The sequence below is a fragment of the Lycium barbarum genome, chromosome 12, assembly GCF_019175385.1.
Source record: "Lycium barbarum isolate Lr01 chromosome 12, ASM1917538v2, whole genome shotgun sequence".
NCBI classification, from domain to species: Eukaryota; Viridiplantae; Streptophyta; class Magnoliopsida; order Solanales; family Solanaceae; genus Lycium; species Lycium barbarum.
Window position 1 is genome coordinate 32,815,421 of NC_083348.1, and position 72,089 is coordinate 32,887,509.

The 72,089-nt window shown below is 39.7% G+C and overlaps 1 protein-coding gene across 1 annotated transcript; it reads right to left on the minus strand.

The window, feature by feature from the left end:
* Positions 1–30,943: 30,943 nt before the first annotated feature.
* Positions 30,944–50,056, minus strand: LOC132624184 (actin-related protein 2/3 complex subunit 3-like). Its single transcript, XM_060339003.1, has 5 exons — positions 49,920–50,056; positions 34,084–34,186; positions 33,612–33,720; positions 33,253–33,525; positions 30,944–31,351 (listed from the first exon to the last, which is right to left on the minus strand). The coding sequence occupies exons 1-5, from the start codon at positions 50,054–50,056 to the stop codon at positions 31,167–31,169; spliced, it is 807 nt and encodes a 268-aa protein (XP_060194986.1). The 3' UTR covers positions 30,944–31,166.
* Between the last annotated feature and the right edge of the window lie 22,033 nt (positions 50,057–72,089).

Here is a 72,089-nt window from a genome sequence, read left to right on the forward strand (position 1 = left end):
GGGCCCTGTCCCGTCTTATGATTATGTTATGTTCTGTAGAGGTCTGTGGATATATCTGTGTGGGTTCTGTACATATGTTTGGGATACTTTGTTCTATGATGGCCTTATCGGCCTATGTGTGCCAAGTCTGCTTTATGCTAAATTCTGTAGCGTCCACTAGTATTATTATTATATTATTTTGTTAATATGCTAATTTGGGTATTGGGTACGTATAGGTGCCCAGCTAGGGCACTGGTCGCGGCCCACGGGGTTGGGTCGTGACAAAAGTGGTATCAGAGCGGTTCGTCCTCGGATTGTCCACAGATCGTGTCTAGTAGAGTCTTGTTTATCGATGTGTTGTGCACCACACATATAGACAGGAGGCTACAGGGCATTTAGGGTACTACCCTTCTTTCTGTCTTAGATCGTGCGATAGAGCTGTGTTATCAAGATGACCCCTCCCTAACGAGTGGCTATATTTGCAGATATGCCTCCAAAAAAGGCAACAGCGGCCCAAAAGGCCAAGTCAGCAGCCTTGGGAGAGACTAGCCGGGTCCAGAGGATTACCAGGGCCCAGGCACATATTGCTCCGGAGACTTTGCCCCAGACAGAGGGTTCTTCTACACCGCCACTCGTGGAGGAGATTGGGGCAGCTGTAGCTGCAGATCGGGGGGCGGCTCCACCGCCAGCTCCCGCAGTTCCAGTACCTGAGCCTCCAGCTCCACGGCCAGGCACTGAGAATCAGTCTATGAGGGAGGCAGTCCAGTTGCTGACGAGACTTGTGGCAGGGCTGGTTCAGGGGCATGGACTGGGAGGTGACCGGACAGTCAGGCGTGATAGTTCGAGAGCCCGTGAGTTTTTGACTTGTAGTCCTCCAGAGTTCTTCGGGACAAAGCCCGAGGAGGATCCTGAGGAGTTTATCAGGAAGATGCGGCGCACTCTAGATTTGATTAATGCTTCCAAGACAGAGTCAGTCGCGTTAGCTTCGTACCGGTTATATGATGTGGCGGCAAACTGGTACGAGTCATGGGGGCTATCCAGAGGGGACGGCGCTCCCCCAGCAGTTTGGGGCAATTTTTCTCAGGCATTTCTTGGACATTTTCTGCCCCCAGAGTTGCGACGAGCCAGATCTCATAGATTCTTATTATTGAGGCAGAAGGGCCGCAGTGTCCGGGACTATAGTTTGGAGTTTGATTCTTTGGCCCGATATGCACCTACTGTGGTGGCTACTATGGCGGACCGGATGCACAGATATATTGTGGGGCTGGACCGGTATTTTGTTGATAGCTGTTTAGTCTTGGCTGCTCAGCCCGGTATGGACATTGCCCGTATTCAGGCCCACGCCCAGGGCATGGAGGATCGGGGCAGAGGGGGACACCAGCCTGACAGGGGCCAGGGTCGGAGACAGCCCAAGAGGGCCAGGTCATCTGGAGATTTTCGGGGCAGACAACCCCAACAGCCGCAGCAGCCTAGCAGATTTTCATCTCAGCCGGCGCAGAGCGCACCTCCCCAGCCTACAGGTCGCAGGTTCGATAGCCCAGGGTATTCAGGAGCAGGCCAGAGCTCCAGGGCTTCAGGTTCGCGGACAGATAGGGGTTCTGGTCAGATGAGGCCACCCAGGGTTCAGTGTTCTCTTTGTGGCAGATATCATCCGGGAGAGTGCTACAGAGCCACCGGTGCATGCTTTTCTTGTGGTCGTCAGGGCCATTCTGTGAGAGATTGCCCGTATAAGGGTAGTTCGGGTGGTGCAGCGCAACCTACCGGATCAGTCGCTGGGTCTTCATCTTCGTCAGTGGCTATGCGCCCTACGGGGCAGGGTTTTCCAGCACCAGCGGGTCGCGACAGAGGCCGTGGTGGAGCTTCGGGTATTAGCGGTCCTTCGAACCGCATTTATGCTTTGGCCAGTCGCCAGGATCAGGAGGCATCTCCTAATGTCGTTACAGGTACTTTATTGGTCTTCTCTCGGTCTGTGTATGCCTTAATTGATCCAGGTTCGACTTTATCATATATTTCACCCCTTGTTGCTGGTAAAATTGGTATTATGTCTGAACCTATAGAGCCATTTGAGGTAGCCACACCGATCGGGGACTTTATTGTAGCAAAACAAGTATATAAAGATTGTTCCGTAATTGTTTGTGACCGTGACACTAAGGCAGATCTGGTAGAGTTAGATATGACTGAGTTTGATGTTATTACGGGTATGGATTGGCTAGCTTCCTGTTACGCTAATGTTGACTGCCAGAATAAGGTGGTTCGCTTCCAGTTTCCCGGGGAGCTAGCTATAGAATGGGCTGGTAATACCGCATCGCCGAAAGGTAAGTTTATTTCGTACCTTAAGGCAAGGAAAATGATTAGAAAGGGTTATATCTATCATCTGGTACGGGTGCAAGACTTGGACGCAGAGACGCCGACACTTCAGTCAGTCCCCGTGATTAATGAGTTTCCAGATGTTTTCCCCGATGAGCTTCCAGGTCTTGCTCCAGAGCGGGAGATAGACTTCTCTATTGACTTACTCCCAGACACTCAGCCTATCTCTATTCCTCCGTACAGAATGGCGCCTGCAGAATTAAAGGAGTTGAAGGAGCAGCTGAAAGATTTGTTGGATAAAGGTTTCATCAGACCCAGTACTTCGCCTTGGAGAGCCCCGGTATTATTTGTGCGTAAGAAAGACGGGTCGCTGCGTATGTGTATTGATTATCGGCAGCTGAATAAGGTAACTATAAAGAATAAATACCCCCTCCCCAGGATTGACGATTTGTTTGATCAGCTGCAGGGCGCTAAGTGATTTTCGAAGATAGATCTTCGATCCGGTTACCACCAGGTACGAGTACGAGAGGCCGATGTCCCTAAGACAGCTTTCCGGACCCGATATGGGCATTATGAGTTCAGGGTTATGTCTTTTGGGCTTACTAATGCCCCCGCAATATTCATGGATTTGATAAACCGGGTATTCAGGCCATTCTTGAATATGTTTGTAATTGTATTCATTGATGATATCCTAGTTTATTCTCGGTCTGAGGCGGAGCACGCAGATCATTTGAGATCGGTATTAGGGGTACTCCGGCATCAGAAATTATATGCAAAATTTTCTAAGTGTGAATTCTGGCTGTCTTCAGTGGATTTCTTGGGGCATATTATTGCAGCTGATGGTGTCCGGGTGGACACACAGAAGATTGAGGCTGTGAAGAATTGGCCCAGACCTACGACGCCCACAGAGGTACGCAGTTTCCTGGGGTTAGCAGGTTATTACAGGAGGTTTGTGGAGAAGTTTGCTTCGATTTCAGCGCCTTTGACAAGGCTGACTCAGAAGAGAGCTAAGTTCCAGTGGTCTGACGCTTGTGAACGGAGCTTCCAGTTGCTGAAGGAGAAGCTGACTACAGCCCCAGTTCTGACTCTTCCAGAGGGACCGGACGGGTATGTTATTTATTGTGATGCTTCTGGCATGGGGTTGGGCTGTGTATTGATGCAGCACGGCAGAGTTATAGCGTATGCTTCCCGGCAGCTCAAAAAGCATGAGAAGAATTATCCTACCCACGATTTGGAGCTCGCAGCGGTGATTCATGCTCTGAAGATATGGAGACACTATTTATATAGCGTTCATGTGGATATCTATACTGATCATAAGAGTCTCCAGTATATTTTCAGGCAGAGAGAGCTTAATTTACGGCAGCGGAGATGGCTGGAGCTTCTGAAAGATTATGACGTGGATATTCTGTATCATCCGGGTAAGGCTAATGTTGTTGCAGATGCGCTCAGTCGGAAGTCTATGGGCAGTTTGGCCGACTTACAGCCAGACAGGAGAGAGATAGCCCGTGATATTCAGCAGTTGGCTAGTCTCGGGGTTCGTCTGGCCGATTCTGGAGATACCCAGATTTCTGTTCGAGGGGTTTCTGAGTCGTCCATCAGGAGCGATATTAAAAGGCATCAATACGAAGATCCTGTCTTGGCTCGATACAGGGACACAACCTATGATAAGGAGAGAACTCCGTTCGAGTTTTCACCGGACGACACTTTGTTATACAGAGGCAGGTTGTGTGTACCTGATATTGCAGGCCTTCGGCAGCAGGTTATGAGCGAGGCACATTATGCCCGTTATTCGGTCCATCCTAGGTCTACAAAGATGTATCATGATCTCTGATGCTTATACTGGTGGGACGGCATGAAGCGGGATATTGCAGAGTTCGTCGCCCAGTGCCCTAATTGTCAGTAGGTCAAGATTGAGGATCAGAAGCCGGGTGGACTGTTGCAGGAGATGGAAATCCCGACTTGGAAGTGGGAGGTTATTAATATGGACTTCATTACAGGTTTGCCTCGCACTCCACGGAAGTATGATTCCATCTGGGTCATTGTGGATAGGCTGACGAAATCAGCCCACTTTCTTCCCGTCAGGACTACTTATTCCGCCGAGGATTATGCCAGGCTCTATATTAAGGAGATTGTGAAGCTTCACGGAGTTCCTCTATCTATTATTTCTGACAGAGGCGCCCAGTTTACGGTGCGTTTCTGGAGGTCGTTTCAGGAGGGCCTAGGGACTCAGGTGAGTCTGAGCACAGCCTTTCATCCTCAGAGCGACGGACAGGCCGAGCACACTATACATACGCTGGAGGATATGTTGCGGGCCTGCGTTATTGATTTCAGAGGCAGCTGGGATGATCACTTGCCGTTGATTGAGTTTGCATATAATAACAGTTACCATTCCAGCATCCAGATGGCTCCGTACGAGGCTCTATATGGCAGGAAATGCAGATCGCCGATCGGCTGGTTTGATATTGGCGAGACAGAGTTGATTGGCCCAGATATGGTCCAGCAGGCAGTGGACAAGGTGAAGCTTATTCGAGAGCGACTGTTGGCAGCCCAGAGTCGACAGGAGTCATACGCAGATAGACGGCGTCGACCGTTGGAGTTTCAAGTAGGCGATTGGGTATTTCTGAAGGTATCGCCTATGAAAGGCGTGATGCGGTTTGGCAGAAAGGGTAAGCTCAGTCCGCGTTATATTGGGCCTTATCAGATTGTTCGGAAAGTTGGAAATGTCGCCTATGAGTTAGATTTTCCATCTGATTTGGAAGCGGTACATCCGGTATTCCATGTCTCTATGTTCCGCAAATGCATTGGTGACCCTTCCAGAATAGTCCCTGCGGATGATATTCAGGTGTCGGAGCAACTATCGTACGAGGAGCAGCCCGTATCTATTTTGGATCGTCAGGTAAGGAGGCTCCGGAATAAAGATGTAGCCTCTGTTAAGGTACTGTGGCGGAACGATAATAGGGAGGAAATGACATGGGAGGCCGAAGAGGAAATGAAAAAGAAATATCCTCAATTGTTCCCTCTGCCCGCAGGTAATCTTAAATCCCTGCTTAATTTCATTTCAATACCAATAGTATGTCCTATGTGTTGTCTATAATCAGAAACTCCCCCAAAGTATTTTCCAACCCTATAAGATTAATTTTACATTCGAGGACGAATGTTCTAAAGGGGGGGAGGATGTTATATCCCGTGTTTTCACACATTTGGAAAGACTTGAATTATATTGGATTTTTGAGATATAAGGTCAAATTTGATATTTTGTTGAACATAGGAGTTATGCATGAAAGAATAGAGTCATGAAAGTGTGGGACAAGGCTAAGGGCAATTTTGGAATTTTGGAAATTAGTTTCGGGAATTACAAAATACGATCCACAAGTTATTGGGCTTGTAAAATAAGAAGCAAATTGAGGCCCAAAGAGATTAGGGGTGGCCGGCCATGATGGCCTTGGCCCAAGCCCATTTTTAGTTGGTCATGTGCTTGGTCATGTGACCAAGCACTTCAATTATATATTTAGAAGATGAATACTTAGGATAAACATAACACAAAAAAATCAAGAACAACACAAAGAGAAAGTGAGGCTCTCGGCTTGGAGAGCAAATATTAGCCCTCAAAAATATTGCTCCAAAAATTTATTTCTTGTTGATTTCCTACTAAGTTAAGGTTCCTTTGTAACTTGGTATAGTTGGTTTGGAGTGGGGAGCATTAGAATCACCAAAGTGATTACATCTCCAAGTGAAGAAGACTTGAGGAAAAGGTAAGAATTTCTACCTTTTTATTGTGTTATGAAGTTTTGATTGTGTTGTAGTATATAGAAATGTGTTGATTGTATGGAAAAATGGAAGTTTGCAAAGTGGGTTTGGAATATGGCTTGTAGCCGTGGGTGTGTGTGGTGTTGTGTGGTGATAATGTGTTGAATTTATGTTATATTCTAGTTGTAATTGTGATGAAATGCATATGGGAATTGAAAGTTGGATGAATTTAGTTGATATGGAAAAATAAGCCTATGGCCGTGTGGTGTATTGACTTGGGATAAGAAATGAATTAAGTTGTTTAGTGTGTTGGAGTGTTGTTGTAATGTTTGTAATGTAAAAGAAGTTAGAATGATATAAGTTTGTATTGAATTGGAATGTAGAAACTTATGTCGTTTTAGTATGATTTTCCGACATTAAGGAAATGAAGTTGTTTGGTTGTTAATTGTGATGATCATTGATGAATTTGGAAGTTGGAAACATGTTATGAAGTTGTATGTCAAAGATTTGATGTTTTGCATAAGTTATGACTTTGGCGGAAAGTTGTATATTATGTATATCGAATGTATAACTTGAGGAAAACGATATGAAATATTTCTAGAACTATATGGTGATGATCTTGATTGTTGATGAATGTGAAATTATTGATATTAGTTGAAAGTTGGGCTGAAATGAAGATTATGTCAACTTGTTAGAAAGATGACTAGTTGAAGGATATTATGTTTTTAATGTTCGTTGTTGATATTGATGTTGTCGTTTGGGTTGTTGTTGATGATTTCTAGCCGAGTTGAATTCTCGGGGTGCCATATGTATAGGGGAAGTGCTGCCGAAATTTCGGTAGCCAAATATGCATTAAGTTGAAACTTTGGTATTCATAGCTTACAATTGGTAAACTTGACCAATTGCAGTTTTTCGACGAAACGGGAAGTGAGTTTGGAAAGGCGTAAGGAGCGTGAAAGGTATGTAAAGCAACCCCAATTCTTCCCTTGGCATGCCCTTAGTGTGTTAGGGTCGGATCCGGGCCTCGAAGGACCTCTTGGCCCTCGGAATCCGCAAGAGAAAATCTCAGTTTTTCCTTCAGTGGAATTGAACCACTTTAGTATGCTTTTCCGGAAAATTATGCAACATTGCTCCAAATTACTTGGAAAGTCATAGAATGTTTGTAGAACCTTTTTAAGTGATACTATAAGCTTAGAGGGCACAATTTGAGCCCGCCGCCTTATTTGTCCCGAGGCGGGCCCACTATTCCCGATTTTGCCCTTAATGTGCTAAAGCTTCCGTTTTAAGCGATTTTTGAAAGAAATGTTTTGATTACCCTACTAATCGCATAACGAATATTGTTTTAAATATTCTATTAAATCTTAGAAATTATTTTAACACTCGGAATGACTTCAGGGAGGTTATATTTCTGTAATTTATTATGATACCCGAAATGCATCTATTATGATTCCGTCCGACTCCATTGGATTTGTTTGGCTTTGATACGCTTCATCAAGTCTTTGAAAACATTTATGATATTTTTGAATTGCATTAGTCTCTCACTACTCCATTCGTGGATGTCCCAATGTTTCCCACACTGAGCCCGGGCCAGGATATGTTGTCAAGCGTGATTCTCTGCATTGTTCGCCGCGTCCCGATGTGAGGGGGAAGGTATACGCGTAGATGGGTCTGTGGAGTATGATGTGCCATGTCCGCCTATTCTGATCTGATCTGTTATGGCCATTTTGATATGACATTTTATGATACGGGGCCACACCCCTTTTTCTGATTCCTCTGTATTGTGGCACCAGTGTCGGGAGGGTGGCCACGTTCTGTCTGCTGAGTCCCGTGGCAGGGACCGGATATGATATGACATATGTTTTTGTACACATTCTGTTTGTTTTGGGAATATGTGTTTGACACTCTGGATTTTGTACTCATTTTCTGTAACCGTTATGATTTGACTTCTGTGATTCCGCTTTACATATTCAGTACATATTTCGTACTGACCCCCTTTCTTCGGGGGCTGCGTTTTCATGCCGCGCAGGTACAGACGACAGGTTCGCTGATCCATCTGTTTAGGATCCCACTTCTGCTATTTTGGGGCGCTCTCTTCTTCAGAGCCCACTTTTTGGTACAGTCTGTCACTGCTATCTGGATATGTACATTGTTCTGGGTATGACGGGGCCCTGTCCCGTCTTATGATTATGTTATGTTCTGTAGAGGTCTGTGGATATATCTGTGTGGGTTCTGTACATATGTTTGGGATACTTTGTTCTATGATGGCCTTATCGGCCTATGTGTGCCAAGTCTGCTTTATGCTAAATTCTGTAGCTTCCACTAGTATTATTATTATATTATTTTGTTAATATGCTAATTTGGGTATCGGGTACGTATAGGTGCCCAGCTAGGGCACTGGTCGCGGCCCACGGGGTTGGGTCGTGACAATATGCAAGCTGCCCGTCCGTGTCGGAACGGTGTAATCATCAATATCATTAGCCCGCGTCCAGGCCTACCGCGTCCGGGGTACCATCTCATGCCGCCCACTAGTGGTGTCTGCCCATGCCCGAAGCTCATGGTGTATCCGTATAGCTGCCCGCCTTGGCGGTGACTGCCCGACCAACTAGGCACGGTGTGAAATGCTCATGTCATGCTTATCATAAAATGCTCATAATAATAATATACTCATCATAAAATACTTATCTCATGGTAATACATGCATAAAGCTCAAGATCAACCTTACTCTATCGGGGTGACGTAAGGTCGTGATCCCCCGATTCCATTATGGAACAACTATTAATACTCTGCCTCACCTTGAAAGAACTAGTACATAAGGCGAGTGTAAGCGATAATTAACATCATCATTATACTAGCATCATCATATCGTATAACTTATCTCATATGGACATTCATATGTGTAGGCTTTTAACTTCTTAGAAAGTGAGTGCTCATGAAGGGAATAGGAAGTTACATCAAAGATTCATGCCATTAGAAAGAAATACTAGCCTCACATACCTTGGTCGCTTAGCTAAGATGTCGCTCACTTATTCTTCGTCGATATCACGTCGTTACCTTCATAAGAGAATTCGTATCACCATTAATAAACTAACTACAAGAACGTATCGCAATTTCTAGGAAAAGTCGTACAACGCTTCCAACGTTCGTACCATTTTTCTCATGTTTCATATCACTCCCAACATTTATAATTCTACTGTCAAAATCGTACTCAACATTCATCATTTACATACAATTGGCAAAATTCACCATTTTCCTCAAATTTTCCCCTTATTTCTACTTCTAGCTTATCCTTGCGTTTTCATACATTAATTGCTTGTTTCGTGATATAAACATCATTTATAACGTATTTGTATTCATGACACTTCAACGTTCATAGTTCAATTCTACTACCCTTCATTTATGTCACTATTCACTCAACAATGACCCATTTCTATGTCCTTCTACATTTCAAGTGTCTATGTTTTCCAATACCTCAAACAACATGGGATAATCATGAAACTTACCTTGGATAGTGGTTGAACAACCCTTGAGTTGAAATTCTTCATTTAGCCAAAACCCTAGTTCCACCTTCTTGGGAATTTCTTGACTTAGATGATGCCTTGATGTGTTCTTGCACTTGGTTTCATAGATTTTGTGTTGTTGGACTTGATATCCCCTTTGATTCTCTTGGGTTCTTGTGGATGGAGTGTTTGGAAAGTTCTAGAGGTTTCCTGAGTTGCATGAATGGTGAATGAAATAAAATGAGGCCAAATGTTCCTTTTAATAACTCAAAGATAAGGTTTAATGAATTTTTGTCGGGATGAACAGTGACCGTAATGCGCAGTTTACGGACCATATTTTGATTTACGGTCCGTCCCAGTGAACGTGTTTAAGCATTCTCTCAAAAGCAGAGAGTTTGGCTGGTGGACAGGGCAGTTTACGACCTGGTTTACGGTCCGTAATCCAGTTTACGGGCCGTAAACTGGGTCGTATTTAACCATATTCAACAATTTCCAGAAAGTTGAGATTTTTGGCAGGTTGAAGGACGAGTGCACTATACGGTCCGTAACAATCACATATCTCATCGCATTAGCCATTCCCGACTTTTTCTGAGATTTCATAATTAGCCATTCCCGACTTAGTGAAACACCATACACTCATCATACCAGTACGGGAAAACTTCCGAGGTGTAACAATCACATATCTCATCGCATCACATATCTCGTCACATCGCATATCTCATCACATCACATATCTCGTCACATCACATATCTCATCGTTATCCCGAGTCCGGGTAACGATCATATGCCGTCCACTAGTGGTGATCATGCCCGACCCTCTAGGCTCGGTGTAAACATCGCAGCCCGCCTTAGCGGTGACATGGCCGGCCATCTAGGCACGGTGGAATCATATGTAGCCCGCCTTAGCGGTGACATGCCCGGCCATTCTGGCGCGGTGGAATTATATCATCACAAAATCAATCATTACTCATCACTATTGCACATTTCATGAACGTATCACAATCTTATCATAACTTGACATTTTCATACATAACATAGGCATATTACAAGCTAGCATCATTAATCATCTTATAGACATATCATGACTTAGCATTATTTCACATTTAGCGTTAGGAGTACACATTAGACTTTGAAGACAACCATAGCTATGTCGGGGTGACGTAAGGTCGTAGACCCCCGATTACATTATGAACATTTATCAGTACTTTGCCTCACCTTGAAGGAAATAGTGCATAAGGTGAGTAGTAACAACAATGGCATCACTAGCGTCATGGGATCATCATATCATGAACCATCGAACCTCTAGACTTTAACTCATTATCATCATCATCATGCTCGTATGTAATTTAGTATATTTAAGAACTCATATGTTCCATCGTATAGGAGGATCATGAAAAACTTGAAAGATTCATGCCTTTGAAGGAAGGGATAAGCCTTACATACCTTTGACGTTTAACTAAGCTATTGCTTGCGTGTTCCCCTTTAATGCACACGTTCTACCTTCAAGAGAATTTTATATCGTCATTAGCTAAGCAATTATAAGAACGAGCTTTCTAAAGCTAGGGAAAATTGGACAGCACTTCCTTTGTCTATACTACTTTTCCCATAGTCTATATCCGCTCCCAAATGCTCACAACAACATTCACAATATTACAATTAACAATCATCATTTATATACACTCACCATAATCCACCATTTCTCTTCAATTTCTCCACATTTATGGTTATAGCTTACTATCGCGTTTCCTTGTATATAATACTTATTTCATGGCCTAAATGTCATTTATGACGTATTCATACTCACAACACCCCAACATTTATGATTCAATCCAACTACCATCCAAACATGGCACTATTCACTCATTAATGACCCATTTCCCATGCCTTGCTACAATTCAAGTATCTTAACCTTCCAATACCTTAAACAACATGGTTTAGTCATGAAACTTACCTTAGATGATGGTTGAACAAGTCTTGAGTAGATTTTCTCCTCTAGCACTAAAACCCTATCTCACCTCTTTTGGTTTTCTTTGAGGAAGATGAACTTTACTTGGGTTTCATATACTTTGATTCATGGATTTGGTGTTGTTGATCATTGATTTCCTTTGATTTTCTTGTGGATGGATGTTGGGGAATATTCTAGAGTGTTCTTGTCTTGTGGAGTGGAGGATGGAATGAAAATGAAATGAGAAGGGTCCCTTATATTAAAATACAAAAGCTGACCGAACCACTTTATACGGACCAACATACGGTCCGTATAGTTTTTACTGACCGTATGTTGGGACCGTATATTTGGTCCAGTGAGCCATGTTGTTCTGGACTAGATCTACGGACTGGACATACGGTCCGTGAATATTATACGGCCAGTATGTCTGGCCGTATGTTGTCCAGTTCTCTGGAACTTATTTTCGTCGACTCGTTTGATCTCCAATACTTATGGAACCTTCTTAACACTTGTTCAATACTTCAATACCAATCTAAGGAACGTTATCACATGTCTTCAAGACATCATTATGCCATCATTAACTCGTTGTCCAAAATTCCTATCCGATACATAACATATCCTTCACCTTCTTCGTCAAACTTCTTTCTTTGCGTCTAATGTCTTCGAATCTCAATTAACGTCATCAAATGCTATATCTTACTTACCAAATCATCGCATACGCTATGCCCTTTGTTAGCCTATTCACTGTACATATACAAGGGATTTTCCAAGGTGTAACAATAGAAATACTATAACTTAACAATTCTAACTTTGAAAAGCACAATCTCAACCAATTCTAATTTTGAATGATCAATAACAATTCTAATAACTTATGGATTCTAAAAAAAGCACAATCCAACCCAAAAAATAAAAAAAAACTAGTCAAATAATTAAAGTATACATTTTTGCACATATTCAACATCAATAATATTACAAACAATGATAACTAAGCTAACACAAATACATTAACAATGAACATAAAATATAGCAGTATCTCAAGCAAAATAAAAAAAAAAAAAGTAAACTAATAAAATAAAGTTAACATTTTTCACAAATTCAACATTAATAACATTGCAAATGATGTTTAAAAAAGCTAAATAGACTAACATTAGGCTTAAAATCTACAAATAAAACTAAAATTGAAAGAATTTTAAAAGCCCTAATTTAAAAGAAACTAACCTCAATTTATTAAGTTAAAAACGGGTCTGGGGTAGGTGGGGGTTGGCTGCGCAAGTGGCGGGGTTGGGCGGCGGGGGTGGGTGGACAGGGGGGGGGGGGCAGCGGGTAGGGTTTTAGGGGAATGGGGATTTTTGTTTGGAAAGAGAAGGAGAAATGAAAAAAAAAACCCGTCTGTCCGTCGGTTTAAAAAGTTGACCAGTATTTGACCAAAAAAAAAAAACAAAAATCGACCCGGTCCGTCGGTTTCCTAAAAAAAGCTATTTATTAATTTTTTTAAAAACAAAATGAATTGCAAATTATTTAAAATATTCTTAAAAATAAAACCGACGTTGTCCGTCGGTTTAATATTAATTATTATTATTATTTTTTAATAAAACCGACGTGGGACGTCAGTCTTTTTGGCGGAAATACATTTTCAAAATTCTGCCAAAAAAAATCGACGTCATCCGTCGGTTTTATAATTAAAAAAATTTAAAAAAATTAGAAATGCAAAAAACCGTCGCACTACGTCGGTTTTCCATCGGTTTTTTATTCGTCGATTTTTGGTAGTTTTTTAGTAGTGTATAGCAGTAGACTGTAAATCCGAAGTATTGGAGTGCTCTTGAGTCTCCGCTGACAAGGCTCCTTGGGATTAGATCGGTCTCCCTATCTACCTGCGGGCATGAGCGCAGCGTCCATCAAAGAAAGGACGTCAGTACGAACTATGTACTGAGTATGTAAAGCATGAATAGTAACATAATAAAGAACAAAAAACCATGAGATAAAGAGTTAACCTTTTATCAGACTGCCTCTTAAGGCAAGAACCATGCATGCTAGCATTTACTTACAAAACATCATAAACATATATACATAATCATCATTAGCCGGCATCGGGGCCTCCCACGTCCGAGGTAACTATCACACGCCGCCCACTAGTGGTGTCATGCCCGGCCAAATAGGCGCGGTGTTATCATTATCCATAAGCCGCCCACCGAAGTGGTGTCACGCCCGGCCAACTAGGCGCGGTGTAATCATGCATATACATATAGCATGCATGAGAGCCCAATCAAAGATACAAGTATATCGGAGTGACGTAAGGTCGGTGACCTCCGATTATGTTATTGAATAATTATCATCGCTACATCTCAACCCGAAGGAACAATTCATAAGGCGAGATCAACTACAATAAACACAATCAGGGAATTTATGAAATAGCTCAATAATCTCATAATGGCATCACAATCATAAGCTTGGAATTTCTAGCATTAAAATCATCATCATGTTCATCATAGAAAACAAATCATCTTTGACATCATTAGAAGCTTTTAAGAATCATGAACTTCTAACTTTTGGCATAAGGAAGTTATGGAAAGTATGGATAGAATCATAACATAGGAATCATGCCTTTGAAAGAAAGGGGATAGCCTTAACATACCTTTATGTCTCCTTAATGACTAAACGTTCTCCTCTCAAGCTCGTGACTCTGCATTCAAGAGAATTCGTACAAAGGTTAGGTCATTGAAAACATGCTTAAGTTCAATTTAGAGCAACTAAAGGGCTAACGGAATTTGGGCAGCATTTCCCCTCTTTCTCTAACTTTCACCATATCATAAAACAACTCCCAAATAACACTATCAACATCCATAATATCATATTCAAGTAGTTATATTCAATTTAACATCAATTCCAACCAAAATCCCCTTTTTAAGTTTGCACCATAGTCATCTTCCTCACTACAACATCCATGACTTCTCCACTTTAATTATTTTCCTTTCTAAGGGGTCACTAAACCTTTACATACATCCACACCATATAAATAAGATGAAAAACATACCTTATGTCCAAGGAATATCGCCTAGCTCAACTCCCTTTGAGATCAAGTCCATTCCAACTTTGAAAGGAATCAAGAACAATCATTTTTCTTGGATTACCTTGGGGTGTAAATGATGATTCTGTCTTTAGATGGTCATGGAAAGGTGTGGAGTGGTATGGAACCTTCAATAACTCCTTAGAAGTGTCTATAGAGGTGGAGAAATAAGTGGGAGAAGTTAGAAATGAACTTATGGTCGTTTGGGATTTAAAAAGGTGGCATTTTCGCCCCCTACCAAGTTGGCGGAGAGTATGCGACCTTGCAAACTGAGTGTACGGTCGTACACTCCCCCCACCACTTAGGGGAGGTTCTGGGAAATGAGCTCTCCCAATTTGGGGAGTTGGCGCACAGTGTGCGGCTCAGCACACTACCCCAATTTTCCCGATTTCGCGTAATCGTGCTCTCTTTGATTCGTTTGACCTCCAATCCTTATGAAACTTTATTGGCACTTATATAACACTTCATTAACCATCCAAGCGGATCTATATTTCTTCCCTGAAGTGATTTTAAGCAAGACTTAATTCAAATGCTGTGAAATTCTCCCAAACAAAACTCTACCTTAACTTTCTCCGACGAGCTTTCTTCTTTTGCCTCAAATGTCTTTGGAATCTTAATTAGAATTATTAAGTATCCCTTATTACTTGTAGGGACTTCATGTACACTCTCGACTCACGTTAGTCCACTCATCATGCGGATAACATGAATCTTCCCCAAGGTGTAACATTCCTCCCCCCTTAAGAACATTCGTCCCCGAATGTTAAATTCTTAAGGGTTCTGCAGAAATTTTGCCTGAGTTTCCTCTGTAACTGTACCACTACCATTCTATCACAATAACCCAAAATATACAATGCCTCACAGGGCTTCAACACAATAACAATATTGACCACACGACCAAGAAATCATCAAAAGAAGCATTACATACCTGGGGACAATGAAGCTTCTGTTTGAACCTTTCCCGGGGGTGGAGATAATTACGGATACCTGAACTTCGTATCTTCTTCTGCTTCCCAAGTCATTTACTCTCTATTATTGTTTCTCCATAATACCTTGACTGAAGCCATATCTTTAGTCCCGAGCCTCCGTACTTGCCTATCTAGTATGGCCATGGGTACTTCTTCATAAGACAGTTTCTCGGTAACTTGGACATCGTCTATAGGTAAAATTGTGGAAGGGTCTCCAACGTACTTACGAAGCATTGACACATGAAAAACTAGGTGAACTGCCTCTAATTCCGAAGGCAATTCTAGTTCATAAGCTACTTGGCCCACCTTGCGCACAATTTTGTAAGGCCCAATATACCGGGGACTAAGCTTTACTTTCTTGCTGAATCTTATCACACCTTTTATCGGCGACACTTTCAAGAATACCTAATCATTAACTTGGAATTCCATGTTTAGTCGATGATTGTCTGCATAAGATTTCTGATGACTCTAGGCTGTCAACAACCGGTCTCGGATAAGCTTGATCTTTTCCATTGCTTACTGGATCAGTTCTGGGCCTATTAGTGGTGTCTCTCCTACTTCAAACCACCAAATTGGCGATCTACACTTCCTCTTATATAGAGCCTCATACGGGGCCATCTAGATACTGGAATGATAACTGTTGTTATACGCAAACTCAATAAGTGGCAAATGATCATCCCAATTACCTCCGAAATCTAATACACATGCCTGCAACATATCTTCCAAGGTCTGAATGGTGCGTTCAACTTTTCTATCAGTCTGTGGATGAAATGCGGTGCTAAGTCTCACTTGAGTTCCCAAACTTTCTTGAAAGGACTTCCAGAAATTAGCTGTAAATTGTGCCCCTCTATCTGTGATGATGGATACTGGGACACCATGAAGTCGCACTATCTCTTTAAGATATAGCTTGGCGTAGTCTTCTGCTGGTTATGTAGTTCTGACAGATAGAAAATGAGCCGACTTCGTAAGTCTGTCCACAATTACCCATATGGAGTCATTCTTACGCCGAGAACGAGACAAGCCTACGATAAAATCTATGTTAATTACTTCCCATTTCCAAGTTGGAATTTCCATAGCTTGCAACAACCCTCCTGGCTTTTGATGCTCCATTTTCACTTGTTGACAATTTGGGCACTGAGCTACAAACTCTGCTACATCATTCTGCATTCTGTCCCACCAATACATTGACTTAAGATCATGGTACATCTTTGTCGCTCCTGGATGAACAGAATAACAAGAATAATGGGCTTCTTCCAAAATCTATTGACGTAGCCCTGCAACATCAGGAACACATAGTCTGCCTCGATATCTAAGAACTCCATCTGTAAAAATCGCAAATGGTGATTTTTTTTTCCTGAGGAAGTGTGTCATTGTAATAACTCAACTTGGGGTCATCATATTGGCACTTTTTCACCTCCACTACCAAGGATGAAACAACTGGGTTATGAATAACAACTCCCGCACCGCCCGAGTCCATTAAATGAACTCCTAGGCTAGCTAGCTGTTGAAGTTCACGGGCTAATTCTCTTTTCTCCGGATGAACGTCACATAGACTGCCCATTGATTTGCGACTAAGAGCATCCGCCACCACGTTCGCTTTTCCAGGATGATATAGAATGCTCACATAATAGTCTTTCAACCGCTCTAACCATCGCCTCTGCCGTAGATTCAACTCTTTCTGTGTGAAGATATACTGGAGAATTTATTATCAGTATAAATTTCGACATGGACACCATATAAGTAATGTCTCCACATCTTCAGCGCATGAAGCATAAGAAATGACCTTACCGTGTTGCATTAACACACAACCCAACCCTACACCGGAGGAATCACAATAAACAACATAACCTCCTAATCCTTCTGGAAGTGTCAGGACAGGAGCCGAAGTTAATCTATCTTTCAGCTCTTGAAAACTTCGCTCACAAGTGTCGGTCCACTGAAACCTCGCTGATTTCTGAGTTAGCTTCGTCAATGGTACAGAAATGGAAGAGAATCCCTCCATAAATCTTTTGTAATATCCTGCCAACCCTAGGAAGCGACGGAATTCCGTAGGTGTCGTAGGCCTTGGCCAAGTCTTCACAGCCTCTATCTTCTGAGTATCTACTCGAATACCATCAGCTAAGATAACGTGGCCCAGAAAAGTTGCAGAATTCAACCAGAACTCACATTTTGAAAATTTAGCATATAGTTCTTGAGTCCGAAGAATTCCAAGGACTGTACGTAAATTATCTGCATGCTCCGCCTCTGATAGAGATTATACCAGAATATCATCGATGAGCATAATCACGAATGGATCTAAGAAAGGCCTGAACACATTATTTATCAAGTTCATGAATACCGCCGGGGCCTTAGTCAATCCAAATGACATTATCCGAAACTCATAATGGCCATATCTAGTTCGAAAAGCTGTCTTCGGAATGTCCTTTTCTTTAACTCTCACTTGATGGTATCCTGACCTCAAATCTATCTTTGAAAACCACTTGGCACCCTGCAACTGATCGAAAAAATCATCGATCCTAGGAAGCGGATATTTGTTCTTTATTGTCACTTTGTTCAACTGCCTATAGTCGATGCACATTCTCAAGGAACCATCTTTCTTTCTTACGCACAACACAGGTGCTCCCCATGGCGATGAATTGGGTCTAATAAGTCCCTTCTCGAGCAAATCCTTCAATGGTACTTTCAGCTCTTTCAATTCTGCAGGAGCCATTCTGTAAGGAGGAATGGATATAGGTTTTGTATCCGTCAACAAATCGATAGCAAAATCAATCTCCCGTTCTGGTGGAAGACCTAGGAGCTCATCTGGAAATACATTCGGAAATTCATTTACTACCGAAACCGATTGAAGAGTTGGTGGCTTTGCTTCGGTGTCAAGAACCCGAACTAAATGATAAATTTAGCCTTTAACAATAATATTCCTCGCTTTTAGATAGGAAATAAACCTACCTCTCGGCGACGCTGTATTACCTTCCCATTCAAGCACTGGTTCTCCCAGAAATTGAAATTGAACCACTTTTGTTCTACCATCAACGTTGGCATAACAGGAAGCTAACCAATCCATGCCCATAATAACATCAAAGTCTAACATCCTCTACTAGATCCAATCAGCTATAGTATGATGACCACCAACACAATCTCACCGTTTCTATATACTTGTCTAGCTATTACCGGATCACCGACAAGAGTAGACACCTTAAAGGCTTTGATTAGCTCAGGTTTCACCTCGATACGATCAACGATATAAGGAGTAATATACGATAAGGTAGAACCTGGATCAATCAATACATAAACATCATAAGAGAATACTGATAATGTACCTGTAACCATGTTTGGGGAGGACTCAAGATCCTATCGCCCGTCTAATGCATAGATACGGGGCAGAGGGGCAGTCAAGCTGGATGCTCCCCCTTTGCCTCTACCACATCCTGATGGTGCCTGCGAGCCTTGCCCACAGGGCATACGGACGATGAGGAACCAGCTGCTAATCCTGTAGGCTGAACACTATCTCTGTCACCCACCGATGGGCAGTCACGCATCATATGCCCAATCTGACCACAGGCGTAGCAAGCATCAGAACCTCAGTGACACTGTCCCGAATGCAGCTTACCACATTGGCTGCATCGTGGTACCGACTGTATCCTCTGGCTGGGATCGCCTCCATACTGGGAACCCGAAACTCTAGAGCTCTGACCTGGCCCAAAATAGATAGGGTGATTAAGTCTCTTGCCTGCAAATCGAGAAGGTGCACTAGTCGCAGACTGACCTAAATACCTGGAGTACTGCTGCCTACGACCCCCTCTATACTCACTACTAGCACCTGCAGATCTGGCCTTCTTACTATGCCCTCTATCAAGATCACACTCACCCCTGTGCTGCTGCTGCTGCTCCAAATTCTTAGCATGGGCCTGAATACGGGAGATGTCCATCCCCACCTGGAGTGAAGCTGTCAGGCAATCTTTAATCAAATGTGGCCCCAATCCACTAACAAACTGATGGACATGGTCCACCATGTTGGCTACCATAGTTGGAGCATATCTAACAAAGGAATTAAACCGGAGGCTATACTTTCGAACGCTCATACTCCCCTGTCTGAGATTCAAAAATCTGTCGCCTCGGGCCCGTCGAACCTCGAGTGGCAAATAATGGCGAGGAAAGGCATCTACGAACTCTTGCCATACCGGGGGAGGCACATTTTTCCCTCTCGAAGATATCTAATTACTGTACCAACGAACGGCTACATCCTGCAATCTATAGGAAGCCAATTCCACTGACTCAGTATCAATAGCATGTATTATCCTTAACGTCCTAAACATCTCATCTATAAATCCTTGTGGGTCTTCATTCGGCTTTGATCTATAAAATTCTGGAGGATTCAAGTTAATAAAGTCACAGGCCCTTGCACTAACTGCCCTGTCACCTTGACCCACACCCTGTCGTTGAGCCTAGGCGGCAATTAACTGGGTCAGCAATTGAATAGCCTTAGTCATCTGTTGGCCTGAAGCACCTGGTGGAGGAACTGGAGGTATTAGAGCTGGAGCTGGAACCCATTTGTGCTCCTCTAAGATAGGTGGAGTGTGAGAGGTCCGAGATGGAGCCTCATTATGGGACTCACCCTCCTCTATATTTACCGGTGACTCCCGTTCAGTCCGCCTCCCTGTAGCAGTTTTGCCCTTCTGGGCAGCTGTCGCTTTCCTCTTCATAGGCATTACTGAAATCAGAACACACGATTAGGAAGAAAAGGATTCTTATACCATGGCTCTATCTCACGATCTATGAATAAGAAAGAAGGTCAATTATTCCTAAATGCCCCGCAGCCTCTTGTTTATAAGTGTGGCGTGCTTCACGCCCATAAACAAGACTCTACTGGACACGAATCGTAGACGCACCCTAGGACGAACTGCTTTGATACAACTCCTGTCACGACCCAACTAGAGGGCCATGACGGGTACTCGGAGCTAGCCTACCGAGCACCATCTAGCATACTCCTTCTCTTCTATCACGGTGGACCATACATCTAACTCTTCATTAATGCTACATGCATGAAGGTACATCCTCGAGTGAAACTCATTATATGGTAACCATTAACTTCATCTCATTTACTTATTTACATACAAGCCCTCAATGCTACAAAAATGATATACAAAAATTGCATCAGTGAGATCATGAGTTCTAACTATCCACATATGTCTACGAGCCTCTACCTGGAGTACTGGAAAGCATAAGGATGGGACAGGACCTCGTCATGCCCAAATATAAATTTATAAAGGGAGTATACCGGTAGACTGCAACTCCGAAGTAGGGGAGTGCTCCAGAGTCTTCGCTGACAAGGCTCCTAGGGATCAGATCCGTCTCCCTATTTACCTGCGGGCATGAGCACAACATCCATCAAAGATAGGACGTCAATATGAACAATGTACTGAGTATGTAAAACATGAATAGTAACATAATAAAGAACAAAGAAACATGAGATAAAGAGTTAACCTTTTATCAGACTGCCTCTTAAGGCGAGAACCATGCACGCTAGAATTTACTTAAAAAACATCATAAACATATATACATAATCATCATTAGCCCGCATCCGGGCCTCCCGTGTTCGGGGTAACCATCACACGCCGCCCACTAGTGGTGTCATGCTCGGCCAAATAGGCGTGGTGTTATCATTATCCATAAGCCGCCCACCCAAGTGGTGTCATGCCCAGCCAACTAGGCGCGGTGTAATCATACATATACATATAGCATGCATGAGAGCCCAATCAAAGCTACAACTCTATCAGAGTGACGTAAGGTCGGTGACCTCCGATTATGTTATGGAATAATCATCATCGCTACATCCCACCCTGAAGGAACAATTCATATGGCGAGATAAAAAATAATAAACAAAATCAAGGAATTTATGAAATAGCTCAATAATCTCATAATGGCATCACAATCATAAGTTTGGAATTTCTAGCATTAAAATCATCATCATGTTCATCATAGAAAACATCTCATCTTTGGCATCATTAGAAGATTTTAAGAATCATAAACTTCAAACTTTTGGCATAAGGAAGTTATGGAAAGTATGGATAGAATCATAACATAGGAATCACGCCTTTGAAAGAAATGGGCTAGCCTTAACATACCTTTATGTCTCCTTAACGACTAAACATTCTCCTCTCAAGCTAGTGCCTCTACATTCAAGAGAATTTGTACTAAGGTTAGGTCATTGAAAACATGCTTAAGTTCAATTTAGAGCAACTAGAGGGCTAACGGAATTTGGGCAGCATTTCCCCTATTTCTCTAACTTTCACCATATCATAAAACAACTCCCAAATAACACTATCAACATCCATAATATCATATTCAAGTAGTTATATTCAATTTAACATCAATTCCAACCAAAATCCCCTTTTTAAGTTTGCGCCATAGTCATCTTCCTCATTACAACATCCATGGCTTCTCCACTTTAATTCTTTTCCATTCTAAGAGGTCACTACACCTTTACATCCATCCAACCATATAATACGATGAAAAACATACCTTATGTCTAAGGAATCTCACCTAGCTCAACTCCCTTCGAGATCAAGTTCATTCCAACTTTGAAAGGAATCAAGAACAATCACTTTTCTTGGATTACCTTAGGGTGTAAATGATGATTCTCTCTTTAGATGGTCATGGAAAGGTGTGGAGTGGTATGGAACCTTAAATAACTCCTTGGAAGTGTCTAGAGATGTGGAGAAATAAGTGGGAGAAGTTAGAAATGAACTTAGGGTCGTTTGGGATTTAAAAAGGTGGCATTTTCGCCCCCTACCAAGTTGGCGGAGAGTATGCGACCTTGCACACTGAGTGTGCGGTCGCACACTCCCCGCACTACTTAGGGGAGGTGCTGGGCAGTGAGCTCTCCCAATTTGGGGAGTTGGCGCACAGTGTGCGGCTCAACACACTCAGTGTGCGGGCGCACACTGCACCGATTTTCCCGATTTCGCGTAATCGTGCTCTCTTTGATTCGTTTGACCTCCAATCCTTATGAAACCTTCTTGGAACTTATATAACACTTCAGTAACCATCCAGGGTGCTCTATATATCTTCCCCAAAGTGATGCTAAGCAATTCTTAATTCAAATGATGTGAAATTCTCCCAAACAAGACTCTACCTTAACTTTCTCCGACGAGCTTTCTTCTTTTGCCTCAAATGTCTTTGGAATATTAATTAGAATTATTAAGTATCTTTTCTTACTTGTAGGGACTTTATGTACACTCTCGACTCACGTTAGTCCACTCATCATGTGGATTACATGAATCTCCCCCAAGGTGTAACAATATGTTATGAAGTTGATAGAAGAAATCATGATTAGGTCTTCGGACCTAGAGTTGTTTGGACTTTCCTAAGTTTGATATTTATTATTAATTATATGAGGAACTATTATGATATGATAAAGAAGAAGTTAATGAATACTCTTCTTGTTGACTTGGAGTAATCCCTTATTCATGCTATTGATGAATTGATTCTTGTGTCTTGATATGACTGGTGGCATGGGGTGACTTATGTTACATAATATTGATTTATTGATTATTGGAATGAAAATACATTAAGATGAGAAAGAACATATAAATATGAAAAAGGCACATTTGATAGGGGGTGATGATGTGGCCTAGTTATGGGCTTGTGATCCGAGGTCAGCTCCAAAGCAAGTGGTACATGGACACCATGGGTCCCTGCAGGTCATGGCTATTTGGGACAACAATACCATTCAGCATGTGTGTACGAATATGTGACTACAACAACAACAACATACCTAGTGACATTCCACAATGTACAGATATGTGACTCAGTTGAGATAATTCAAGAGTTACAGTTGTGTTGGTGATGACATGGGTTGAGTTACTTTATTGATTACTGTTTGTGTGGGCTTATCTTACCTCGGTGTTGTACGATTCTTGTTGATAATTTCATATGGTTACGTGCCGTTGTGCCTATCTGTCTATTCTATTTATTTTATGATTTTATGCATGATACTAATCTTAGTCGGCCTATGATATCTACCGGTACATTGTGTTTGTATTAATACCACCTTGCTGCATTCTTTTAAGTGCATATTGTGATCCAGAGACATCTACCAGACCTTATATTTAGCGTGAGGCCAGTTTCCGACAGATTTGAGGGTGAGCTCCTATCCATGCCAGACCGCCTGAAAATCTTCTCTTGTTGATGTCTACTTTCATTTCAGACATTACTTATGTTATTTCAAACAAATGTTATTTCCTTAGACAAATTATGTTTTAGAGTCCTTGTACGATGACTTTCGGATCTTGGGGGATGTAATAGTTAGATTTCCGCACTTTTATTTATTGATGGCATGACTAGACTGTTTTATGATTTTAATTCTTGTTATCGCTTACAATTGTTTTAAAATGGTTTGATAATCGGGTAAGGGGATGGTTCGCCCACTAGGGGATTGGTGTGGGTGCCACTCACGGCTACTTGGGTCGTGATACCTAAGCTTGAATCTATGGTAGAAAATCTAGAGAACCAAAGGAAGAAGATGGGTTTTGACCTTTATTTTATTATTTGAAATTTAGTCTTCTAGTATGAGATTAATTAATGAATTTGAGTAATCTAAGCTTGGAATTTGATTAAATAGTAACCAATAGGCTGGAATCTTCCATTCTAGTTGAGAAATTGAAAGATTGAAAGTTAAGGTTTATACCCAAACTTGGGGGTTTTGCTTGAATGATGAAGTTGATCAATACTTGAGATAATTTAGCAATTGGGGAGTGGGATTGAACTTCTAGAATATTGAGTTACCTATTCCATCTTTGAAATACCCATTTTACCATTGTGGTCCCATTTTCCCTTTTTTACTTCATTGATTTTGATTCGAACGAAGGTATAGCAATATGGGCACCGTTGTTTCTTGTTCTAACTTAGAATTCGATAATGGCTATACTTTGAGTACTTGGAGGCTCTTCGGAAGGGCAAGGCTCAGATTTGATTGTTCGTGGCTCCAGCTCGGCAGCGAGGTAGGTTACAGTTTACCTTTCAATTAGACTTCAGCTAGCGAAGCATATGTAGAAGTTTGTTATTGTCGGAGAAAGCATGTTAAGCCTTCGGGTATGAAGTTGGAATGAATATTCTTAGGATTGGTACTGTTGACTGATTTATGGGCTTGTTGCCTCTTTGTAGTTTATTGACTTGATGCCATGTATGTGATATTTGACTTGTTCTTAGTTGCCATATTGTGATTATGATACGGTTGACTCTCACTTAACTTGACATTATCATGGATAGAGAAAAGGACTTTACTTGATATTGAGATTGTGATATGTGTCCAAGTGTGGAACGATTAGGATTGATATGACCCGCTTGATATTATAATTTGCATTACATTCATCCTCATTTCCATGATACATTGATATTACCTGTGATTGGTGCTGGTGATGATAAGTGAGAATGAATCATCCGTGATTCTTGGACATACTTGATATAGTAGCCATCTCTAGGTTGTGTGCGGATGGCTAGTGATATGGAGGTGAAATCCAATTAGGTTGGTTTCATAAGGTGTTATGTAGGTTTGTTGCCATATTTTCTATGTTTGTGACTTGTATTTGCATTCACCTCTATCTTGATATCTCACTTATCATTGGAAATAGAAGGATAATGAAAATGGCTTGAAATTGTGAAGTGTACTCTATGACAGGTAAGGATGGGATCCTTTTTATGATTTGCTATTGATGTTGATATCATACATGACATATATTCTTATTCCATATGATGATTTGTTATGAACTGTGATTGTAAATGATTATAAGTGAGAGAGTGTAGTCTCTGAGGTCTTTGCTGGAGAGCGTAAAAGAGAGACGAGTGTCTAATGCCTGAGGTCTTTACCGGGATCGTGAGAGTGTCCGATGCTCGAGGTCTTTGCCAGGATCGTGAGACTAGTGCATGGACTTCACGGGTCCCGTCCCTTCATGACTATCGAGACGTGGACGTTTTTGTCCGTAACATGTGTGTACGATCTGAGACAGTTGGCAGTGCATTGCATTTCATCGCACATGCATCCATATCTCTGAGTCTGGTTGTTGTATTTATTATATTGCATGGTGCGTTTCAGCCTTGATTCCTTAGTTGTTGATTCATTTGAGATGCTGCGTGTTGGTTAATCATCTACCTAGACACTTGATGAATTCAATGACTAGAGGTTTCCGCCTAGGCTATGACTGTAGACTACTGAGTTCTAGTGTGGTTCATATTACTACGAGCCTTACGTGGATGTACTTAGTGATTGACGTGGAAGTGCTTAGTGATTGATATTTGACTACTTATATGCTTATATGCCTACCAGTACGTGTTGTTTGTACTGATGCTACCTTGCTGCATTATTTTTTGAGTGCAGAGTTTGCTATAGATTCCACTTCAGGCCCTGGTGGGTGAGTTCCCGAGGCAGTCAGTTGGAGTTTCCAGGGTGAGCCATGTTCTGATCCGCTGGCCGGAGACTCTTCTATCCTACTGTCTTTATTTCATATCTTGAGACAAACTTGTATATTTCAGACTTGTATTAGTAGCTGTTGTACTATTCAGACCAGATTCCTTGGGTAGTTGTTGTATTCCGCATTACTATCTATTTATGATTTTAGACTTCTATTGATCTTATTATTTATTTATGTTGTTGGATGAGTCTTTTAGGGACGGGTTCGCCTACCAGGTAGGAAAAGGGTAGGTGCCCGTACGATCAGTGATTTGGGTCGTGACACATAAGCCCCGAGTGCAAAAGTGTAAGTCCCAGGCGTAAAAGCATACACTTGGGCGTAAAATTTGATTTTTGTTGCTTTAAAGCACTTTTACTATAGATCTTAATTTTTATAATTAGTGTAATAATATTTGCACTTTATGCTGTCATGTTGTAATGATTTTATTAAAATATATAAATAAAGAAATCAACTCTCCTCGAAAATAACACTGCATAAATAAATTTTTAGATGATTATACCTGAAACTGATAGGATAGAGATTTCATAAGACTATGTTCCGAAGGCAACTTTATCCATTTTTTTGCCATTGCTCTTACAATTTTTACCCTTTTCCTTCTTTGAAAAATATAAACAAAATATGTGCAGATATTAGTTGATGGTGAGAAGGACTAGTAAATGTAGAGATCAATGATGAAGTGGACGATGATTTCAGTTTAAAGATTATCTTCGCTACTATCATTTTGTATGTTGCTACATTTCTCAAATTATATTTATAATAATCTTTTCAATATTATTAGTGATTTATTTGCAGAATTTTATTAAAAATTGTACTTTTGCTTATTTTTAGGTAATGAAATATAAAATTTAAGATATATGAGATTTACGCCCTGTAGATCCATGAAACTTATGCCCCGCCCTGTGTTTCGGGTCTTATGCCTCGCCCCGTGCTGCGTAAAATGCTTCGGCTCGTGCCCTCGCCTCTTAAAACATTGGTTGCTACTAACTCCAAAAGAAATTGGACTATTGTGTCTTTCACCTTTTCACCAATTATCTCCTATTTTCATGATTTTATTTCTTTTTATTTTTTGAAAGAAAAATAGTAAAATGTTATTTTCTTTTAACTTTTTTTGTAAATATATAAGCAAAGAAACTTAAAATATTACAAGAATGAGACGCATAGGATCTAAGCCCAAGTTTTTCGTCTAGCTTCATTTCCGATCTCTATCTATTCATATTATTTTATGGATATGAGACACAATCTTTTTAATTATGTATTCAAAAATCACTTTTCTACAAAACAAAATTACATGTATCAATTAAGCAAGAGGATAAACCTGACTAGAGGCATGGGCACCCATATCAATTCAAATAACATGAAAGAAAGAAGGTGCTTCAAGAAGAATTAAATGAGGCAAGTTATGAAGGGAAGGGACCGCTTCATTGGAACATGCCCTCAGAAACACTGATCTCTTCTCGGCAAAAAGGACCCAATCATGCCTGGGTTCCTAGAAACAACATCTGATATGGTTGAAACGACCTAAGTAAGAGGAAGAAAGAACATATCTAGTTGATATTCTCACATGATAGGAGAAAAGAGAAAAAGTTCCTCTCACTGAAGGCCTATCATGGAGGGAGTATGGGATCTGTGTTGAATAAAGAAGAACATTGGAAATCCCACTCCCATGGAGCTGAGAAACATGAATTATGTTAGAGAAAGTATCAAGTATCACAGAATCATGACAAAAGAAACTGAGTTCTATCATCCCATATAAATATATTATTGTATATCTCAATACGGGGAATCTGGTTCTTAGAAAAAAGAGGCACATAAAGTTTCCAAAGCTGATATCATGCCTCCTCTGAAGAACCAACTAATTAGTCCTAAGCACACATAAGATTGATGATAATTGAAAACAATAAAACCTGATGGGTTGAAGATGGCAACCATAGGATCACAATGATTATGACGTTTTGGAGTGGAAGGGCTTGCAGAATAAACATAATAATAGTGGCCAAGGATAGATCTACACAGACACATAGCCATGGATTAAATCAAGAACTTCTTAAGAATCCAGTTGAGCAAGTGGCGACTATACAAGAATTTGATTCTCAAGAAGATGGCTATGAATAGCAACTAATCAAGAAGAAAAGCAGCAATGAACCTGGTACCTCAACTAAATCAAGGAGAATATTATGATTGACAGCAGCGCTGAGAACTAGTTCATCAGAAGAAAACAAGACACATTGGGATAAGACATCTCTTTTGGTAAGGTTTTCTTTGTTAAAGAAGGCCATATCTTGAAAAACTATGAAGCATAACATGAACATATTTGCCACAACTATGAGCAGAGATCATATCAGGATCAACTTGAGAGTTTTAATAAATCAATATGAACTAAGTACAACGGACTTCCTCGATATTTTGGCTATGATCAATCAGAGTATGGGGAGATTAAAGTGGAAAAATGTCTAACTTAATCTTATACCTTAGCTGGTATGGACACATGGCATGACCAAGTAAGTCTGAGTGATATCTTATGGTACTGTTCCTACTCTTGAAGGGAACTCAATCACATTGAGGGAATTAGTCAAAGAACCTGGTTCTTCTGACAATCAGGTATGCATCTCCTTTTATTAGTTAGTTACATAAGCCTGTAAATGCTGCTATATCCCTTAAACCAGTCTTATAATCTCCTCTTGATAAAAGCCTAGAAAATGAGTCAGACCACATATGTCATTAGCCTTAAGCTGAATACATACCTTACAATTTTTCTCCAAATTTATTTATTTTGAGTTTGAAGCACACCAAATTCATTTGAAATATTTCCTCTTCATATTTCCAGCGACCAAAAGAATAAATCTGCCCATGATCATAAAACTGTTCAAGAACAAGAAATTGAAGAACTGTTGATAAAAGTCATGTACAAAGTCACAAAGGACAATAAGTAGTGATTCATGGGGAAGATACAATGAACATATATGAAAAGGAAGGGAAGGTTGTTATTCATAAACATATAAAGGAGAGGGTTATAATAAAAAGAAACTGGTCTTGTCAAAGAACCTGTTATTGAAGCAAGATGATTAAACTGATCCACACATTTGGAGTGGTGATGTCCCAGCTTTGAGTCAGAAAGAGTCAATGACAGTTATTGAGTACTGTGATGGTGTACTTAGCCTTCTGATACTTATCGAGTACTGTGATGGTGTACTTAGCCCTCTTTTTTCCCCCTCTAATTTTCTATATACATGATGTGATGGGCACGTGATGAGTGGACAGAGCTAGGATGACTCCCTTCTCAAGATATACATTGAGGCACCACTTCTATTTTGTGGTAGGTAATCCTTTCTTACTTTATTTCGTCAGGAATTTTCCCAAGTGGTATTATTCTTTCGTGTAGACGCTCCATATATAGTGATGTTAGATTGTAATAATGAGATTGAAGACGACATACATAAAAAAATTATTTTATATTGATTTAACTATTTTTTGAAATTTTCCATGTAGGTTTTGGATTTGAAAATGTTTCACGATTGAGTTTGAAAATGTAAATGATATTCAAGCTGCTTTCCCAGTTAATTTGGTTTTCATGCATATGGTTGGGGTGCATCATATGGGTTGGGTCGCTCGGTTAGGGTAGTGTGTCGGGTGCTGATCACGTGAAATTATGGGTGTGACAAACACCCTGTATGATGTATGACGATACACACACACACACACACACACACACACACACACACACACACACATATATGCTCGTCACCTCATATATATGGTACCGTCATATACATGATATATGTAAAACAATATCAATTTGGGAAAATTCCCTCATTGAGCTCAAAACCTTAACTTACCTCGGTCTGAAGTTGCTTTAACCTTCTGAAACTACTATCCCGTGCTCTCAATCAACCACATGAGCTAGATCCATTCAAAAGAATACTCTACGAGGTTAGTCTAATCCATTGATGTCAATTCATATTTTTAGACTAGGTCAAAGTCAAAGTCAATCCCGATCCCTGTGGTCAAACTCCAAAACTAATTATGTCCGCAGGTCGTTCATAACCCTTCGAGTCCAAATTGATGATTAAATATCTAATTCGACTTCAATTCTATGTCCAAATCCCCGATTTGGTTTTTCAAGGGCTTTAACATGAAATCCCAATTTATACATTCAATTTCATGATTTAGATATCCAAATCTAGCATAAAACATGTATAATCACTAGGTTTAAATGTAGAATCATTACTGCCGTTACTCGATTCCAATTCAAATCCCCCTTCAACCGTAGCTTAAGTAGCCCAAAATTGTGTTGGAATGTCAAAATCCCAAAAGACAACCATCTTATACTTTAGGTTTCTGCGCAATTGTAGCGGCTAGCCAAAAATCTCGGCATCGCAAAAGCGGCCAAAAGGCTCGCAATTGTGGTATGGCCATTTCTGGCCACTTTTGCAATTGTGATGACATGTCCACAATTGGGGTGGTTGTATTTGTAACTGCGATGCACTAGAAAATAATAAGAAATGTGATTCCTTGCCCAAAACTCATCCGAGTCCTCGGCTCCCTACCCAAATCATCCCAACTAGCCCTTAAATATTAAATACATTTATGGATAGTCTTGAATCAAGGAGCTGAAGTAAATACTCAAAATAAGGGGTTGAGATGCTATACGAAACTCATCTGAGACCCTCGGGTACCATCCCAAATCATGCCAACAAGTCCGAGAATACTATATAAACTTATGCACAGTCTTAAAACATGAAACAAATGAGAGGGTTAGGTTGTGACAGTATCAAGAGCAATTGCATGTAGAAAGGATAATTTAATAAGTAAGAGAACACATATTTAAGCTTAACAGTCAAATCCACCAGAAATTAGAAGAAAACACAATGCATTGGGTATATGATTTTGGCTCATCTCCTATACACCATTAGCGTAAAAAATATACATAATTGGGTCACTTTTAAGGTAGCTACCCATAATTAGTGGAATTACAAAGAGTATTAACTAATGTATACTATTAGTGTAAAAACAATTTTGAAACTGCAGATGTATAAGTTATCCATCTGAAAATAAGGCAAGTGATATTCATAACAAGTAAAATTACTAACTGTCAAAAGTTACACATCCAGAAGATGTAAGTTAAATCCACGTGAAGTAATGCTCTATCGAGAAGTATTCTCACTAGCAAACATCATTGTTCTCTTAAAAAAAACGTTATCATTCCTCTGTAGAAGCGTTAATCTCTATATCCTGTGTAGGCACAATTGATCGGAAGCTAAGAAATGATCTCTTGGAAAATGCTAGCCACCATTTATTTGGAGTTCCATTAGGTCGATAAGCAACATTTAATAATCTCTCACTTGTTTCCTCCCGCAATTGCTTTAGGTAATTCCTGAATTGCTCTGTGATCAACTATGACAGTCTAATGAGTTAGTTTAGAATCATTAGGGAAATAGTCTTCTATCAAACGCAAGAGTCGCAAAATTACAGAAAGATTAGAAAAAATGTGAAACCAAAAGCAACAAAATCATCTTAACATCAATTGCGCTCAAGGAAAGATCAAAGTCAACATAGTGAGAATGACACGAAAGAATACACCCACCTTTTGAACGTATTAGATTTAAAATGTTTCAAGTATCAACCATGTTTCTCAGATTCTCTAAATATGTTACCGAACCCGTGTCGGATCCTCCAAAAATACACTACTTTTGGAGGATCCATTGGTGTCTTTGAAGAGTCCGAGCAACATAGAGTCTCACAGTCATAGCTATAGGGAAAACGACACATATTCAATATATATTTCACATGGTTGAAAGGAATAGGAACGACAATAATAACAGGAAAAAAAGAAGAAGAAGAAGTCTTTCTTATGTTGCTTCAAATTTTAGGAGCCTCCAGATATTGAGGAAGAGAAAGAAGGGAGAAAATAACAAAACACTTTAGCTAGATCTAGAGGGTCTGCTTGTTCATCACTAGGCACAAATTGAAAAAATAGATCAATATCAATAAAACTAATGGAACTCTGGACAATATTATTTTATACAAACCTTCTAGTTTCAAGCAATCACCTCTTCTTTCTGATGAGATGATAATACATTTCAAGCCCAATTTAAGATTTTATCATCATAGATGATTGGTTAATTATATCTTTAGAAAGTTATCCATTTTTCCTGCTGACACCACCATTTCATAAAATCCAGCATTAATTACCAGTATTGCAGTATATTCAGTGCCACATCAAAAACTTATTGGCTTTACTAAGCGAGAACATTCTTATGGTACTAGATATATAGTAATCTGATATATGCCATCATAAAGCTTACAATAGATGGTAAAATTGAGATGCAAATGCTTTTCAAGGCACGGTCAAGATAAAATGGTCGCATCCTTTAATCAAAACCCCTTCTTTAATTTTGTCTATTCATGAGAATGTCGGTTCATCTAAAGTAAGACAAAAACAAGAATCATATTTTCTTATCAAACTGGACAGGGAATGTGTGCATTGAAAAATTAAAACACATAGAGAGAATAATACCGGGATATGTTACTTTTTTTTCTGCTCGAAACTGAACCAGGACAATGATAAAAGACAATGAAACTTTAGATCAACTTGTATTGTCTCTCTACTTTACTACATAGATCAACATGTATTGTCTCTCTACATAGATTAAATGCAAATTCATATCTTTTTATTGGAGGCTTCAAACCATATAAAGTATGTGTATTCTAAATGTCCAATGATAGGTGAAATTATCATTATTTACTGAAATATCATAATCTAGCTAAAAATATTCTTTTCCTACTGCTACTGTTAGAAAAAATATCATTTGGACCTAACATACCCATAAGAGGTGCTAGCTAAGTGAGCTGGCCCATTAGTTAATCTAACCCTAAGCCCTGACAGTGTTTGGTAGACTGACTGTAAATCGACTAGAGAATGGCCGGGGTTAGAAATCTCTGTATTATCAAAAGGGAATTTAGGCTATGGAACTAGGGTGATTCATTCAGTCACGTGAGGATTGCCAAGGACCAGTGATTCGATTTGTGCTTGCTACATACGATCTGCTCTACCGAGGAGAACAATCATTAGCCTTCAAACTAGCATTTAATCAAATGATTACAACTACAAATTTCAATTAGCATTTTAGGCTGAGCAAGTAGAGTTAGGTAAACAAGAATTATTTCCTCCACTTGTCTTCAGGAAAGAATTTAGGTAATTCGAGAGTGCTCCTTCCTTAATTTCCAACAACACAATAATAAAAAAGTAGCAAATACTTGGTAGTGAATTCAAAACATAACTTGCCTGCTTCCTGTTGAGACTTTGGTGAAGCAAATAAGCCTGGAAATGGAAAACCTGGCTCCCCAGGTATGACAATATTTTCCAAACCAAGGTTAAATATTGACCTTTTCCCTTCAGCTAAAGTTCTGCAGCCTTCTAGCCTCTTCAATGCCATATTGATATACAAAGTCAAATAGATGAGAAGCTTATCAGTTGAGCTTTTAATATCAAAGTTCCTAAAGAAGATATTTGCTCGAAAGAATGTGATTGATTCGTCCACGATATCTAACAGTGTATCTGCTAGACATTAATAGTAAGATGAATATCACTTTTAAAATATGTAAAACATAGTCACTGGAAAGATGGGATGCACCAAGTTTAACCTTGTTCTGTATCAGAAGCAAATTCATTTATATGGCTTTTCAGAGGCAGTAAAGGACACCCACAAGCTTTGGTAATTCCTTCCTCATCAACAAAACTTGGATGATAACCCTGCAATGAATAAAATAAATTGTTTTTGGTATAACACATGAAAATAATTTAGGCTTAGCCACCCCATCAAAAAACTGTAGAGAATGAAATCAAAGCTCATAAATTCTATAGAAATAATCCAGATAGGTACTTAGAGATATTTCTTTTCCCATACCATGTTCTTGGACGCAACTTCCTAGCCACAAAGTAAAAACCAATCTGCAGATACAATTATCGAGCATTAATTTAGACAGTTCGTTGGCTGCTCGTATTAATTCAAAAGGAGCCAGACACAATGTTTAATTTATAGGTTTACTTCACCTTGTTAAACTTCAGTAACTGATGAATGCAAGTTGTACCCTAAAATTTGTTACTTAGCGATACCATATTTTTCGTTTTCTTTTCGCCATTTTGGTTTTGTTTCTCAATTGATAAGTCCTGTGCTTTACCTATTTGCGTGCTTCTGATTGTATCTTCTTTATGTTTCCTAAGTGAGATACATTTTAAACAATGATAGCAAATTAATTTTGTCAAAACCACATCACGTTACTAAAGCTACATTCCGTATTTTGTCAATTTTATTTAGTTTTAGAATCCTGTAAAACATTTTTAATCAGAGATAATACAAGCAAATATCATTAAAATTTCAGATATAAGCATATACAAATGCTTCAGGTGTGGCCAGAATTCCATACCAAATCAAATGTAGAGTTGAGGGGAACGAGTTGGATGGAGAAATAAAGCAGTCCATTCCAGATATAGGACAAAATTATCAAAAAGAAATAAATAAACGAATCAAGAAAGACCTGACTATTGATTAGTAAAACAGAACTTGATCTTGAAATAAAAAACTAACAAATCAGAGTTCCAGATTAGTGTTCAATTGTAAACACTAAAATTTGATAAAATAATACTACTATTTTTTTATTAAACAATAAGGATGGAGATAATTAAAAATGCCTTTTGGAGGAGTCACAATACTACTGGATATATTGATTAAGTTCCTAGGAGCTTTCCGTTTTAGTAGGATCTTGATTGTGCCAATGAAGACTTGGTCTGTTAGAGGGTTTTTTTTTTGGGTGAAAGTGCTGACACCAAAAAGTCTCATGTTCAATTCTCTCCAGACTCAGTATGTCCAATTTTCTTGTTTATTAATAGTTATTATCTCAGAAAGTTGATTCCAATATCTTTTAACAAAGCAAGTAATTTTCTGAGTTAATAACTATTAGTCGAGAGTCCATCTGAGAAATCAACTCTTTGGACTCGTTGGTACTTGTTGACATCAAAATTTGGTTGGATCTAGTCCGTACAAAATTTGGGCTAAGTCCAAAATTCAAGACATATTGACCCAAATCAATATTTTTGATTAACAAAAGCGGATTAAAATTTAATTCAAATCCAACTATATTTTGGGCTGGGAAATTAAGTTGGGAATCTACAAGACGAACAGAACCCGTGGTCTTCATACCCAAAATTTCTTTCAAAATTTCTTGGTGGCTACTTTATCGGAAACTCTAACTTACACCTATATATAAAGAGTTCACATACTTCTTTGTGAAGGTATCTTGACCGGTGGAAGAAGGGAACAAATGGAGTTGCATAATCTTCTCTAAAAGTTTATGACAAGAAAGAAGTTCGAGAGAAGTCATTTATCAAAAACAATCCAAAGTGCAGCTCAATGTTTTTGAAGATTCAATACATCACCAAAAGTCCATCTTTATTTCAAGAAAGATGCCATATTAACCCTCGAATCAAGATGAATGTAATGACTCGCTTTGTCGTTATAGGCGTTATTCTCTTTTTCCCAAAAATACCCTTCTTGTAGATTCCTCTCGGTAGTACTTAACTTGTGAGATGGGTAATATGGTTCCCAAGGTAATCGGGTGAGTCTTGATTTTTTTCGAGGATTGAAGAATCGTCTACTTGAAATTAGCAGGTAAGAGTTGACCTATAATCAATTTCTGGGAGTTAGTAGAAGACCTAGTATGTTCTGGTACAGGTGCGAAAACGGCGGGCTGCACCTGCGAGTCCGCATCTATGTTACTTCCTCCGTCTCTCTGGAAAATGGAAGGGTTAATGAGTTCCACCTCTGCGAGCCTCAGTCCGCAGAAGCGAGGCTGCATCTACGAGCCTCAATCCCCTTCTGTGGAATTGCTGGAAATCAGAATTTCCTTTTTAATACCTTGTTTCCAAACTCGAACCTAATTTACTCCAAGCACATACCTAGACCTACGGAGCTGGAGGAAGGCCATTTTTTAGGGTTTTCCAAGGTGGTTCATTTGGGGTAAGTTCCCTATCCTTATTTTATGATTTCATCTTAGATTAGTAAAGGTTTTCTTGGGGGGAAACTTTTTTTTGAAAGAGAGTCTATGACTTATAAACCCTAGGTTATTAAATGGGTTTCTTAACTTAAATCAGGGATTATTTTGGGTGGAAAACCTAATGTTTAGCTTGGGTAAGTTATTTCCAACTCTAGTTTATACTTTTAAGGAGAATCTTCAAGTGGGTTAATTTATGGTTTTCTTGAAATTGGGGGTTTGGGGTAGATTAGGGGAACTAAAGCTCATTTGGGGGTTAGAAATGCGTGAGAATTAGGATGTTGATTGTTCGAGCTTTGAGTTGACTAATTTAACTAATTAGTTTCGATTTTTTCCCTGTGTGCCGAGGTCGTTTCTCTAAAGGTCATTTTCTAGTCCTTCTAGGAGTATGGTACCGTGGGTGTTCGTAGATACGTTTTTAATATAGAATACTTATTTTGATTAGACCTTGCTTCGTTCGGATGAGTTCTAAAAAGGGTAGAAGCTCAAGATGGATAGTTTGTGGTTCCTGCTCTGCTTCGAGGTAGGTTACAGTCTACTTATGTATAGACTCCGATTAGCGAAGTGTATTTAGATAATAGTTATTGATGGATAAAGCACGATAGGCCTTCGGGAATGGTGTGGAAGTAGATTCAATTAGGTTGGTATTGTCAGCTCTTATGTGGGCTTGTCGCCATATTTGTTGTGTTTATGACTAGCATTAGTGTGGACTTTTTCTTGACACTATGTTGTACCTCATGAATGGAGAAGGATTGTATTTGATGACGTCTTGTTTAGTTTGGCATTCCCAGCATGCATTACTGAATTCTTAACTTAAGTTATTTGTGAGTTGATTCATTGATTGTTGGGCATATGTTTTCTAGTTCCTTGTAAACTTTGTGTTGAGGTTGATTTTATGCATGACATTGCATCTCACACTTCATTTGTGACTTGTTACGATTGTGATGGAAATGATGATAAAAGTGACAAAGTGTAGCTTTCAAGGTCTTTTCCGGAGAGCGTAAAAGAAAGAGAGTGGCCGTTATCCGAAGTTATTACCGGAGCAGAAGAGTGTGTTCATGATCCGAGGTCATATACAAGAGCGAGAGAGTGTACATGTGTCACGACCCAACCTCGTAAGCCGTGACTGGTGCCCGACATGGACACCCGTATACATACTCTTTAGCTATATGTTCATTTCACATCAAACTCAATAAGGATCTTATAACGACCAAACCATGGTCTCAGATCTGTCACATAAATATTCATATAAATGCAAGCCGACAAGGCTGCCATCATATAATAATATCATATGCAAGCCGACAAGGCCGCCATCATATACGACCATCATACCACAGCACATCGTATAGACACAGCTGAACAGAACCCATACACAACCCACACATATGTCCACAGACCTCTAAGAGTATTAACAGTAACGTAACATATGACGGGACAGGGCCCCGTCGTATCCTTAGTCAACATATGCATATATATATATATATATATATCCGAGAAGGATTTGTACCAAAATTTGGACTCCGGAACAACGGAGCTCTCCAAAATAGCAGAAGGGGAATCCTAAGCTGTCGGATCACCAAAGCGAGTATCTGCACCTGCGGGCATGAAACGCAGCCCCCCCGAAGAAAGAGGGTCAGTACGGAATATGTACCGAGCATGTAAAGCATGAAACACAGTAAACGGGATCATAATTGAAAGAAGAAGTACAGAAAAAGAGTACAATAACCAGAATACCAAGTACTTGCTTTCGAAACATAAATCATGTATGTCAATATCATATATCATATTCGCCCCATTATGGGACTCGGTGAACATGGTCGCCACCCCGTCTCTGGCGCCATAACACAGCATACTCCAGAATATAATATAACTCCGTAACACAGCATAGCTCCGTAACACAGCATAACTCCGTAACACAGCATAACTTCATAACACAGTATAACACCATAACACAGCATAACTCCAGAATATATATATATATATATATATATATATATATATATTGTACCCGACCCTTTAATGAGGGACTCGACGAACAATATAGTGGAAGTGTGCACGATAACATACCCGGCCCGGAACTCGGTGAAAGATATATTGAGGTATGCACGAGCAGAGTAGTGAGAAACTATATGCAATTCAAAACATTTTTAAGGACTCAATAGGATAGTCAACACGAACCATCGTTCGCAATTTCAAATAATAGTCATACCATATACCTTTCGGATGTCCCTGTGGATCATATCAAAATGGAACTTTGAAATCATGTGTACATATCAATATATATAAAACAAAACATACGTTATGGGAATCAAGATCAATAGCCATCCTAGTGGCTCTAAGAATAGGAGTTTCCTTTGGAATCGTATATATATATATATATATATATATATATATATATCGTATATTCATTTCACAACGATCATGCCAAAAAGAAAGAAGGGTTAGCTTCACATACCTTTAGCGCTTATTCGTCACACAGTATGCATACGCTGCCCAATAATATTTCAACCTATATTAAGATGCCAACAACTACGTTTAAGTTACGGGGAGATTCAAAACGTATTCTAACGTTAGTAACTCCTTTCTAGATGTTTGGACGACGTTTTTTCTTTTATCCAAACCAACCACACACAACCAATCCAACATCAATAATTATGTGTTCAATACCAATCCGGACAGCCCACACAACATTCCAAACAGCCCACATTCATAACATGCAATAACGATTCACATACGGCTACGACATTCTCAAGTTACTTCTAATAGTTTGTAACCTTAGCGTTTGCATGTAACAACTTTTAACAGCCCATCCAACATACAATATGATGTATACTCTTAACTTATAATTAGTCTTTCCAACTTAATGAAAACACAAGTCCAAAACAGTCCCTAACCAACAACACATCCAAAACAGTCCCAAACCGACAACATAACAATGTTCGGAATTCTTGCAAACGTTTACGAACATACTAAGCCAACCACATACGATTTTTACACATCATTTCATGTATTCTTTTCATATAATTTCAGTAAGTTATGACCAGCTATCCACACGACAAGTACAACATCAATTCATACGCAACTACGCTACATCGTCATTTCTATAATCCTTACAACAACTCACAAACGACTTTAGTTTCAACTCCAACCATTAAACACCTTCATTTCCATCATAAATTTCATGATAATAACAATCAAAATATCAAGTAAAAACAGTTCACTGACTTCCTCACAAAACAGTCCACACACGGTTTCAACATGCTTCAACATCACTCACATAAAATCATAGATTCACTTTATTTTCATACTAACACAACTTCACCTTTAACCTTCCAATTCTTTTCATTCTTTTTACCATGAGATCTATGATAGTAACATCCATATTTATTAAAGAAAATTAGTTCATTAATTCCACCAAAACAGTCCCCTCGGCCACATAGTCATTCCAACACCAACATTCATGATTGTATGCATGCGATTCATGTTCTTCAAGTTACAACAATTCTTCAACATCAACACATATAACCTCATGGTTACTATCATGTTTCAAAATCAACACACCTTATTTCATACATACAACTTATATCTACTCATCTACATCACCCTTAATGCATGGAAAAGAAAGTTAGATCTTACCTTGACAACTTGACTTCTCTACTTGGCTAGAGTTGGTGACTTGAGATGAAAATGGTTCTTGTTGCTCCAAAGACTATCTTCACGTTTTAGGGACCTTCTAAAGGGTTGAAACACCTTGGAAAATAAATTTTGGATCAAGACTCAAAGAGCTCAAAAATTAGCCAAGCTTGACCGAATGCTCTCTCTCTCTCTAGGCTTAGGTTTTCTTTCTTTGTGTTGTGTAGTTGAACTGAATTGTGATGGATGATTTCTTGGTCATTATTTGGTTCAACTTTGATGCCTACAAGTTGGCACATGCTCCACTTATGGCATGAGTCACTCCTTTAACTTTACACCTAAAAGTTTCTTTCTTTTCCCCTCTACTTTTGACTATATGGCCGAATTTGTCTCCCTTTGTTTCCTTTCTTCTTCTTCTTTCTTTACAATTGTTTACAAGACAATCTCATGTGTGGTGAATGATTCACACACCACCCTTTGTCCATTGTAATCATTCCAAGATGAATGATCCATATTTAATGTGAAATGATCCCTCCACCATGTTATGTCTTCCTAAAATAATGTATACTTTCATAAAGTAGTGGATGCTTAAATATTCAATTGCATGCTTCAACTTTTTCTCCTCAAATTTTCAGCTCTTGGCCGAATTTCACACTTGGTTATGAAGTGTATTTTTGTTGTCCACAATATATTGAAAATGTAGTGGATGAATCAACATTTAATTGCACATTTGTATGTCTTCCATTAGCCTTATTTTAGATGACTTTGAGTCATCCTTTTACCTTGGCACGTTGGTGTTCCTTCTTAGTTCATTGTTGTCAAAAAAATTTTTACTTAACACCACAATTAAGTAATTCCTAATCTCCAATGACATTTTTATACTAAGTAAAATTTATAACCGATTAGTTCTAGTTTAAAAATTAAAGATTCGAGTTTTCTATCTCACGTCGATTCTTTCGCGAATAACTCGACGTTTATAATACGGGGTCTAACATTCTCCCCCCTTTAGAACATTCGTCCTCGAATGTTGAATTGGTCCCGTAAGGTCCTATAATAATTTTTGGAAAGGTTTCCCGTATCGTCATAACATATAGTCTTATCGGACAATCAATATAATCAAGTGAGGAGTTGAAGTTACCTGTAGGCGTAGAGAACAAGTAAGGATACTTGCCCTTCATCTCCTCCTCGGCTTCCCAAGTCATCTCTTCCCTGTTGTTGTTTCGCCATAATACTTTGACGGAAGCCACGTCCTTAGTTCGTAACCTCCTAACCTGCCGATCAAGTATGGCTATAGGCTGCTCCTCGTAAGATAATTCCTCTTTCACTTGGAAATCATCTACGGGAAATACCCTGGAAGGATCGCCTATACATTTGCGAAGCATTGATACGTGAAAGACTGGATGCACTGCTTCCAAATCAGCCGGTAGGTCTAACTCGTAGGCAACCTGGCCTACTCTACGGACAATCTGATAAGGTCCAATATATCTCGGGCTTAGCTTCCCTTTCCTGCCAAATCTCATGACACCTTTCATGGGCGACACCTTCAGGAACACCCAGTCACCAACCTGAAATTCCAAGTGTCGACGTCGATTATCTGCATATGATTTCTGCCGACTCTGGGCCGCCAGTAATCTCTCCTGAATGAGCTTCACCTTATCAACAACCTGTTGAATCATATCCTGGCCTATCAGCTTGGTCTCACCAACATCAAACCAGCCAATAGGTGATCTGCACTTCCTCCCATACAAGGCCTCATACGGTGCCATCTGGATACTCGAATGGTAGCTGTTATTATAGGAGAACTCAATAAGTGGCAAATGATCATCCCAGCTACCCCGGAAATCCATAACACAGGCCCGTAACATGTCTTGTAGTGTCTGAATGGTACGCTCGGCCTGTCCGTCAGTCTGAGGGTTAAACGCCGTGCTGAGACTCACTTGTGTCCCCAATCCCTCCTGGAAGGATCTCCAGAAGTTAGCTGTGAACTGGGCTCCTCTATCAGAGATAATAGTTGTGGGAACCCCGTGAAGTCTCACTATCTCCTTAAGGTACAACCTGGCATAATCCTCAGCTGAATATGTAGTCCTGACTGGAAGGAACTGGGCTGACTTTGTCAACCTATCAACGATGACCCAAACAGGGTCATATTTTCGCAGAGTGCGAGGTAAACCTATGACGAAGTCCATATTAATCATCTCCCACTTCTAGGTCGGAATCTCCATCTCTTGTAATAGTCCTCCGGGCTTCTGGTGTTCGACTTAACCTGCTGACAATTCGGACGCTAAGCAACAAATTCTGCTATATCCCTCTTCATGCCATCCCACCAATACAAGCATCTGAGGTCATGATACATCTTCGTTGACCCTGGATGAATATAATAACGGGCACAGTGTGCCTCTCCGATCACCTGTTGTCGTAACCCTGCAACCTCAGGTACACATAATCTATCTTTGTATCGTAGTACCCCGTCAGGTGCAACCTTAAATGGGGTCTCTTCCTTTTGAAGAGCTACATCCCTATGATGTACAAGGATAGGGTCCTCGTACTGGTGTCTCTTTATCTCTTCTATGATAGAGGACTCAGCAACTCCCCGAACAGAAATCCTGCCATTTTCAGAATCAGCCAAACGGACTCCCAAATTAGCTAACTGGTGAATCTCACGGACTATCTCCTTCCGCTCTAGTTGTACGTCTGCCAAACTGCCCATAGATCGACGGCTGAGTGCATCTGCTACCACATTTGCTTTCCTTGGGTGGTATAGAATGTCAACATCATAGTCCTTCAGCAACTCTAGCCACCGCCTCTGCCGCAGATTCAGCTCCTTCTGCTTAAAGATGTACTGGAGACTCTTATGATCTGTATAAAGGTCAACATGCACACCATATAAATAATGTCTCCATAGTTTTAGAGCATGAATCACCGCTGCTAACTCCAGATCATGGGTGGGATAATTTCTTTCGTGATTTCTGAGCTGTCGGGAGGCATAGGCTATAACTTTGCCATGTTGCATCAGCACACAACCTATTCCAACACCGGAAGCATCACAATAAATGACATAGCCATCCGGTCCCTCAGGAAGAGTTAGAACTGGGGCCGTAGTCAACTTATCTTTCAGCAACTGGAAACTCCGCTCACAAGCGTCGGTCCACTGGAACTTAGCTGCCTTCTGGGTTAGCCTCGTTAAAGGCGTTGATAATGAGGCAAACTTCTCTACGAACCTTCTGTAATACCCTGCTAGCCCCAGAAATCTGCGTACTTCAGTAGGTGTCGTAGGTCTAGGCCAAGTCTTCACCGCCTTAATCTTCTGCGTATCTACCCGAACGCCGTCATCTCCAATAATATGCCCCAAGAATGCTACTGAAGTCAACCAGAATTCACATTTAGAGAACTTAGCATAAAATTTCTGGTGCTGAACCACCCCAAGTACCGTTCTCAAATGATCTGCATGCTCCTCTTCTGATCGTGAATAGACAAGAATATCATCAATGAATACAATTACGAACAGGTCAAGAAATGGCTTGAACACTCTGTTCATCAGATCCATAAATACCGCTGGAGCATTGGTCAATCCAAAGGACATCACTCTAAATTTGTAATGCCCGTATCGGGTCCTGAATGCAGTCTTTGGAATGCCTGCCTCCTTTACCCGCACCTGGTGATAACCTGACCGCAAGTCAATCTTCGAGAAACACTTAGCACCCTGCAACTGGTCGAATAAACCATCGATCCTGGGGAGGGGATACCTGTTCTTTATTGTTACTTTATTCAGCTGCCTATAATCAATATACATCCGTAGCGACCCATCCTTCTTCCTTACAAATAATACCGGTGCTCCCCGAGGTGATGTACTGGGCCTTATGAAGCCCTTTTCAAATAAATCTTTCAGTTGCTCCTTCAGTTCCTTCAGTTCTTGTCCGTTAAGGATTCCACTATTTCCGAGGTGAAGTCATATACACGCAGTACTCCTTTTATGCCTTATGCTCTTTTACCCTTGTTGCGTACCCAGCACTAACTTCTGACTTACTCAGAATCACACCAATTTCATCTTAATAATGGTTTATCTTATCACCTTGTCGTCGTACTATACCTTTAAGTTCGTATCTATATATTTCCCTTTTATTTTATGCTCGTACTCAATTAATTACGTCTATCTTGGGTGTTTCCTTTAGTATTCCCTTACCATAGCTCCAGTCCTTGTCCATCTTTTATTCTGTGCGCGAGGAATCTCATGCTACCTCTATATTCTCTGCATAATCTCTTTCTCTTTTTCAAAACGTATTATGTTCATCCCTATGTGTTCTTATCATCCTAGTCATTTTCTAGCACTCATTCTACCTCGTTGCTCTCCTTTCTATAGTTTGGTCTTTCACAGTTCCGTCACTTATACTACTCGTATTCTCGGCTACAGATGTCATAACTTATTATTGCACTGTTATTTACCTTTCTTCTTATTTCCTTCTTTTAATTAACTCCTTCTTTCCTTGTGCTCACTTTCACTTTCGTTATCACATAGTCTCTACTCTGAACTTTCCCTATAAGACTTTATAAGTCTTTCTTATTCGTTTTATAGCTCGCCTTTATACTTTAGTCACATAGATCACGTCATATCTTTTAGTTACTTCCTCGCTAGGCTTTACTCATTTTCATAACAATCTCGCATAATATCCTATTCGTAACCAATCCTATAGTGTAACACTTCTTAACCTTTTACCCTTTCTGGTAAACCTTACCCTTAATACCTCACAAGCTGTCTTATCAATACATTCGTATTCGTCACAATTCTTCCTCCTCCGTACTCTTGTCTCAATCATACTATTACTCCTTTTAACTATAGACTCATCGTAATTTATCCCTACTGATCAATTCAGTTGATATCTCAACATAACACTCTATTAAGATTCTCCAGCCTTTTCTAAATTATCTTAACATTTCCTTTTTACCATATTGATCTTGACCTCATAATTACTATTACCATCTATTCAGCAATTAACTTATTTCTCGAGGTCAGCCGTACTCGCAGCTTAGTCAAATCCTGTCATTACTACTGACAGAACCTTTCAGGACGTATTACAAACCTACATCTCATTCTCTTTTTATTTCTAGGAAAATTTTGGTAGAGTTTCCTCTGTATTTCTTATTATCTCAAACCTGCACGCAGGAAATACCAACAATGCCTCACAGGGCCAACATATATATACATATATATATATATATATATATATATATATATATATATATATATATATATATATAGCATATCGTATCATAGCCACACAGGGCTCCCAATATCAACAACAATATGAAAATGATGAACATCTATGCCCAACTCAAACTGCACCTGTTATGCTTTCCTGTTTACTTTCTCTTTAAATTTTCAATTTTACATTTCAATCGTACTTCCATACCTTACTCGACATATATCATTCGTACCTTTGCTTACCTGCGTACTTTGTAACTTCTAATATCATCAGTCACTTTCTTCTGTCGATGCCGTTCATCAGCTGAAATCATGGGTTAGTATAAGGAATTTCATTTCCTATGGATTGGGCTCTATCGCACGATCTCAGATATGAAAGAAAGGTAACATCCTAATTGTCCTGTAGCTTCCAGTTTATAGATGTGGTGCACAACACACCGATAAACAAGACTCTACTAGACACGGTCTGTAGACACTCCGAGGATAAATCGCTCTGATACCACTTTTGTCACGACCCAACCCCGTAAGCCGTGACTGGTGCCCGACATGGACACTCGTATATATACTCTTTAGCTATATGTTCATTTCACATCAAACTCAATATGGATCTTATAACGACCAAACCATGGTCTCAGAACTGTCACATAAATATTCATATAAATGCAAGCCGACAAGGCTGCAATCATATAATAATATCATATGAAAGCCGACAAGGCCGCCATCATATACGAACATCATACCACAGCACATCGTATAGACACAGCTGAACAGAACCCATACACAACCCACACATATGTCCACAGACCTCTAAGTGTATCAACAGTAACGTAACATATGACGGGACAGGGCCCCGTCGTACCCTTAGTCAACATATGCATATATATATATATATATATATATATATATATATATATATATATATATATATATATATATATATATATATATATATATATATATCCGAGAAGGATTTGTACCAAAATCTTGACTCCAGAACAACAGAGCTCTCCAAAATAGCAGAAGGGGAATCCTAAGCTGTCGGATCACCAAAGCGAGTATCTGCACCTGCGGGCATGAAACGCAGACCCCCGAAGAAAGGGGGTCAGTACGGAATATGTACCGAGCATGTAAAGCATGAAACACAGTAAACGGGATCATAATTGAAATAAGAAGTACCGAAAATGAGTACAATAACCAGAATACCAAGTACTTGCTTTCGAAACATAAATCATGTATGTCAATATCATATATCATATCCGGCCCCATTATGGGACTCGGTGAACATGGTCGCCACCCCGTCTCTGGCGCCATAACACAGCATACTCCAGAATATAATATAACTCCGTAACACAGCATAACTCCGTAACACAGCATAACTCCATAACACAGCATAACTCCATAACACAGCATAACTCCGTAACACAGCATAACTTCATAACACAGCATAACACCATAACACAGCATAACTCCAGAATATATATATATATATATATATATATATATATATATATATATATATATATATATATATATATATATATATATGTATATTGTACCCGACTCTTTAATGAGGGACTTCGCGAACAATACAGTGGAAGTGTGCACGATAACATACCTGGCCCGGGACTCGGTGAAAGATATATTGAGGTATGCACAAGCAGAGTAGTGAGAAACTATATGCAATTCAAAACATTTTTAAGGACTCAATAGGATAGTCAACACGAACCATCATTCGCAATTTCAAATAATAGTCATACCATATACCTTTCGGATGTCCCTGTGGATCATATCAAAATGGAACTTTGAAATCATGTGTACATATCAATATATATAAAACAAAATATACGTTATGGGAATCAAGATCAATAGCCATCCTAGTGGCTCTAAGAATAGGAATTTCCTTTGGAATATATATATATATATATATATATATATATATATATATATATATATATATCGTATATTCATTTCACAACGATCATGCCAAAAAGAAAGAAGGGTTAGCTTCACATACCTTTAGCGCTTATTCGTCACACAGTATGCATACACTGCCCAATAATATTTCAACCTATATTAAGATGCCAACAACTACGTTTAAGTTACGGGGAGATTCAAAACGTATTCTAACGTTAGTAACTCCTTTCTAGATGTTTAGACGACGTTTTTTCTTGTATCAAAAACAACCACACACAACCAATTCAACATCAATAATTATGTGTTCAATACCAATCCGGACAGCCCACACAATATTCCAAACAGCCCACATTCATAACATGCAATAACGATTCACATACGGCTACGACATTCTCAAGTTACTTCTAATAGTTTGTAACCTTAACGTTTGCATGTAACAACTTATAACAGCCCATCCAACATACAATATGATGTATACTCTTAACTTATAATTAGTCTTTCCAACTTAATGAAAACACAAGTCCAAAACAGTCCCTAACCAACAACACATCCAAAACAGTCCCTAACCGACAACATAACAATGTTCGGAATTCTTGCAAACGTCTACGAACATACTAAGCCAACCACATACGATTTTTACGCATACTTTCATGTATTATTTTCATATAATTTCAGTAAGTTATGACCAGCTATCCACACGACAAGTACAACATCAATTCATACGCAACTACGCTACATCGTCATTTCTATAATCCTTAAAACAACTCACAAACGACTTTAGTTTCAACTCCAACCATTAAACACCTTCATTTACATCATAAATTTCATGATAATAACAATCAAAATATCAAGTAAAAATAGTTCACTAACTTCCTCACAAAACAGTCCACACACGGTTTCAACATGCTTCAACATCACTCACATAAAATCATAGATTCACTTTATTTTCATACTAACACAACTTTACCTTTAACCTTCCAATTATTTTCATTATTTTTACCATGAGATCTATGATAGTAACATCCATATTTATTAAAGAAAATTAGTTCATTAATTCCGCCAAAACAGTCCCCTCGGCCACATAGTCATTCCAACACCAACATTCATGATTTTATGCATGCGTTTCATGTTCTTCAAGTTACAAATATACTTAAACATCAACACATATAACCTCATGGTTACTATCATGTTCCAACATCAACACACCTTATTTCATACATACAACTTATATCTACTCATCTACATCACCCTTAATGCAAGGAAAAGAAAGTTAGATCTTACCTTGACAACTTGACTTCTCTACTTAGCTAGAGTTGGTGACTTGAGATGAAAATGGTTCTTGTTGCTCCAAAGACTATCTTCACGTTTTAGGGACCTTCTAAAGGGTTGAAACACCTTGGAAAATAAATTTTGGATCAAGACTCAAAGAGCTCAAAAATTAGCCAAGCTTGGCCGAATGCTCTCTCTCTAGGCTTAGGTTTTCTTTCTTTGTGTTGTGTAGTTGAAATGAATTGTGATGACTGATTTCTTGGTCATTATTTGGTTCAACTTTGATGCCTACAAGTTGGCACATGCTCCACTTATGGCATGAGTCACTCCTTTAACTTTACACCTAAAATTTTCTTTCTTTTCCCCTCTACTTTTGACTATATAGCCGAATTTGTCTCCCTTTGTTTCCTTTCTTCTTCTTTCTTTTCAATTGTTTACAAGACAATCTCATGTGTGGTGAATGATTCACACACCACCCTTTGTCCATTGTAATCATTCCAAGATGAATGATCCATATTTAATGTGAAATGATCCCTCCACCATGTTATGTCTTCCTAAAATAATGTATACTTTCATAAAGTAGTGGATGCTTAAATATTCAATTGCATGCTTCAACTTTTTCTCCTCAAATTTTCAGCTCTTGGCCGAATTTCACACTTGGTTATGAAGTGTATTTTTGTTGTCCACAATATATTGGAAATGTAGTGGATGAATCAACATTTAATTGCACATTTGTATGTCTTCCATTAGCCTTATTTTAGATGACTTTGAGTCATCCTTTTACCTTGGCACGTTGGTGTTCCTTCTTAGTTCATTGTTGTCACACTATTTTTTACTTAACACCACAATTAAGTAATTCCTAATCTCCAATGACATTTTTATACTAAGTAAAATTTATAACCGATTAGTTCTAGTTTAGAAATTAAAGATTCGAGTTTTCTATCTCACGTCGACTCTTTCGCGAATAACTCGACGTTTATAATACGGGGTCTAACAACATGGAATTTGTGGGTCCCTCATGGGTCGTGGCTATTGAGGCATTTCCCTTAGCATGTGTGTACAATGGAAAAGGGCATGTGTGGCAGCTGTAATTGCATTGCATAGCATCAACATTCATTCATCCATTCTTGATTGTTAGTTGACGCATTTGTTCATAGAATTCTTATTGATGACTTATTGAGTTGTTGTGTACCTGCAAGATTCTTTTATTTAGAAATGTGATAGACTTGAGGGTTAGAGATTACTCCTAGGGTTATGATCTTTGAAAAATGAGTCATTGTGTCTTTATATGTGGTGAATTGCTATATGAACATGTTTAGTGACTGTAATCGATTGCATATCTGCTCTACCTGTTTATTTATGCTTATTTATATGCGTTATCTAGTCGTTGTTAACCTATGATACCTACAAGTATGTGTGTTTGTACTCATACTACTCTTGCTACACTCTTTGTGGAGTGAAGAGTTTATTTCAAGTGTGTGTTCGAGACCTTGTGTTAGATCCAAGGATATCATCAGAGGTGTTCGAGCGATGCTACAAGCCGGACCTGCAGCCCGGAGTCTCTTCATATATATTTTGTCCATCTTATTCCTACGGACAATATTTATTTCTTTTGGAGTTTGTTGTTCATTTCAACTTTGTAATTTCTTGTAGAAGCTCTTGTACCGGTTAAGACCAAGTTTTGGGAAGTTCATAATAAAAGTCTTTCTTTTCGCATTGCTTATAACATTATGATTTTATTTATGTTTCAACGTATTTAATTTTCGCACATGTGTCTTAAAAGAAGTCAATGTTTTGGGGGTTGGTTCGCCTACCGGGGGGATAGTGTAAGTGCCATCATGGCCCGTGACTTGGGTCGTGACAAGTTGGTATTGTGCAGGTACTCTTACAGCTCCCGGATATTGTAATGGCCAACATTCACTGGAATGCCATCCAGTATGCAAGCAATCATCAGAGCACGGGTGTACGTGCAGTTCGAAGTGTTCCCCGAAGGGCAAACCCTGCGAGCAATGATATACTGCCACATCTTCGCTTTAGCGGTAAATGTCCGCAGAATTGATCCCCATTTTTTGGTTACTCCAACGAATCTTGTCTCTACTACTTTCCGGGCACGACTTTGACACTTCCCAGTCCACATTTTCAGAAGTGTCCTTCTGTCATGCCCCAAACCTGGGCCTGGATGTAACATGGCACCCGGTGCCTGACTACAGACCGAGCGAACCAACTGACTGACTGAATCAACATGTGGTATCATATCATACTGAATACGGAATATAAACTAACACATGCTGATATACTGAAAGTCTGAATGATCATAATCAAAGTGCGGAAACACTAATATGAGTCTGAAGCATAACTGTAGCCAACATAGCCTAACATGAAAAGCCTGCGACTCTGTCCAACTATTACTCTAGCCTATGAAGCCTCTAATGAAGTACTGAAAACACTGATTGTCTGTAAATACTAAAAGACTGTAAGGTAATGATAATTCCCGGAAGAACCGGGGATTACCAAATAGTTGGTACTAGAATCCTAGCGCTCTGAATCGTCAACCTATAAATCCATTACCTGCATCTCAGGCAAAAGAGACGTCATACATTTGAATTGTACTCGTATGTAAAGCAACTGAAAGAAAGAACTGTAAGTGGGGTGCTCGGGGAAAGGGCAACCCAAATAAATCAACACATAATGTACTAAAACTGAAACTGAAATGAACAGCAGAAGTAAAGTGAAAAGGTACTCCCTGCTCTGAATATGAATCACATGCTTTACGGAGTTAATGATTCGGGGCCTTGGCCCAATATGGATGCATAAAACTATGACCTTGGCTAAGTAAGTGCTAACACTCCGGGGCCTTGGCCCAATATAAATGTACGGCCGGCTGAGTAAGTGCGTCAGTCGGTGGGCTTGGCCACCTATACGTATACATCAGACTGTGCCCTTGGGCAACGATGTAGGTGTTCAACATTCCATAATATATATAGGAACTAAAAATCATACTGTAATGCATAACACTGGAATACTGGTCAAAACTGAATTGAGACATGTATTTCTAAATTGATTATGGAGTGTAAACATACTGAGTTTTCATGACCAAGACTCATGGAATATAAAGTAACTGAAAGTCATACTCTAACACATGATACTGAAATACTGAATTATACTGAATAGAACCAGGCTGAGACATGTATTCATAAATTGATTATGAGAGCTGAAGCCTTGGCTATTTTCTAAACATACTGAGTTTCTAGATTGAGACTCATGGGTATAAATCATAAGTCTATTAGATTACGTTCTGAGTTCACAACATTGAAAATGAAAGTCACGAATGAATTACGAAACTAAAGAATAGAGGTTCTTCAACTATTCATGAAACTAAGGTATAACTGTAATTCTGAGGCAAATCGTAATAGTCAATAAACCATGTCGTAGGGAGAATCATCAACATTCCCAAACATAGAGAGTTAGACTCACATACCTTAATTTTGGCCTTTGAGTGTAATACAACATTCGTCACCCCTTTTAACTTTAATCTATAGCAATACAAGTCAAAGAGATTCCATATTAGCAACAATATCCATGCTTTGGTCATCTAAGCATTTTATCAAACACTTGGTGGGCATAAAGCTCCACAACCTTCATTAATGGTGTTTTCTTCACCCAATTCCCATTCTATTAATTCTAACTGATTCCACAATCTCAATTATGTGTAATTAACATCATTCTTCATCACTCATATGATTACAAAAATCTCAAGCCAACAATCCAAAACCCTAGCATAGTTCATAAAATGCTCTTTATCAAACTCATTTACTGTTCTCCCAAGAATTCATCAATTCACAACTATAAGTGATTAGAGAGTAGAAGTATTACCTTTTTGAAGTTCTATCTCCTTGAATTCGGATGTTAGGGTTTCCACTTCCAACATTAACGTTTCAATCACAACTCTATGGGTTAGAAGGGTTTACTCAAGTTAGAAAGGGATTAGAGACTTGAAATCAACCTAGAATCATTAGAGAACTCACCTTTGAGGGTTATTGAGGCTTGGGACTTGTTCTCCCTTTCCATAGGATTAATTTTCGTGAATAGGGGGTGTTAGGGAATGAATCCCAAGCTTAAATATAACTTAAAACACGAAATTCGACTTTTTGATCCAAAACCCGATCATTTCCGAGATGGACCCGCCATATATGGCCATTGTGGGACCCCCTACAGGTACCTGACCATAGAGGGTGTTTTTATGAGATCGGTCTGCGATGCGGGGCCATCGCACATGCCCTCGCGCGCGGTCTGCGTTGGTTCTGCATAGTGTTCTGTAAAATGGCCATAACTTTTTGTAAAGAGATTCGTTTGGGCTTCCCAATATACCGTTGGAAATGTATTGCAAATTCTTACAACTTTCATGCTTTAAGTTTTCTCATATTCCTAATGGATTTGCACGAAATCTGGATGGAAGGCAGACCTACCATAAACTTAGTCGATTCTATCGAATCTTGCGCGCCTCACTATTCGTCTTGATTCCAAACAACCTATTTCCACCAAAACTCATCCCAATGGGACTTCATATGTATAAAATTACACATTAATATTCATTTAACACATCCACACCTATTCTGAATTTATGGAGTGTTACATTGACGCGTGGCCAACGCACATGGCCTGCTGCTCTAAGCGTTTTAGCAACGCTCATATCTTCTTGCTCTGATCTCTGTTTTGCCTGATCTTTATATGGATGGAAAGGTATTTCCACGTACTATAACTTTCATTAAGGAACCTTTGCGAAATTCTCAACTAATAAAGGGATTACGGTTGCCTGAAGTAGGCCCCTCGACCACTTTTGCAAAAACGTGAAACCTTCTAAATTTTATTCTACTTTCTTAATACGAGTCATACCTTAGTCTGAGGACCCGTGGTGTTACACCTTCTCTTGCATTGGCCCCACTGGATGATTGGGCAAGTGGTAAAAATAATTGGTGTAACGACCCGTTTGGTCGTTATAGTCTTTTCGGCATTTTCGCCCTTTCCTGAGCATTGATTAGCTTAATTTTGACCCGAGGGGACCGTTGTCACGTTTCCCAAGGTGTCTAGACCGGATTCGGGCAACCTTTGTGAATATAGGCTTAAAGTGAAAAAATGGTTGACCTAAAGTTGACTTTTGGGTAAACAAACCTTTTTGGGAATTTCGTCTATTTCGAGAGGTCCGGGTGGTCGTTTAGAACTTGGGTGTGTATTTGGTTAGGTTTCCAATACACTCAGATGCAATTCGGGACTTGGGTTGGGAAATTGGAATTAAGGCAACGGGGGTTGAATGTTACACCTCGGGAATTCCCCCGTGAACGTACAGTGAATAGACTAACGAAGAAAACGAGTATATGATGTTTTAGTACGAAGGGAACGACGTTTGACGACCCTAAGTAAGATTTCAAAGGAAATTGCAATGCAAGGTAGGTTATGCTCCACAATGACTAATTATAGGTTTTGGAAATGTGAAAAGTTGCAGGTTTGCATTCTGGCCAGTTGGTCGTAAAATGAAGCCTTGGCTGTTTTCTAAGCATACTGAGTTTCTAGATTGAGACTCATGGGTATAAATCATAAGTCTATTAGATTACGTTCTGAGTTCACAACATTGAAAATGAAAGTCACGAATGAATTACGAAACTAAAGAATAGAGGTTCTTCAACTATTCATGAAACTAAGGTATAACTGTAATTCTGAGGCAAATCGTAGTAGTCAATAAACCATGTCATAGGGAGAATCATCAACATTCCTAAACATAGAGAGTTAGGCTCACATACCTTAATTTTGACCTTTGAGTGTAATACAACATTCGTCACCCCTTTTAACTTTAATCTATAGCAATACAAGTCAAAGAGATTCCATATTAGCAATAATATCCATGCTTTGGTCATCTAAGCATTTTATCAAACACTTGGTGGGCATAAAGCTCCACAACCTTCATTAATGGTGTTTTCTTCACCCAATTCCCAATCTATTACTTCTAACTGATTCTACAATCTCAATTATGTGTAATTAACACCATTCTTCATCACTCATATGATTACAACAATCTCAAGTCAGCGATCCAAAACCCTAGCATAGTTCATAAAATGCTCTTTATCAAACTCATTTACTGTTCTCCCAAGAATTCATCAATTAACAACAAACTCATTTACTGTTCTCCCAAGAATTCATCAATTAACAACTATAAGTGATTAGAGAGTAGAAGTGTTACCTTTTTGAAGTTCTATCTCTTTGAATTCGAATGTTAGGGTTTCCACTTCCAACATTAACGTTTCAATCACAACTCTATGGGTTAGATGTGGCTGGAAAGTATTCTGGTCCGTTCAAATGAATTCCAAACTTTTGCTGCTCATATTTGCTTTTTCGAAATCAAATTTCCCAAATAAGAATGATGCCTCTTATGGATGACATGGAGGGTATGTATCTCTTAAACCTTTAATCCAACATGATAAATTTACCATTTCGATGTCGATCTCATAATTACTATTATTATCAATTCAACCGTTAACTTTATTTCTCGAAGTCAGACGTACTTGCAACTTAGTCAAATCTTATCATTACTGTTGACACAACCTTTCAAGAATGTTACAAACTTATATCTCATTCTCTTTTTTTATTTCTAGGAAAATTTTGGCAGAGTTTCCTCTGTATTTCTTGCTATCCCAAAACCTGCATGCAGGAAATACCAACAATGCCTCACAGGGCCAACATATATACGTATATATCATATCGTATCATAGCCACACAGGGCTCCCAATTTCCAGCAAAAAGTATAAAGGTGTCGGAACTTACCTCACATATCGCACCTCTAGACGTATCTGATCCTTTAACGATCTGTCTTGTTATACCTCTCCATCTACCTTCTCTTTTATCCTTCAACTTCACATTTCAACCATATTTCAATATTCTCACCTTATCCGACGTGCCCCTTTCGCACCGTTGCTTACTTGTGTACTTTGTAACTTCTAATATCATCAGTCGCTTTCTTCTGTCGATGTCGTTCTTCAGCTGAAATCAAGGGTTAGTATAAGGAATTTCATTTCCTATGGCTGGGCTCTATCGCACGATCTTAGATATGAAAGAAAGGTAACATCCTAAATGTCCTGTAGCTTCCTGTTTATAGATGTGGTGCACAACACACCGATAAAAAAGACTCTACTAGACACGGTCTGTAGACACTCCGAGGATGAACTGCTCTGATACCACTTTTGTCACGACCCAACCCCGTAGGCCATGACTAATGCCCGACTAGGACACTCGTATACATACCTGTTGGATATAGTCAAACTGAATCTAAGAACAACATGGAATCTTGCAAAAGAACTCCAAGGCTCATAATGTCATCACACACACACACACACACACACATATATATATATATATATATATATATATATATATATATATATATATATACATATCCAGATAGACTGTCTCCTGAGGAGTCACAACTAATCAAATCATAAAAACGATACGCAAGCCGACAAGGCTGCCGCTACAGACGAACATCATATCATAACACATCGTATAGACACAGCTGAACAGAACTTATACACAACCCACACATATGTCTACAGACCTCTAAGAGTATCGATAGCGAAATATGACGGGAGAGGGCCCCGTCGTACCCCTGGATAAAAATATACATATAGATCATAAGATCTGAACCAAAAGTCTAGACTCCGGAACAACGGAGCTCTCCAAAACAGCTGAGTAGAAGTCCTATGCTGAAGGGTCACCAAACCGACTATCTGTACCTGCGGGCATGAAACGCAGCCCCCCGAAGAAAGGGGGTCAGTACGGAACATGTACTGAGTATATAAAGCATGAAATACAGTAACAAGGATTATAACTGAAATAAGGAGTATAGAAAACAAGTACAATGTCCAGAATACCAAAACACTTGCCCTTTTGAAACATAAATCATGCATGTCAATATCATATATCATACCCGGCCCATTATGGGACTCGGGGAACATGGTCGCCACCCGATCCTTGGCACCATAACACAACATAACTCCATAAACACATCATAACGCCATAACACAGCATAACACCATTATATATATATATATATATATATATATATATATATATATATATATATATATCATATTCCGGCTCTCTAGTGAGGGACTCGGTGAACAATGCAGTGAAACTGTGCACGATAACATACCCAGCCCGGGACTCGGTGAAGGACATATTGAGGCATGCACGAGCAGAGTAGTGAGCAACCATATGCAATTTAAAACATTATCAAGACTCCAACAAAATAAGAAAAAGGGATTAACACCTGAGTATCAATAGCGACAATCATATCAAATATCCCTCGAATATCATCATAAATAATATCAAAAGAGCCTTAGGAATCATAGACATATGTAAATATAGTATGGAATAGCTTATAGAAGTCAAGGACATTAGTTATCATAGAGTTTCTAAGAATAGGATCTTATATATATCGACTACTATCCAACGTATAGAAAACTGAAGAGGGAAGCTCAATCATTTTAAGAGTTCTAACATCAAGAAGTGAATAAGAATCATGAATCACACTCGAAATTTATGAATAGAATTACCCCAAAGCTCATATCATCGTCACTTAAATCTAAGACATGCCAAAAGAAAGAAGGGACATCTTTACATACCTGCTGAAGGTTATTCGTAATCTCGTTCGCTTCGTCGCCCCTTTAGCTTATTTTATATACAAGTAACGCTATCGTTAGTAACTATACTTCCTAGCTCATAAATCTATGACCAATCTCCTATAGAACTTATTCTTTAACTTATACTTTCTCGATTCGGGTTTTTCATTAGTTAAGGACTTAACGGAATCGGGCAGCATTTCCCCTATATATTCACCTATCCCGAATTTCCAATTATCCTCCTGTTATCACAGAAATACCAACAATGACAACAATAGCAATATTCATATAGAATCCTTACAATTCAGCCCATAAACAACCCTAACAATCCAATAACCCTTTTTAATCCTTTTCAACCCACACTTTCGTATAACAACGATTTCATGCAATTTCTTACTTCCAATTTCATCCACAACACCATCAATACAATTATACTACAAAACAAGAAAATCTTACCTTAATTTTCTCGGAGGAATTTTCTACACTTAATTGCTCCAATTTCAAAATTTCTTCTTTCTCAATTCAATATCCAATGTTGCTATCACCTCCTTGAACTTGCACATCACTTGAAACTTTAATCAAAATAGCAACAAAAATTATTTTTTCCTCCATCCATGGCTGGCCGAGAGCAGCCATGGAATGATCCTCTTTTTTTTTTTTTTTTTAGCTTCACATTGAAAAAAATGAAATTAGGTTACTAATTGTTCATCAAACTCTTATATATTTGTTGTCCCATAAGTTGACACGTGCTACCCCCCCCCCCCCCCCCCAATGACTCATCAAATTAATTTGTTCAATTGTTTTATTTTTTATTTTCGGGTGGGGCCCACTTCTATTAATTAAATTAATTAATTTTAATAAATCATTAATCCTTACTTAATAATCTAATCACAATTAATTAGTCCCTAATTTCCAATAATATTTCTACACTAAATAAAATTTATAAACAATTTGTGTACTAATTAAAATTGAATGCCCAAATATATACATAAAAGAATGCATCAATGACTGGTACCTCTGGAGTAATGAAGTGCCCCTATGTAACTGCTGGATAGCTCCTAAGAATCTGGGCCACCTTCCTGCCTACCTGTGGGCATGAACACAACGTCCAAAAAGAAAGGACGTCAGTACGAACATTGTACTGAGTATGTAAGGCATACATAGTAACGTAATAAAGAAATATAGAAAGCATAAGAAGAAGAGATAACTGTAACTGCTTGCGTCTTGAGGCAGAATCATGCATGTTCACTTTTACCCTTATAACATATCACACATAGATACATAAGCTGTCAGAATCAGTAACATCATTAGCCCGCATTCGGGCCTGCCGCGTCTGGGGTAATCATGTCACGCCGCCCACTAGTGGTGTCATGTCCGGCCAACTAGGCACAATGTTATCATATGCCGCCCGCCCTAGCGGTTTCATGCCCGGCCATCTAGGGCGGTGTAATCATATGTGTTATATCCCGTATTTTATACGTTCGGATATTTCAAGGAAGTCGTGGTAAGTGAAGGGCAATACCATTGTCCAAAGTTATTTTAGTGTACAAGTTGGTTATGGATATTATTTATGAACATTAGTAGAATGGAAATATCGAGAAAGGTTAAGGGCAAAAAGGAAAATTCGCAAAATGGTCCATGGTAATATTGTGGAAGACTAGGGGCAAAATGGGAATTTCACAAAATGTTCAAGAAAATTCTTGAAATTGCCATGTTGGCCGTGTGGCATAAGTATATGTCCACAATTTTATTCAATGAGGATTAATCATATATATATATATATATATATATATATGTATGTGTGGGACCCACTCTTTTATGGCCATGTGATGAATATATAGGCCATGTCATCTTTGCTTATTTTAGAAAAATTCTAGAAAAAGGAAGAAATTTCTAGAAAAATGGAGGAGAGGGCATGTGCCCCTCACATGCTTGTAAGAACTATATATATGAGGGGTCATCATTTTAATTCAAGACATTTGGAGAGAAAGAAAGAGAAAAAAAAAAAAAAGATAGAAAAAGAAGCCAAGGCATTCGGCCATGGCTAGCCAAATTTGGCTCCATGGAAGACTTAGCAAAAAAATATTTTCTTCTAGTTTTCCAACATGGAAGATTTGTGAGAACAAGAAAATCATTCAATTGTACAAATTCATAACCCTAGCCAAGTGGGAACTTGAAGGGAAAAAGGTAAGAACCAATCTTCTTTTATGAGTTATGGATATTTGGTACATGTTGTAGTGTGTAGAGATGAATAAAAGTCATGAAAATGTGGGTGTTATGTTGTAGCCGTGCATGGTTGGTATTGGTTGTGTGTGTGTGGTGTTGTGTAGAAGAAATAGATCAATTTTACTTAGTTTTTGGTTGTTGTTGTAATGTGTAGAAATGAATGAAAACGCATGAAAATATGTATGATGTTATTGTGGCCGAATAGGGGTTGGTTTGGCAAGTTGTGGTAAATTGATTCTATGTGATATTTTAGTTGTTGTTGTGGAATCCATAAGAAAATGAAGGTTTAATGACTTGGAAATGAAGTTGTAATCGTTATAGAATTGTTGAAGAAAGTTAATGCGACACTAGCCTGGATTCTTACATTGTATGAATGATGTTGTTAATGCATGGTTGTTGATATGGTTTATGAATCTAGAATGAGAAAAATGTGTGGTTAATATTTTTGTTGAAGTTGGAGGATTCGGGTAGTATTGGACCATTATGAATATTGTAGTATTGTTAGAGTGATTGTGGATAATGTGGCCGAGTTCCATTCTCGGATTGTTGATTGATGAATTGGGCCGAGTTAGATTCTCGGGGGTGGTGTATTTACAGGGGAGATGCTGCCGAAATTTTGGCAGATCATAAGTGAATTTGTTTGAAAGGCTAAGACAAGTATATGTCGATGAATCTAACGATAGTATCAATCTTCTTGAATGTAGACTAACAAGTTCAGACGATTAAGCGTAGCTAATAGGACGCGGAACAGGTATGTTAAGGCTCGTCCCTTTCTTTCAAAGGCATGATCCCGATGTTATGATTTCATAAGTATTTCCATATTTTCCTTGTTTTCAAAAGTTAGTTGTTTAACACCCTAAGGCATGATTCGTTTCTGATAAACCATAAATGTTTTTCCAAAATGTCTATACTTTTCCAAAACAAAGGTTTATGATTTTATGAGCTTTTATGACTATAACGACGGCTCGTGTTTTTGTAACGAAAACGATGTTGTTAAAGATGAGAATATGTCTAAGATGGTCATGATGAGAATGGTTCCATGTTTGAAAGTCTCAAGATAAGGATTTAATATGAATATAAGGATATGGAGTTAGTTCTTGATCTTTAACCTTATTCCTTAAATATGACTCTATTTTCTAAAGACACCAAAGTGTGTGAATTGATGTTTTATGAGGCTTATGATCTTATTCTATGTTTTCTCCTAATGCCATTCTTTATTGATAGTCTCGCCTTATAGTACTAGTTCCTTCAAGGTGAGACATGACGATCCTGATTATTCCATAACGTAATCGGAGGTTCCCGACCTTACGTCACTCCGATAGTTACATGACTTTCTTTGGGCTCTCCTGCATGCTGCTATATGATATATGTATATATATATATATATATATATATATATATATATATGTATATGGGGAAGATGGGAAAAAGGGGCAGAGCGCTATAGACGCTATCCAACTGATCAGTTGGCACTATATGACATGATATCGTCCCGGACGCGGGATGCCCGGATGCGGGATATATGTGGTTAAATGGATCGGCTGCCGACGCCTCGGCAATATGATATGTTCTATTTTCTATATATGAAAAATAAATGTTTTCAAAGGAAAGATAAGCATGCATGGCATCCGCCCTAAGGGGCACTCACATGTACAGGTCACTCTTTTACCTCACGATATGTTCTATATTTCCATCCTGTTATTATTCATATTTATATTCCTTACTATGTTACTATTCATGCCTTACATACTCAGTACATTAATCGTACTGACCCCTCTTTCTTCGGGGGTTGCGTTTCATGCCGCGCTGGTACACCCAGATGAGCAAAGCTATTATAGAAGATGTTCCAGCGAAGTTGGCGAGCTCCATTTGGCCCTGGAGTGTAGCCGAGTCAGCGTACTAGGCTATGATGTCTTGTGGGAAGTTAGAGACTTTGCAGACAGAGTTGTGGTTATTGGTTGTCAGTTCAGCAAGCGGCTCCACCAGCCGATGTGTCATTCGTGCTATAATATAAGTTTCATATAATTACAGGTTTTGTTTGAATTGAGTACAATTTATTTTTTACTACGTTTCCATTTCTTATTAATGTAAGAGTCTAAGGAAATTAAGTACGTAATAAGAGTCAGCGGGTTCGCTCGGCTCCGAGTATGGGGTCGGGTGCCCATCACACCCTAGTAAAGTCGGGGTGTGACAATATGCCACCCGCCCTAGCGGTGTCATTCCCGACCATCTAGGCACAGTGTAATCAGGCACATGTACTTATCACAAAGCGTGCATAAGAGCTCAAATAAAAGTTATACTCTATTGGAGTGACGTAAAGTCAGGAACCTCCGATTACATTTTGGAACATCATCATCGCTATGCGTCGCCTTGAAAGAACTAGTATGATGAGGTGAGGCAACAACAAGGATTATACATCACTGAATCGCAAACATAGGATTCTTAAGCTCATGAGGGCATCATTTTCATCGTCACTATCATAGAACATATCTCATAAGAAGCTCTTAAGGGTCTTTAACTTTTATGTTTAGAGATGTAAGAAGGTCATGGGAATATAGGGAGAAGAATTCATAATGTAAGAGTCATGCCTTTGAAAGAAGGGGAATAGCCTCACATACATTTACGTCTTCTCAACTTTATCGTCTAATTGTTTGACTTTCAAGCTCGCTATTCTACCTTCAAGAGTTTGTACTAAGATTAAACAACCGGAACATACTTAAGATTAAGCTAAAGCAACTAAAAGAATATGAAAATTCGGTGACACTTCCTTTGTTTCGACAACGTCTTCCATGAAATAAGATAACCCTCAAACATCCATAAGAACACTCATGATAACATAATCAATAGGTTCTTTAATTTAAACATTGTTTACTTCTTAAATCCACCTTCAAGATCATCCATAACCGTACCTATATTAGAACATCATATTCATTCTCATAAAATACTCCTTTAATATCATTCGTACCATTCACCACAAGTTTGTACTAATAACATGTCAAGAACTATTATTCAAGTTAAGGCATTAATCAAAAGTATCACTATTTCCATATTTGTACTGCATATTCTCCTCCCTTCCATAATCCAAGTCTTTTAACCTCTCAATACTCTTAATAACATGAATTGAACATAAAGCTTACCTTTTATCATGTAGGAAGGGACTTTGAATGGAATTACTTCACTTGGAGAAAACCCTACTTCAACACCAAAGAGATTCTTAGTTTTCACAAACCCTAGAGAGTATCCTTGCACGTGATTCCATAATTTCTTGGTGTTTACTCCTTGATTTCCCTTGGATATATGATGATATGATGAGAGAATTTTTCTAGAACCTTCAATACTTAGAGAGAGACTCAAATTTGAAAATTTGGAGATCAACTCGTCTATTTATAGCTGAAGATGGAAAGTTGCAGAGAAGCGGTTGGACGAGCGGATTGACGGTCACGTCGACACGTCGAATTGCTCCGTCGACCTACTTCTGCAAACCAGAAGTTGTAGGGTCTTGTTGACGGCGGAGATCGACGGCCCGTCGACATGTCGACGGTCTGTCGACATATCCCGTCGATCTGTTTCTGCAGATCAGAATTCTCAGAGCATAGCGACAGTGCATATTGATGGCCCGTCGACATGATCGACGGTCTGTCGATAATGTCTAATGTCTGCAGACTTCCTTGAATCCGCTCAGCCTGCGTCTGAACTACCAAGTTCCTAATCAAGGATCTTGGCGGCAAGGTCAAGGGAATCAAGGTTGGAACAAGGATAGCGAAAATCAAGGGTGGAGAAAAGATAATGGGAATTCTCATTGGTGGTACAACAATAAAAGTGGTTATACAAAAACAATTACAACAACCACCGAAGCTCAAATCCTTATGTCCCACCAAAGGGGAACCAAATTATTTCAAGCCAACCATCCATTAGCGACCTCGCTAGTTCTAAACTGGAGGATATGCTATCAATAGTGTCGAAAAAGGTGGAGTCAACTGATTCCTTTTGCAAAGAGACATGGGATGAAATGAAAAGCTTGGGGCAAATTGTTGTTTCTCACTCAACTTCCATCAAGCAATTAGAATCGCAACTTGGCCAAATTTTGGCTACTCTCAACCAAAGACAAAAGGGCACACTCCCTAGTAATACGGTTGCAAATCCAAACAATGATGGTGATCATAAATGCCATGCAATCACTATTAGGAGAGGCAAGACAATTGGGGGAGAGACATCGATGAAAGGCAATGTGGTGGTTGATGATGAAAAAGTTGTTAAAGAAACCCTTGTTGATAAGGAAGAAGTGACTCCAAAGAAGAAGTGGGCTAGGATTGAAAAGCCCATTATTATCGAAGACGTTCCGTAAAATGATAAAGCTTCAAAAGGCAAGGAAGAGATAGAGGAGGTGCCAAGGGCTTTACCGCCCGTTCCAAAGCCTCCTCCCCGATTTCCTCAATGATTGGCTAAGAAGGCGGAATATGGTAATTTTACCAAGTTTATCGATAGATTGAAAGGACTTTCAATCAACATCCCATTGGTGGAACCACTTGAACAAATACCCGGTTATGCAAAATTCATGAAAGACCTTCTGACCAAGAGAAGACATGCTAGTTTGAAACGGTTGGAGTTACATATAATTGTAGCTCTATTGTGAAAAAAGCCTTGGTTCAAAATAAGGAAGATCTGGGAGCTTTCACAATTCCTTGCACTATTGGGATGTACAAATTCGCAAAACCTTATGTGATCTTGGAGCAAACATCAACTTGATGCCACTTGCTATCTTTAACAAGTTGGGTTTGAGCACTCCCCAACCCAAAACAATGACATTGCTAATGGCGGATAGAATCGTGAAGAAACCGGCTGGTATCCTTCATGATGTGCTTGTGAGAGTTGACCGGTTCATTTTTCTTGCCGACTTTGTGATTTTTGATTATGAAGTTGATTTTGAGGTACTCATAATCTTGGGAAGTCCTTTCTTGGATACGGGACGTGCTCTTTTAGATGTGGAGAGGGGTGAGGAAGCTTGACAATAACTTCAATTTTAGCTCGGTCAACTTCAAGCCCCTTTTCCAAAATCTCGTGTCCCAAGAAGATTCCTTCTTTAACCATTAAGTGACACTTCTCCCAATTTAGAACCAAATTTGTCTCTTCACATCTTTTCAATACTTGGGAAAGATTCTCCAAGCACTCATCAAAGGAGTCCCCAACCACGAAAAGTTATCTATGAAGATTTTAATGGACTCCTCAACCATGGTGCTCAAATGAATTACACGGTTACCGAGCAAGAGTAGCTTGCTATTGTGTTTGCTTTAGAGAAGTTTCAGGCCTACTTGTTGGGAACCCATGTGTTTGTTCACACTGACCATGCGGCTCTTCGTTACCTCATGACCAAGAAAGATGCCAAGCTGAGGTTGATACCTTGGGTCCTTTTGTTGCAAGAATTTGACTTTGAAGTCAAGGATAGAAAAGGTTGTGGAAATAAAGTGGCGAACTATTTCTCTCATCTTGAAGAGGGCGGGCGTCCATTGGATAGCTTAGAAATCAATGAGTCATTTCCGGATGAGCAAGTAATGACGGGGTCCCATGACATGATCCCTTGGTATGCCAATTTTGCTAACTTTCATGCTAGTGACATTATGTCGGATGATTTGAACTTCCATCAAAAGAAGTTCTTGAGTGATGTTCGAAAATTTTATTGGGATGAGCCCTATCTATTTCGGGTTTGCACCGACAACATCATAAGGCTATGCATTCCCGAAGTGGAGATAATTCCTATCATTGAGGATTGTCATTCATCACCCGTGGGGGGTGGGGCATCATAGTAGCTCAAGAATGGCAGCAAAAGTACTCCAAAGTGGCTTTTATTGGCCAACCATCCACCAAGATGCTCATGACTTCGTGAAAGCGTGTGACCAATGTCAAAGGCAAGGGAGCATTTCAAAGAGGCATGAGCTTTCGATGAAGCCAATTCTTGAAGTGGAATTGTTTGATGTTTGGGGAATCGATTTTATGGGTCCCTTTGTGAGTTCCTATGGTAACAAGTACACCCTTGTGGTGGTGGACTATGTGTTTAAATGGGTGGAGGCCGTTGCGCTTCCCAATAATGAAGGAAAGAGTGTCACCGCGTTCTTGAAAAAGCACCTATTCTCAAGGTTTGGGACTCCAAGGGAAATCATTAGTGATGGGGGACCTCATTTTTGCAACCGGTTGTTCAAAATGCTTCTTGAAAAGTATGGAGTCAAGCATCGAGTTTCCACCCCTTATCATCCCCAGACAAGCGGTCAAGTTGAAGTGTCAAATAGGGAAATCAAGATTTTTCTCTCCACAATGGTAAATGCAAAGAGGACCGATTGGTCAAGGAAGTTGGATGATTCTTTATTGGCCTATCGAACCGCATACAAGACACCAATTGGCATGCCCCTTATCAACTGGTATTTGGAAAAGCTTGTCACCTCCCGGTGGAACTTGAACATAAGGCATTGTGGACCTTGAAAATTTGAATCTTGAATGAGATGATGCCTCACAATTGCGGTTGGATCAACTTAACGAGCTGGATGAATTCCGATTTAGAGCCTATGTGAGCTCTTCCATTTACAAGGCCCGTATGAAGCATTTCCATGACAAAAAGATCTTGAAAAGGGAGTTTAGCCCCGGACACTGTGTGTTATTTATCAATTCAAGGCTCCGGTTGTTTCTGGGTAAATTGAAGTCTAAGTTGTCCGGTCCCTTTGAAGTAACACAAGTGTTCCCACATAGAGCAATTGAACTTGTTGGTTCGGATGGAGAGCATTTCAAGGTGAACGAGAAAAGGGTTAAGCATTACTTTGGCTTACCCAATGAAGCAAAGACTATTGAGGTCACCTACCTCAGTGAACCATGAAAAGGGTAAAGTCGTCGTGCCGCGACGTTAACTCAAGCGCTTCTTGGGAGGCAATCTTGTTTAATGTTTGTTTATGTGTGTAGGATGAAAGGATGCAAGGAAATGAAAGGGAAAACAACTGTAAAAATGGATTCTTTGAAAAATTGAAAAAAGGAAACAAGAATCAAAGGCAGGGGTGAATTTGCGGCCATCATGCAGTACCTCATCTCTGAATGCGGTGAAATGTTGCGGCCGCATCGTCACCCCACAAAAAGGCAGTGACCAAAGAAAAAAGTGAAGTTTGCGAGCAAGTTGTGACTCTGCAACTTGAGTTTGCGACCGCACCTTTGCTCGGCCCTATCAGCCAGTGCCACGTCAGGTAAGTGGAGTTTACGGAGAGAATTCGAGGTCGCAAACTTGATATGTGACCGCATTCCCTGTGCAAACTCCAAAGGTATTTAAGGTTTGTTTGAAACTCTTTTTTTTCATTTTTCCCTCTTAGTCTCAAAACGTGACTCCTCTTCCTATTTTTACCCTAATCAAAATTTGAAGCATACATCCCTCAAATCCGACCCAATCCCCTCCCAATCTTCGTGTTTGCTGCTTCAATTGGCTCAAAATCAACAATTTCACACTTCCCGCTCTATACTTTTGATCTATAAGGATGACTGGACAAGAGAATTTAGCACAAAAGAACCCACCGAGCCTGACTGGAAAGAAAAAGAAGCGACTTGCTTTGGGTGAAGGGCCATCCACCAAACTTCTGTACCACAGCTAACTCCTACAGCCCAGGGAACCCCGTCCGTTACTGATGACTTGATCCGCAAGAGGTTTGAGGCCCAGGCTAAAAGAGAAGAGGGCCTTAGATGGGCAATTGAATGGGTGAAGGAGCGTTATGACAATAAACTGTCATGACCCAACCCGCTATGACTGGCACCCAACTAAATCCTAGTGGGCGAACCAACACACAAGATCTCTATTCATTCAAGTCTGATTTTATATTAAACAAGTCAAACGATTATACTCATTCACACATCAAATAAACTGGGTAAGTCATGTCATAAATTACTAAAACAAGTGCGGAAGTCTAACTATTACAAATTTTCCAAAATCCGAAAGTCATCGTACAAGACTCTAAGCCAAAAACACGTCTAAGAAACAGAAATATGTCTAATAAGTAACCATAATTTCCAGAATAAGAAAAGACATCATAAGTAGAAGATCATCGGGGGGCCTGGCATGGGAAGGAGCTCACCCCAAAATCTGTCAGCAGTTTACCCTCTACGTTAGATGTGAGGATGAGTAGCGGTCTCTATATAAAAATTTGCACTCAAAGAATATAGCAAGGTAGTATCAGTACAAACACTATGTACCGGTAAGCTTCATAGGCTGACTAAGATTAGTATTATGCATATCATATGAAATCACTAAAATAAAGAAGCTAGCCAATCATACACGAATATCAATACATCACAACAAGTCAGCCACAGACAAACACAACAGATCACCGAATTTCTAAGAATCACAAACACGTTAACTACAACGGAGATAAAAGTACACTATACCCCCACTCGCTCTACACACATGCTATCTGATGTCATATCTCAGTAGTCATGACCTGTAGGGGACCCATGGTGTCCATGTACCACTCGTTTAGGAACAATCCTCGGACCCGAGCACAACCTCCGCTCCGGGACGAACCTCAGACGCGGGATATAACAATAAACCTCTAATTTTCGAAACTATCCTCGGACCACGAGCCCATAATCTAGGCCACATATGTGCCTTTTCATACCTTCTCAATATTCATCTTCACCTCATCTTTTCATTTCACGACACCCTCGAGAAGACTATATTAACTTCTCATCAAAATACAACCACTGTAGATTGAATCACACAGGAATAATGGCATGAAGCCTACATGGCATTTAATCACAACACATAGGAGCTCAACCATAGAATATCATATAATGAGCACTAGACATGCTTTCGCTTAATGAAATCACAAACATACATTCAACTAACCAAAGTCTAACTCAAGTAAACCTTAACCTACCTCAAAATAGAGCTGGAACAATGCCCGTCACTCTGCTACAGCCTTTCCTTTCCTCAAAGCCTCAATACGCTCGTGGTCTAAAAATAGAAGGCTTAATGAGTCACATTGCTCAATTCGCAAATTCCAAGGCAAGAAATACCCTTCCCTCTCCCCATTCTAAGGGTGGGTGGTTTTCAAGGTGATAAATAATCTATCAAAGCCCCTAATATTCATAAACCATTAATTTATACCACATTCTATCAAACATTCCCATTACAAACAATTTTCTATGGCAAAGACACCATTTTTATAGAACCCTAGGTCTCAATCACTTAGGTTACTATTCTAATTGTTTAATTTATGACAAATAGCAACTAATCAATCCATTTAAATGATAACTAAGCGATAATAACCATAACCCATCAAGTTTAGAAGGTTCATTAATATTCTAGGGTTTCTAATTCAATTTCAGCATTAAAGACCCATGGGGATGATTACAATAATGAAGGGGAAAGGAATGATAGAATAAAAGCAATGGAACTTACCTCACAAGATGTTCTTGCCATAGATTGAAAATTCTCTCTATGTGTTTGTTGGGAAGTGTGTTGGGGTGTTATGAATGAGAAAATAAAACTAAGGCATTTGAAACTCGGTTACTGCCTCCCGTCGACCGCTGCGGCGGTCGCTTCGCCGCTACAGTGGTCCCGCTATAGCGGTCTCCAACTTTCCTGCCTGACCGCTATGGCGATCGTTTCACTGCTATAGTATTATCGCCAAAGCGGTCCACCTTTCTCCACAGCAGCCACCAAAGAAAGGGTTGGCCGCTTGCATCGGTCGAGGCACTGCTATAGCGGTACCGCCGCAGCGGTCCATTTTGGGCAGTGAAGTTCGTTTTTGTCCAGTTTTTCCCCCTATCACCGTACATTTCATCAAAGGCCTCAAAACACAATACGAAACATGCACACATACAAAAAGACACCCTACGAATCAACCCGCGGCCTCGGAATTCCCAATGGAGTCCTAAATTCCTATAACGACCGGAAGGGTCATTACACCGGATACCAATTAAGACACCGTTCGTCTCCGAACGGACAGGGATGAGAATCTAGGAAGGAATTACCTAATTCGACGAAAAGCTGAGGGTATTTGCGACGCATATCCGTCTCTGTTTCCCAAGTGGCTTCTTCCACTGAACTTTTACGGAGGCTATTTTCTTGGACCTCAACTTGCGAACATCCATGTCTAAGATAGTAATGGGCTCTTCCTCATACCACAAATTTTCATCTGACAACACCGAATCTCAACAAATGATATAGGAACCATCACCGTGGTACCTCTTCAACATCGACACATGGAACACCAGATGAACGCCCGATAAACTCGGAGGTAAAGCCAACTTGTAAGCCACCTCCCCCACACGTTTGAGAATCTCAAACGGACCAATGAACCTCGGGCTAAGCTTGCCCTTCTTTCCAAACCTTATCACACCCTTCATGTGTGAGACCTTCAATAGAACTTGCTCCCCTTCCTCAAACTCAAGATCTCGGACCTTGCGGTCCACATACTCTTTCTGTCTATTCTGCATTGCCTACAACTTGGCTTGAATAACCTTTAACTTCTCTAGGGACTCGCTCAGAAGATCAGTGCCCCAAGGCCTCAAATCAAACGCATTGAACCATCCAATAGGAGACCTACACCTCCTCCCATACAACGCCTCAAATGGAGCCATATCAATACTCGAGTGATAGCTATTATTGTAGGCAAATTCGGCTAAGGGCAAGAACTGATCCCAATGCCCACTAAAGTCTATCACACACGCACGAAACATATCCTCCAGAACCTGAATACTCCGCTCAGACTGCCCGTCAGTTTGAGGATGGAAGACGGTTCTAAGATCTAACCTCGTGCCAAACTCCATATGCAAGCACTCCCAAAACCTGGATTTGAACGTGGTGCCCCTGTCGGACACGATGGAGATAGGAATCCCGTGGAGTCTAAGTACCTCCCTAATGTAAACCTTAGCCAACTTCCCTGCATCATAAGTTATCTTCACCGGAATAAAGTGGGCGGACTTAGTCAACCTATCAACAATAACCCAGACGGAGTCGAACTTCCCTAACGTCTTCGAAAGACCCACTACGAAATCCATAGATATTCTTTCCCACATCCATTCTGGAATGGGCATTCTCTGCAATGTACCCCCAGGTTTATGATTTTCATACTTCACCTGTTGGCAATTTAGGCACTGCGCAATGAACTCCACAATATCTCGCTTCGTCCTAGTCCACCAGTAATGTTGCTTCAAATCACAATACATCTTAGTGACACCAGGGTGGATAGAATACCTCGAACTATGAGCCTCTGTCAGAATTGTCTTAATCAAGTTGCCCACATGTGGCACACACACTCGCCCTTTGATTTGAAGCATGTCCTCCTCATCAATCACGACCTCCTTGGCCTCACCACGCAACACCTTATCTCGTATTTTACATAGCTTAGCATCTTCGAACTGCTTAGCCTTAATCTGCTCTAAAAATGATGACCGAGCCTCAACATAAGCCAACACCTTGCCTGTGTTAGAGATATCTAGTCTCGTAAAACTGTTAGCTAAAGTCTGCACATCTCTAGCCAACAGACGCTCATAAGAAATTAAACGAGCCAGACTCCCCATACTAGCCGACTTCTTGCTCAATACATCAGCTACCACATTCACCTTACCAGGGTGATACAAAATGGTGATGTCATAGTCCTTTAGCAGTTCCATCCACCTCCGCTATCTAGAGTTCAGATCTTTCTGAGTGAACACATGCTGCAAACTGTGATGGTCTGTGTACACTTCACAACGGACACCATACAAGTAGTGCCTTCAGATTTTCAATGCAAACACCACCGCTGCCAACTCTAGATCATGAGTGGGATAGTTCTTCTCATGCACCTTCAACTGCTGAGATGCATAAGCATTCACCTTCTTTTCCTGCATCAAAACAGCACCCAAACCAGAATGTGAAGCATCACAATAAACTACAAAATCCTTGCCCTCAATAGGCAATGCCAGAATCAGTGCGGTAGTCAACAATGTTTTGAGATTTTGAAAGCTCCCCTCACACTTGTCGGACCACTGAAACGGTACCTCTTTCTAAGTCAAACGGGTCATATGAAAAGCAATAGAATCAAACCCTTTCACAAACTGACGATAGTAGCTAGACAGACCCAAAAAACTACGGATCTCGGTCACTGATTTAGGCCTAGCCCATTCCTTGACTGCCTGAATTTTCTGGGGATCCACCATAATACCCTCCTTCGAAATCACATGCCCCAAGAAAGACACAGAAGATAACCAAAATTCACACTTGGAGAATTTAGCATACAATTCCTTCTCCCGCAACACTCCAAGAGCAAATCTCAAATGTTTCTCATGCTCTTCCTTACTCCTAGTGTACACCAGGATATCATCAATGAACACTATAACGAATGAGTCTATGTAGGAATTGAACACACTGTTCATCAAATCCATGAACACAGCTGGGGTATTTGTAAGCCCAAAAGACATAACCAAGAATTCATAGTGCCCATACCTGGTCTGAAAAGCAGTTTTAGGAACATCCTCTGCCCGAATCTTCAACTCATGGTACCCTAACCTAAAATCAATCTTAGAGAACACAGAAGCTCCCTGTAACTGATAAACAAGTCATCAATACGGGGAATGGGGTACTCTTTTCGAACAGTTACCTTATTCAGTTGTCTGTAATTAATACACATACATATGGACCCATCATTTTTCTTAACAAACAATATAGGAGCGCCCCATAAAGAGGCACTCGAGCGAATAAACCCCTTACTCAGAAGATCTTGCAACTGTTCTTTCAGTTCCCTGAGTTCTGCTGGTGCCATCCTATAAGGTGGAATAGAGATAGGACGAGTCCCTGGGTCTAAGTCAATCCTGAAGTCAATATCACGATCTGGTGGCATACCAGGCAAGTTCGCGGGGAACACATCCACAAACTCGCGTACCACTGGAATCGAATCAAGGGATGGAGTATCTGCACTAGTATCACAGATATGTGCTAGATAAGTTAAATACCCCTTCTCTACCAGCTTCCTAGAACGGACAAAGGATATTACTTTCCTAGGGAGGGACCTAAGGTTACCCTTCCACTCGAGTCTAGGTGCCTCGGGCATGGCTAGTGTAACAGTCTTAGAGTGGTAATCAAGAATAGCATAATGCGGGGACAACCAACTCATACCCAAAATAACATTGAAATCTACTATGAGCCCGTTTGGATTGCCTTATAAG

Excerpts from the sequence above, each read along its gene's own strand:
- LOC132624184 (XM_060339003.1), bottom strand. The coding sequence starts at position 50,056 with ATGTGGCAGTATATCATTGCTCGCAGGGTTTGCCCTTCGGGGAACACT. Across the intron at positions 33,721-34,083 it reads AAAAGAAAACGAAAAATATG|GGTTATCATCCAAGTTTTGT; the intron begins GTATCGCTAAGT and ends TATTCATTGCAG. Across the intron at positions 33,526-33,611 it reads TGCTTCTGATACAGAACAAG|ATACACTGTTAGATATCGTG; the intron begins GTTAAACTTGGT and ends AATGTCTAGCAG.